A 65,451-nucleotide genomic window follows, 5' to 3' on the forward strand; every position below is an offset into this window, starting at 1 on the left:
TTTTGTTTCAACACCTCCAGCTAGGGGTGACATCTGAAATCTTACCCTGCGCGAAGCTCCATAACCCTGGGTAGAAGGTACAACTTCATACCCTTTGAAGGTTAACACCTCCAAATGTCACAAGTATCAGTAAAACTGGTGCCTGGATGCTGGAGGTGGGCCCAAGGCCTTGCAGGCCTTTTCCTGGAACTGCAAAGGAGTTAAATACACTTTGTGATGTCTGTAATGTGTTGGTTATTCACACATCCAGCTAGGGGTGACATCTGAAATCTTACCCTGCGCGGAGCTCCATAACCCTGGGTAGAAGGGACAACTTCATCCCCTTGAAGCTAATCACCTCCAAATGTCACAAGATTCATCAAAACTGGTGCCTGGATGCTGGAAGTAGGCCCAAGGCCTTGCAGGCCTTTTCCTGTAACTGCAAAGTAGTTAAATACACTTTGCTGAGTATTTGAGGTGCTTTGTTTTCAAACCTCCAGCTAGGGGTGTAATCTGGAATCTTACCCTGCGCGGAGCTCCATAACCCTGGGTAGAAGGGACAACTTCATCCCCTTGAAGCTTAACACCTCCAAATGTCACAAGATTCATCAAAACTGGTGCGTGGATGCTGGAAGTAGGCAAAAGGCCTTGCAGGCCTTTTCCGGGAACTGCAAAGGAGATAAATAGACTCTGCTGAGTATGTAAAGTGCTTTCTTTTCAAACGTGCAGCTAGGGGTGAAATCTGGAATCTTACCCTGCGCGGAGCTCCACAACCCTGGGTAGAAGGGACAACGTCATCCCTTTGAAGCTTAACACCTCCAAATGTCACAAGATTCATTAAAACTAGTGCCTGGAGGCTGGAGGTAGGCCCAAGGCCTTGTAGACCTTTCCCTGTAACTGTACAGGGGTTAAATAGACTCTGTTGTGTATGTGACTGGTTGGGTTTTCACACATCTAGGCAGGGGTGATACCTGCAATCTTACCCTGCGCGGAGCTCCATAACACTGGGTAGAAAGTACAACTTCATCCCCTTGAAGCTTAACACCTCCAAATGTCACAAATATCAGTAAAACTGGTGCCTGGATGCTGGAAGTAGGCCCAAGGCCTTGCAGGCCTTTACCTGTAACTGCAAAGGAGTTCAATACACTTTGCTGAGTGTGTGAAGTGCTTTGTTTTCAAACCTCCAGCTAGGGGTGTAATCTCGAATCTTACCCTGCGCGGAGCTCAATAACCCGGGGTAAAAGGTACAACTTCATCCCCTTGAAGCTTAACACCTCCAAATGTCACAAGATTCATTAAAACTGCTGCCTGGAGGCTGGAGGTAGGCCCAAGGCCTTGCAGACCTTTCCCTGTAACTGTAAAGGGGTTAAATACACTTTGTGGTGTCTGTAATGTGTTGGTTATTCACACATCCAGCTAGGGGTGACATCAGAAATCTTACCCTGCGCGGAGCTCCATAACCCTGGGTAGAAGGTACAACTTCATCCCCTTGAAGCTTAACACCTCCAAATGTCACAAGATTCATCAGAACTGGTGCCTGGATGCTGGAAGAAGTCCCAATGCCTTGCAGGACTTTTCCTGTAACTGCAAAGTAGTTAAATACACTTTGCTGAGTATATGAAGTGCTTTGTTTTCAAACCTCCAGCTAGGGGTGTAATCTCGAATCTTACCCTGCGCGGAGCTCCATAACCCTGGGTAGAAGGTACAACTTCATCCCCTTGAAGCTTAACACCTCCAAATGTCACAAGATTCATTAAAACTGCTGCCTGGAGGCTGGAGGTAGGCCCAAGGCCTTGCAGACCTTTCCCTGTAACTGTAAATGGGTTAAATACACTTTGTGGTGTCTGTAATGTGTTGGTTATTCACACATCCAGCTAGGGGTGACATCTGAAATCTTACCCTGCGCGGAGCTCCATAACCCTGGGTAGAAGGTACAACTTCATCCCCTTGAAGCTTAACACCTCCAAATGTCACAAGATTCATCAAAACTGGTGCCTGGATGCTGTAAGTAGGCCCAAGGCCTGGCAGGCCTTTTCCTGGGACTGCAAAGGAGTTCAATACACTTTGCTGAGTTTGTGAAGTGTTTTGTTTCAACACCTCCAGCTAGGGGTGACATCTGAAATCTTACCCTGCGCGAAGCTCCATAACCCTGGGTAGAAGGTACAACTTCATACCCTTTGAAGGTTAACACCTCCAAATGTCACAAGTATCAGTAAAACTGGTGCCTGGATGCTGGAGGTGGGCCCAAGGCCTTGCAGGCCTTTTCCTGGAACTGCAAAGGAGTTAAATACACTTTGTGGTGTCTGTAATGTGTTGGTTATTCACACATCCAGCTAGGGGTGACATCTGAAATCTTACCCTGCGCGGAGCTCCATAACCCTGGGTAGAAGGGACAACTTCATCCCCTTGAAGCTAATCACCTCCAAATGTCACAAGATTCATCAAAACTGGTGCCTGGATGCTGGAAGTAGGCCCAAGGCCTTGCAGGCCTTTTCCTGTAACTGCAAAGTAGTTAAATACACTTTGCTGAGTATTTGAGGTGCTTTGTTTTCAAACCTCCAGCTAGGGGTGTAATCTGGAATCTTACCATGCGCGGAGCTCCATAACCCTGGGTAGAAGGGACAACTTCATCCCCTTGAAGCTTAACACCTCCAAATGTCACAAGATTCATCAAAACTGGTGCGTGGATGCTGGAAGTAGGCAAAAGGCCTTGCAGGCCTTTTCCGGGAACTGCAAAGGAGATAAATAGACTCTGCTGAGTATGTAAAGTGCTTTCTTTTCAAACGTGCAGCTAGGGGTGAAATCTGGAATCTTACCCTGCGCGGAGCTCCATAACCCTGGGTAGAAGGGACAACTTCATCCCTTTGAAGCTTAACACCTCCAAATGTCACAAGATTCATTAAAACTAGTGCCTGGAGGCTGGAGGTAGGCCCAAGGCCTTGCAGACCTTTCCCTGTAACTGTACAGGGGTTAAATAGACTCTGTTGTGTATGTGACTGGTTGGGTTTTCACACATCTAGGCAGGGGTGATACCTGCAATCTTACCCTGCGCGGAGCTCCATAACACTGGGTAGAAAGTACAACTTCTTCCCCTTAAAGCTTGACACCACCAAATGTCACAGGTATCAGTAAAACTTGTGCCTGGAGGGTGGAAGTAGGCCCAAGGCCTTGCAGGCCTTTCCTGATACTGCGAATGGGTGGAATACACTTTACTGGGCATGTGACGTGTTTTGCTTTAACATCTCCAGCCAGGGGTGAAACCTAAAATCTTACCCTGCGCGGAGCTCCATAACCCTGGGTAGAAGGTAGAACTTCATCCCCTTGAAGCTTAACACCTCCAAATGTCACAAGATTCATTAAAACTGCTGCCTGGAGGCTGGAGGTAGGCCCAAGGCCTTGCAGACCCTTCCCTGTAACTGTAAAGGGGTTAACTACACTTTGTGGTGTCTGAGATGTATTGGTTATTCACACATCCAGCTAGGGGTGACATCTGAAATCTTACCCTGCGCGGAGCTCCATAACCCTGGGTAGAAGGTACAACTTCATCCCCTTGATGCTTAACACCTCCAAATGTCACAAGATTCATCAAAACTGGTGCCTGGATGCTGGAAGTAGGCCCAAGGCCTTGCAGGCCTTTTCCTGGAACCGCAAAAGAGAAAAATACACTGTGCTGAGTATGTAAAGTGCTTTCTTTTCAAACGTGCAGTAGGGGGGAAATCTGGAATCTTACCCGGCGCGGAGCTCCATAACTCTGGGTAGAAGGTACAACTTCATCCCCTTGAAGCTTAACACCTCCAAATGTCCCAAGTTTCAGTAAAACTGGTGCCTGGATGCTGTAAGTAGGCCCAAGGCCTTGCAGGCCTTTTCCTGGAACTGCAGAGGAGTTAAATACACTTTGTTGAGTATATGAAGTGCTTCGTTTTCAAACCTCCAGCTAGGGGTGTAATCTCGAATCTTACCCTGCGCGGAGCTCCATAACCCTGGGTAGAAGGTACAACTTCATCCCCTTGAAGCTTAACACCTCCAAATGTCACAAGATTCATTAAAACTGCTGCCTGGAGGCAGGCCCAAGGCCTTGCAGACCTTTCCCTGTAACTGTAAAGGGGTTAAATAGACTTTGTGGTGTCTGAGATGTGTTGGTTATTCACACATGCAGGCAGGGGTGATACCTGAAATCTTACCCTGCGCGGAGCTCCATAACCCTGGGTAGAAGGTACAACTTCATACCCTTTGAATGTTAACACCTCCAAATGTCACAAGAATCAGTAAAACTGGTGCCTGGATGCTGTAAGTAGTCCCAATGCCTTGCAGGACTTTTCCTGTAACTGCAAAGTAGTTAAATACACTTTGCTGAGTATATGAAGTGCTTTGTTTTCAAACCTCCAGCTAGGGGTGTAATATGGAATCTTAATCTGCGCGGAGCTCCATAACCCTGGGTAGAAGGGACAACTTCATCCCCTTGAAGCTTAACACCTCCAAATGTCACAAGATTCATCAAAACTGGTGCGTGGATGCTGGAAGTAGGCAAAAGGCCTTGCAGGCCTTTTCCGGGAACTGCAAAGGAGATAAATAGACTCTGCTGAGTATGTAAAGTGCTTTCTTTTCAAACGTGCAGCTAGGGGTGAAATCTGGAATCTTACCCTGCGCGGAGCTCCACAACCCTGGGTAGAAGGGACAACTTCATCCCTTTGAAGCTTAACACCTCCAAATGTCACAAGATTCATTAAAACTAGTGCCTGGAGGCTGGAGGTAGGCCCAAGGCCTTGCAGACCTTTCCCTGTAACTGTACAGGGGTTAAATAGACTCTGTTGTGTATGTGACTGGTTGGGTTTTCACACATCTAGGCAGGGGTGATACCTGCAATCTTACCCTGCGCGGAGCTCCATAACACTGGGTAGAAAGTACAACTTCTTCCCCTTAAAGCTTGACACCACCAAATGTCACAGGTATCAGTAAAACTTGTGCCTGGAGGGTGGAAGTAGGCCCAAGGCCTTGCAGGCCTTTCCTGATACTGCGAATGGGTGGAATACACTTTACTGGGCATGTGACGTGTTTTGCTTTAACATCTCCAGCCAGGGGTGAAACCTAAAATCTTACCCTGCGCGGAGCTCCATAACCCTGGGTAGAAGGTAGAACTTCATCCCCTTGAAGCTTAACACCTCCAAATGTCACAAGATTCATTAAAACTGCTGCCTGGAGGCTGGAGGTAGGCCCAAGGCCTTGCAGACCCTTCCCTGTAACTGTAAAGGGGTTAACTACACTTTGTGGTGTCTGAGATGTATTGGTTATTCACACATCCAGCTAGGGGTGACATCTGAAATCTTACCCTGCGCGGAGCTCCATAACCCTGGGTAGAAGGTACAACTTCATCCCCTTGATGCTTAACACCTCCAAATGTCACAAGATTCATCAAAACTGGTGCCTGGATGCTGGAAGTAGGCCCAAGGCCTTGCAGGCCTTTTCCTGGAACCGCAAAAGAGAAAAATACACTGTGCTGAGTATGTAAAGTGCTTTCTTTTCAAACGTGCAGTAGGGGGGAAATCTGGAATCTTACCCGGCGCGGAGCTCCATAACTCTGGGTAGAAGGTACAACTTCATCCCCTTGAAGCTTAACACCTCCAAATGTCCCAAGTTTCAGTAAAACTGGTGCCTGGATGCTGTAAGTAGGCCCAAGGCCTTGCAGGCCTTTTCCTGGAACTGCAGAGGAGTTAAATACACTTTGTTGAGTATATGAAGTGCTTCGTTTTCAAACCTCCAGCTAGGGGTGTAATCTCGAATCTTACCCTGCGCGGAGCTCCATAACCCTGGGTAGAAGGTACAACTTCATCCCCTTGAAGCTTAACACCTCCAAATGTCACAAGATTCATTAAAACTGCTGCCTGGAGGCTGGAGGTAGGCCCAAGGCCTTGCAGACCTTTCCCTGTAACTGTAAAGGGGTTAAATACACTTTGTGGTGTCTGAGATGTGTTGGTTATTCACACATGCAGGCAGGGGTGATACCTGAAATCTTACCCTGCGCGGAGCTCCATAACCCTGGGTAGAAGGTACAACTTCATACCCTTTGAAAGTTAACACCTCCAAATGTCACAAGAATCAGTAAAACTGGTGCCTGGATGCTGTAAGTAGTCCCAATGCCTTGCAGGACTTTTCCTGTAACTGCAAAGTAGTTAAATACACTTTGCTGAGTATATGAAGTGCTTTGTTTTCAAACCTCCAGCTAGGGGTGTAATATGGAATCTTAATCTGCGCGGAGCTCCATAACCCTGGGTAGAAGGTACAACTTCATCCCCTTGAAGCTTAACACCTCCAAATGTCCCAAGTTTCAGTAAAACTGGTGCCTGGATGCTGTAAGTAGGCCCAAGGCCTTGCAGGCCTTTTCCTGGAACTGCAGAGGAGTTAAATACACTTTGTTGAGTATATGAAGTGCTTTGTTTTCAAACCTCCAGCTAGGGGTGTAATCTGGAATCTTACCCTGCGCGGAGCTCCACAACCCTGGGTAGAAGGTACAACTTCTTCCCCTTGAAGCTTAACACCTCCAAATGTCGCAAGATTCACTAAAACTGCTGCCTGGAGACTAGAGGTAGGCCCAAGGCCTTGCAGACCTTTCCCTGTAACTGTAAAGGGGTTAAATACACTCTGTGATGTCTGAGATGTGTTGGTTATTCACACATCCAGGCAGGGGTGATACCTGAAATCTTACCCTGCGCGGAGCTCCATAACCCTGGGTAGAAGGTACAACTTCATACCCTTTGAAAGTTAACACCTCCAAATGTCACAAGTATCAGTAAAACTGGTGCCTGGATGCTGTAAGTAGGCCCAAGGCCTTGCAGGCCTTTTCCTGGAACTGCAGAGGAGTTAAATACACTTTGCTGAGTATATGAAGTGCTTTGTTTTCAAACCTCCAGCTAGGGGTGTAATCTGGAATCTTACTCTGCGCGGAGCTCCACAACCCTGGGTAGAAGGTACAACTTCATCCCCTTGAAGCTTAACACCTCCAAATGTCACAAGATTCATTAAAACTGCTGCCTGGAGGCTGGAGGTAGGCCCAAGGCCTTGCAGACCTTTCCCTGTAACTGTAAAGGGGTTAAATACACTTTGTGGTGTCTGTAATGTGTTGGTTATTCACACATCCAGCTAGGGGTGACATCTGAAATCTTACCCTGCGCGGAGCTCCATAACCCTGGGTAGAAGGGACAACTTCATCCCCTTGAAGCTTAACATCTCCAAATGTCACAAGATTCATCAAAACTGGTGCCTGGTTGCTGGAAGTAGGCCCAAGGCCTTGCAGGCCTTTTCCTGTAACTGCAAAGTAGTTAAATACACTTTGCTGAGTGTGTGAAGTGCTTTGTTTTCAAACCTCCAGCTAGGGGTGTAATCTCGAATCTTACCCTGCGCGGAGCTCAATAACCCAGGGTAGAAGGTACAACTTCATCCCCTTGAAGCTTAACACCTCCAAATGTCACAAGATTCATTAAAACTGCTGCCTGGAGGCTGGGGGTAGGCCCAAGGCCTTGCAGACCTTTCCTTGTAACTGTAAAGGGGTTAAATACACTCTGTGGTGTCTGAGATGTGTTGGTTATTCACACATCCAGGCAGGGGTGATACCTGAAATCTTACCCTGCGCGGAGCTCCACAACCCTGGGTAGAAGGGACAACTTCATCCCCTTGAAGCTGAACACCTCCAAATGTCACAAGATTCATCAAAACTGGTGCCTGGTTGCTGGAAGTAGGCCCAAGGCCTTGCAGGACTTTTCCTGTAACTGCAAAGTAGTTAAATACACTTTGCTGAGTATATGAAGTGCTTTGTTTTCAAACCTCCAGCTAGGGGTGTAATCTCGAATCTTACCCTGCGCGGAGCTCCATAACCCTGGGTAGAAGGTACAACTTCATCCCCTTGAAGCTTAACACCTCCAAATGTCACAAGATTCATTCAAACTGCTGCCTGGAGGCTGGAGGTAGGCCCACGGCCTTGCTGACCTTTCCCTGTAACTGTAAAGGGGTTAAATACACTTTGTGGTGTCTGAGATGTGTTGGTTATTCACACATGCAGGCAGGGGTGATACCTGAAATCTTACCCTGCGTGGAGCTCCATAACCCTGGGTAGAAGGTACAACTGCATACCCTTTGAAGGTTAACACCTCAAAATGTCACAAGTATCAGTAAAACTGGTGCCTGGATGCTGTAAGTAGGCCCAAGGCCTTGCAGGCCTTTTCCTGGAACTGCAGAGGAGTTAAATACACTTTGCTGAGTATATGAAGTGCTTTGTTTTCAAACCTCCAGCTAGGGGTTTAATCTCGAATCTTACCCGGCGCGGAGCTCCATAACCCTGGGTAGAAGGTACAACTTCATCCCCTTGAAGCTTAACACCTCCAAATGTCACAAGATTCACTAAAACTGCTGCCTGGAGGCTGGAGGTAGGCCCAAGGCCTTGCAGACCTTTCCCTGTAACTGTAAAGGGGTTAAACACACTCTGTGGTGTCTGAGATGTGGTGGTTATTCACACATCCAGGCAGGGGTGATACCTGAAATCTTACCCTGCGCGGAGCTCCATAACCCTGGGTAGAAGGTACAACTTCATACCCTTTGAAAGTTAACACCTCCAAATGTCACAAGTATCAGTAAAACTGGTGCCTGGATGCTGTAAGTAGGCCCAAGGCCTTGCAGGCCTTTTCCTGGAACTGCAGAGGAGTTAAATACACTTTGCTGAGTATATGAAGTGCTTTGTTTTCAAACCTCCAGCTAGGGGTTTAATCTCGAATCTTACCCGGCGCGGAGCTCCATAACCCTGGGTAGAAGGTACAACTTCATCCCCTTGAAGCTTAACACCTCCAAATGTCACAAGATTCACTAAAACTGCTGCCTGGAGGCTGGAGGTAGGCCCAAGGCCTTGCAGACCTTTCCCTGTAACTGTAAAGGGGTTAAACACACTCTGTGGTGTCTGAGATGTGGTGGTTATTCACACATCCAGGCAGGGGTGATACCTGAAATCTTACCCTGCGCGGAGCTCCATAACCCTGGGTAGAAGGTACAACTTCATACCCTTTGAAAGTTAACACCTCCAAATGTCACAAGTATCAGTAAAACTGGTGCCTGGATGCTGTAAGTAGGCCCAAGGCCTTGCAGGCCTTTTCCTGGAACTGCAGAGGAGTTAAATACACTTTGTTGAGTATATGAAGTGCTTCGTTTTCAGACCTCCAGCTAGGGGTGTAATCTGGAATCTTACCCTGCGCGGAGCTCCACAACCCTGGGTAGAAGGTACAACTTCTTCCCCTTGAAGCTTAACACCTCCAAATGTCGCAAGATTCACTAAAACTGCTGCCTGGAGACTAGAAGTAGGCCCAAGGCCTTGCAGACCTTTCCCTGTAACTGTAAAGGGGTTCAATACACTCTGTGGTGTCTGAGATGTGTTGGTTATTCACACATCCAGGCAGGGGTGATACCTGAAATCTTACCCTGCGCGGAGCTCCATAACCCTGGGTAGAAGGTACGACTTCATACCCTTTGGAAGTTAACACCTCCAAATGTCACAAGTATCAGTAAAACTGGTGCCTGGATGCTGTAAGTAGGCCCAAGACCTTGCAGGCCTTTTCCTGGAACTGCAGAGGAGTTAAATACACTTTGCTGAGTATATGAAGTGCTTTGTTTTCAAACCTCCAGCTAGGGGTGTAATCTGGAATCTTACCCTGCGCGGAGCTCCACAACCCTGGGTAGAATGTACAACTTCATCCCCTTGAAGCTTAACACCTCCAAATGTCTCAAGATTCATCAACACTGGTGCCTGGATGCTGGAAGTAGTCCCAATGCCTTGCAGGACTTTTCCTGTAACTGCAAAGTAGTTAAATACACTTTGCTGAGTATATGAAGTGCTTTGTTTTCAAACCTCCAGCTAGGGGTGTAATCTCGAATCTTACCCTGCGCGGAGCTCCATAACCCTGGGTAGAAGGTACAACTTCATCCCCTTGAAGCTTAACACCTCCAAATGTCACAAGATTCATTAAAACTGCTGCCTGGAGGCTGGAGGTAGGCCCAAGGCCTTGCAGACCTTTCCCTGTAACTGTAAAGGGGTTAAATACACTTTGTGGTGTCTGAGATGTGTTGGTTATTCACACATGCAGGCAGGGGTGATACCTGAAATCTTACCCTGCGCGGAGCTCCATAACCCTGGGTAGAAGGTACAATTTCATACCCTTTGAAAGTTAACACCTCCAAATGTCACAAGAATCAGTAAAACGGGTGCCTGGATGCTGTAAGTAGTCCCAAATGCCTTGCAGGACTTTTCCTGTAACTGCAAAGTAGTTAAATACACTTTGCTGAGTATATGAAGTGCTTTGTTTTCAAACCTCCAGCTAGGGGTGTAATATGGAATCTTAATCTGCGCGGAGCTCCATAACCCTGGGTAGAAGGTACAACTTCATCCCCTTGAAGCTTAACACCTCCAAATGTCCCAAGTTTCAGTAAAACTGGTGCCTGGATGCTGTAAGTAGGCCCAAGGCCTTGCAGGCCTTTTCCTGGAACTGCAGAGGAGTTAAATACACTTTGCTGAGTATATGAAGTGCTTTGTTTTCAAACCTCCAGCTAGGGGTGTAATCTGGAATCTTACCCTGCGCGGAGCTCCACAACCCTGGGTAGAAGGTACAACTTCATCCCCTTGAAGCTTAACACCTCCAAATGTCACAAGATTCATTAAAACTGCTGCCTGGAGGCTGGAGGTAGGCCCAAGGCCTTGCAGACCTTTCCCTGTAACTGTAAAGGGGTTAAATACACTTTGTGGTGTCTGTAATGTGTTGGTTATTCACACATCCAGCTAGGGGTGACATCTGAAATCTTACCCTGCGCGGAGCTCCATAACCCTGGGTAGAAGGGACAACTTCATCCCCTTGAAGCTTAACATCTCCAAATGTCACAAGATTCATCAAAACTGGTGCCTGGTTGCTGGAAGTAGGCCCAAGGCCTTGCAGGCCTTTTCCTGTAACTGCAAAGTAGTTAAATACACTTTGCTGAGGTGTGTGAAGTGCTTTGTTTTCAAACCTCCAGCTAGGGGTGTAATCTCGAATCTTACCCTGCGCGGAGCTCAATAACCCAGGGTAGAAGGTACAACTTCATCCCCTTGAAGCTTAACACCTCCAAATGTCACAAGATTCATTAAAACTGCTGCCTGGAGGCTGGGGGTAGGCCCAAGGCCTTGCAGACCTTTCCTTGTAACTGTAAAGGGGTTAAATACACTCTGTGGTGTCTGAGATGTGTTGGTTATTCACACATCCAGGCAGGGGTGATACCTGAAATCTTACCCTGCGCGGAGCTCCATAACCCTGGGTAGAAGGGACAACTTCATCCCCTTGAAGCTGAACACCTCCAAATGTCACAAGATTCATCAAAACTGGTGCCTGGTTGCTGGAAGTAGGCCCAAGGCCTTGCAGGAATTTTCCTGTAACTGCAAAGTAGTTAAATACACTTTGCTGAGTATATGAAGTGCTTTGTTTTCAAACCTCCAGCTAGGGGTGTAATCTCGAATCTTACCCTGCGCGGAGCTCCATAACCCTGGGTAGAAGGTACAACTTCATCCCCTTGAAGCTTAACACCTCCAAATGTCACAAGATTCATTCAAACTGCTGCCTGGAGGCTGGAGGTAGGCCCAAGGCCTTGCAGACCTTTCCCTGTAACTGTAAAGGGGTTAAATACACTTTGTGGTGTCTGAGATGTGTTGGTTATTCACACATGCAGGCAGGGGTGATACCTGAAATCTTACCCTGCGCGGAGCTCCATAACCCTGGGTAGAAGGTACAACTGCATACCCTTTGAAGGTTAACACCTCAAAATGTCACAAGTATCAGTAAAACTGGTGCCTGGATGCTGTAAGTAGGCCCAAGGCCTTGCAGGCCTTTTCCTGGAACTGCAGAGGAGTTAAATACACTTTGCTGAGTATATGAAGTGCTTTGTTTTCAAACCTCCAGCTAGGGGTTTAATCTCGAATCTTACCCGGCACGGAGCTCCATAACCCTGGGTAGAAGGTACAACTTCATCCCCTTGAAGCTTAACACCTCCAAATGTCACAAGATTCACTAAAACTGCTGCCTGGAGGCTGGAGGTAGGCCCAAGGCCATGCAGACCTTTCCCTGTAACTGTAAAGGGGTTAAACACACTCTGTGGTGTCTGAGATGTGGTGGTTATTCACACATCCAGGCAGGGGTGATACCTGAAATCTTACCCTGCGCGGAGCTCCATAACCCTGGGTAGAAGGTACAACTTCATACCCTTTGAAAGTTAACACCTCCAAATGTCACAAGTATCAGTAAAACTGGTGCCTGGATGCTGTAAGTAGGCCCAAGGCCTTGCAGGCCTTTTCCTGGAACTGCAAGGTAGTTAAATACACTTTGCTGAGTATATGAAGTGCTTTGTTTTCAAACCTCCAGCTAGGGGTGTAATCTGGAATCTTACCCTGCGCGGAGCTCCACAACCCTGGGTAGAATGTACAACTTCATCCCCTTGAAGCTTAACACCTCCAAATTTCTCAAGATTCATCAAAACTGGTGCCTGGATGCTGGAAGTCGTCCTAAATGCCTTGCAGGGCTTTTCCTGTAACTGCAAAGTAGTTAAATACACTTTGCTGAGTATAGGAAGTGCTTTGTTTTCAAACCTACAGCTAGGGGTGTAATCTCGAATCTTACCCTGCGCGGAGCTCCATAACCCTGGGTAGAAGGTACAACTTCATCCCCTTGAAGCTTAACACCTCCAAATGTCACAAGATTCATCAAAACTGGTGCCTGGATGCTGGAAGTAGTCCCAATGCCTTGCAGGACTTTTCCTGTAACTGCAAAGTAGTTAAATACACTTTGCTGAGTATATGAAGTGCTTTGTTTTCAAACCTCCAGCTAGGGGTGTAATATGGAATCTTAATCTGCGCGGAGCTCCATAACCCTGGGTAGAAGGTACAACTTCATCCCCTTGAAGCTTAACACCTCCAAATGTCCCAAGTTTCAGTAAAACTGGTGCCTGGATGCTGTAAGTAGGCCCAAGGCCTTGCAGGCCTTTTCCTGGAACTGCAGAGGAGTTAAATACACTTTGTTGAGTATATGAAGTGCTTTGTTTTCAAACCTCCAGCTAGGGGTGTAATCTGGAATCTTACCCTGTGCGGAGCTCCACAACCCTGGGTAGAAGGTACAACTTCATCCCCTTGAAGCTTAACACCTCCAAATGTCACAGGAATCATTAAAACTGCTGCCTGGAGCTTGGGGGTAGGCCCAAGGCCTTGTAGACCTTTCCCTGTAACTGTACAGGGGTTAAATACACTTTGTGGTGTCTGTAATGTGTTGGTTATTCACACATCCAGCTAGGGGTGACATCTGAAATCTTACCCTGCGCGGAGCTCCATAACCCTGGGTAGAAGGGACAACTTCATCCCCTTGAAGCTTAACACCTCCAAATGTCACAAGATTCATTAAAACTGCTGCCTGGAGGCTGGAGGTAGGCCCATGGCCTTGCAGACCTTTCCCTGTAACTGTAAAGGGGATAAATACACTTTGTGGTGTCAGTAATGTGTTGGTTATTCACACATCCAGCTAGGGGTGACATCTGAAATCTTACCCTGCGCGGAGCTCCATAACCCTGGGTAGAAGGTACAACTTCATCCCCTTGAAGCTTAACACCTCCAAATGTCACAAGATTCATCAAAACTGGTGCCTGGATGCTGGAAGTAGGCCTAAGGCCATGCAGGACTTTTCCTGTAACTGCAAAGTTGTTAAATACACTTTGCTGAGTATATGAAGTGCTTTGTTTTCAAACCTCCAGCTAGGGGTGTAATCTCGAATCTTACCCTGCGCGGAGCTCCATAACCCTGGGTAGAAGGTACAACTTCATCCCCTTGAAGCTTAACACCTCCTAATGTCACAAGATTCATTAAAACTGCTGCCTGGAGGCTGGAGGTAGGCCCAAGGCCTTGCAGACCTTTCCCTGTAACTGTACAGGGGTTAAATACACTCTGTTGTGTATGTGATTTGTTGGGTTTTCACACATCTAGGCAGGCAAGCATCACAAAAACAGGTGGCTGGAGACAGGCCCAAGGCCTTGTCCTGATGCTATAAAGGGGTGAAATACACGTTGACCATGTAAAGTGTTTTCTTATCAAACCTCCAGCCAGGGGTATAACCCGAAATCTTACCCTGCGCGGAGCTCCATAGCCAAGGTTAGTAGGAGCAACTGTATCCCTTTGAAGATGAACTCAACCAAATGTTACAATTATCACTAAACAGGCCCACAGCCTTGTGCTGATACTGTAACAGGGGTGAATCTCACCCTGCGCGGAGCTCCATAGCCCTGTGTAGAAATAGCCACTTTGTGCCTGCAGGCTAGAAATGGGCTTGGGACACTGAAGGCTAGAATCTGATAATGTAAAATACCTTTTGAATGAAGTTATTTTTTTTTGGCAGACCTCCAGCTAAGGGGGAAAACCGGAAATGTTACCCGAATCGGAGCTTACCAGCCCTGGGTAGGAAAAGTGACTTTGTCCCCTTGAACCTAAAGAGTTGGTATAAAATCAATTAAAAAAAAAAAAGTGTATATATAGTTTTTTTTTTGCTTACCTCCAGCTAAGGGGGAAAACCGGAAATGTTACCCGAATCGGAGCTCCATAGCCTCGGGTAGAAACAGTGACTTTGTCCCCTTGAACCTAGAGTTAAAAAAAAAAAAAAATGTTTATATATAGTAAAAAAAAAAAAAAAAGCAATACAATAAAAATGTGTATATGTAGGTTTTTTTTTTTTTTTTGGGCCGACCTCCAGCTAAGGGGGGAAACCGGAAATGTTACCCGAATCGGAGCTCACCAGCCCTGGGTAGGAAAAGTGACTTTGTCCCCTTGAACCTGAAGAGTTAGTATACAATGAATTAAACAAAAAAAAATTGTATATATCGTTTTTTTTTCTGTTTTGCTTACCTCCAGCAAGGGGGAAAACCGAAAATTTTACCCGAATCGGAGCTCCCCAGCCCTGGGTAGAAGTAGTGCCATTGTCCCCTTGAACCAAACTGTCCACACAGAAAAAAAAAAAAAAAAACTGAAACGGGTGCTTAAAGACCCACAGGGACCCGTAAACGGCCATGCTGGTTCGCCGCAAGAATCAGGATGCCACAGCCTCTTCCTATGGGCCTGCATGGGAACTCGACTTCATCGACCATTAAGCCCCCACGCAGTGGGGGCTTACAGAGCCTGGGCAGGAGACAAAGTTGGAGTTAGCGCGGCCGTTCCGCCGCCCGACCATCTGGTCGCCAGGCTCACTGGGCCATCTGGTCACTGCACAACGTTGCGACCAGATGGCCCACTGAGCCATGCGACCAGATGGCCGAGCGGCGGAACCGCCGCGTTAACCCCAACTTTGTCTCCCGCTCTGGTGCTGTAACCCCCCACTACGTGGGGGCTTAATAGTCGGCATAGGTCCCCCAGTCCAGGCCTCCATGACGGCGGGCCCCTGGGCAGGGCTAAACCTGCCTTATCTCCCCAGTTTCGTGGCCCCAGGATAACGGGACCCTGGGGCGGTCTACACACGCCTTAGGTCTCCAGTCCAGGGCTCCATGACGGTGGGCCCCTGAACCGGGCTGAACCCGCCTTAGGTTACCAGTTCAGGGCTCCATGGTGGCGGTCCCCGGGGCCGGGCTAAGCACGCCTTATCTCTCCGGTTTCGGGGCCAAGGACAACGGGACCCTGGGGCGGGCTACACACGCCTTCGGTCCCCAATCCAGGCATCCATGATGGCGGGCCCCTGGGCAGGGCTAAACACGCCTTATGGTCCCCAGTCCAGGGCTCCATGATGGCGGGCCCCTGGGCAGGGATAAACACGCCTTAGGTCCCCAGTCCAGGGCTCCATGATGGCGGAGCCCTGTGCCGTGCTAAACCTGCCTTATCTACCCAGTTTCGGGCCTCAGGATAAAGAGACCCTGGGGCGGGCTACACACGCCTTAGGTCCCCAGTCCATGGCTCCATGATGGAGGTCCCCTGAACCCGCCTTAGGTTACCAGTTTAGGGCTCTACGGTGGCGGACCCTGGGCCGGGCTGAACCCGCCTTCCCGAGCAGAGTGGCTGCGGAGCAAATCCCCGGGTTCCCCCCATCCTCCCCTCCCGACCGAGTGGGGGCCTAGATAGGAGCCCTGCGCTGCGGGAATAATAGTTCATAGACCCAGCTCTCACAAGACATGGTGGTCGGCTCTTAAAAGAGCCTTTGGGTTGTTTTGTCTTTTTTTTCCGTGGGCAAGTCGAGTGTTTAACCGCCGAATCCGTAGAGGGTGCGGCCCTGGCGCTTCAGGGCATAGACCACATCCATGGCGGTGACGGTCTTCCTCTTGGCGTGCTCGGTGTAGGTGACGGCATCCCGGATCACGTTCTCCAGGAAAACCTTCAGCACTCCGCGGGTCTCCTCGTAGATGAGGCCGGAGATGCGCTTGACTCCGCCACGGCGCGCCAGGCGGCGAATGGCCGGCTTGGTGATGCCCTGGATGTTGTCCCGGAGCACCTTGCGGTGCCTCTTGGCGCCGCCTTTGCCGAGCCCCTTCCCTCCTTTGCCGCGTCCAGACATGTTCCCCTCTCGGTGCTGTGCGCAGAAGTGATAGCTCCAGCCCCCGCACCGGCTGATTATATGGAGGAGCTGCGGACCTGCGAGGGAGTCCAAGCGCCCGCCCTGTGAGGCGGGAGAGCCCGGCCCCGGCCCGCCCTCTGCAGGGAGCGGGGGCTGGAGAGGCCGTTGCCGTTTGAAAAAGAGCGGGCTCCCAGCCCGCCTTTGTTATGGCGGGCTGGCTCAGCAGCTGCCGCCAGTGCACAGATCACAGTGAAACACACGCACACGCCTCCCTTCCCGGCCCCCACTTGTGACCGCAGCCCGCCTAAACCTCTCGTTCCGTGCCCCTGCCAAGATGAACCGAAGCCTCGGACATGTTTCAATGGAGCCCACACCGGCTCCACCCCGCTGTGTGACACCGCCTGCAACCCCGTAACACCGTCCACGTCTCGCGCCCAAGGCACCTCCCTCCCCGGCCCCCACTTGTGACCGCAGCCCGCCTAACCCTCTCGTTCGGTGCCCCCTCCCAATATGAACCGAAGCCTCGGACTTGTTTCAATGGAGCCCTACACCGGCACCACCCCGCTGTGTGACACCGCCTGCAACCCCGTAACACTGTCCAAGTCTCGCGCCCAAGGCACCTCTTTTCCCGGCCCCCACTTGTGACCGCGGCCCGCCTAACCCTCTCGTTCCGTGCCCCTCCCAATATGAACAGATGCTTAGGACATGTTTCAATGGAGCCCACACCGGCTCCTCCCCGCTGTGTGTGACTGCCTGCAACCCCGTAACACTGTCCACGTCTCGAGCCCAAGGCACCTCTCTTCCCGGCCCCTACTTGTGACCGCGGCCCGCCTAACCCTCTCTTTCGGCGCCCCCTCCCAACCCCGTAACACTGTCCACGTCTCGAGCCCAAGGCACCTCTCTTCCCGGCCCCTACTTGTGACCGCGGCCCGCCTAACCCTCTCTTTCGGCGCCCCCTCCCAATATGAACAGAAGCCTCGGACATGTTTAATGGAGCCCAACACACGTTAAAGGCCTCGCCGGCACCACCCCGCTGTGTCTGGCCGCCTGCAATCCCGTAACGGTCCCCATCTCGCGCCCGGTTGTGTCGTCTGCCCCAAAAAGATGCCAAATAAAGATAGGATTTTTATTAGAAAAAACATTATGGATATCGGACTCGAAGCTGGGCTTTGGGGACGGGGGCAACATTTATATGCAGGGCCGAGGGCTTGGACTGTGTCCCACCTATGAAGCGACGGCGCGGGCGCTGCCGCATCTATGAAGCCGCCAGAGTAACACCTCGGCACGGATACGCTCTTTGATGGAGTCTGTGGATGGCCCTGAAAAGAGCCTTTGTGTTTAGGGTGTGTTTCCACGGGGGTCTGCGGGCCTTTACTTGCTTGCTTTGCCCTGTGCCTTGTGGCTCTCGGTTTTCTTGGGCAGCAGCACGGCCTGGATGTTGGGCAGCACTCCTCCCTGGGCGATGGTGACTCGGCCCAGCAGCTTGTTCAGCTCCTCGTCGTTGCGGATGGCCAGCTGGAGGTGTCTGGGGATGATGCGGGTCTTCTTGTTGTCCCGGGCGGCGTTGCCAGCCAGCTCCAGGATCTCGGCGGTCAGGTACTCCAGCACTGCAGCCAGATAGACGGGGGCACCGGCGCCCACCCTCTCGGCGTAGCTTCCCTTCCGGAGCAGCCTGTGCACACGGCCCACGGGGAACTGGAGCCCGGCTCTGGAAGAGCGTGTCTTGGCCTTGGCGCGGGCCTTTCCTCCCTGCTTTCCGCGTCCAGACATGGCGATCGATCTGAGATCTCAGTCACACAACAGCGAGAATGATACTGCTCTTCCTGCTGGACTCCGGTAATATAAAGACTTCGGGAGCGTCTGATTGGTTGACAGCTAGTCGCTGATAGTACTTCTCATTGGAGGGAGGCCAGCTTCTGTTTAGCCAATCAGAGTCCCAGAACCGCATCACACTAGGAACCGGGGGCCCTGCCTATGACTGCCAATGAGAAGAGAGAGCCGGTAAGAAGCTGCTTTGCACGCCCAGCCTATAAATACAAGTGCCGGGCGCTTTGACTTTATTTCTCTCGGCTCCACAGCACGCGGTGAAAGATCCTCGACCATGCCTGAACCAGCCAAGTCCGCGCCGGCTCCCAAGAAGGGCTCCAAGAAAGCGCTCTCCAAGCCGCCCAAGAAGGACGGCAAGAAGCGCAAGAGGAGCAGGAAGGAAAGCTATGCCATCTACATTTACAAAGTGATGAAGCAGGTGCACCCGGACACCGGCATCTCCTCCAAGGCCATGGGCATCATGAACTCCTTCGTGAACGACATCTTCGAGCGCATCGCTACAGAGTCTTCCAAACTGGCCCTCTACAACTCGCGGCGCACCATCACCTCACGGGAGATCCAGACCGCAGTCCGCCTTCTGCTGCCCGGAGAGCTGGCCAAGCACGCCGTGTCGGAGGGCACCAAGGCCGTCACCAAGTACACCAGCGCCAAGTAAGGCTTCCAGGCGCACCCCAAGGAACACAACGGCTCTTTTAAGGGCCAACCACTCCCTCCCCTAAGAGCAAATGTAACTCTAGTATGACAGAAGAATATGTGTTTTTTATAAGGGTAATGTTGAGCGCAGAAAGCGCCGCTCTCCCGGGGTTTGCTGCACACCGAGGGACGATGGAGCAGGCAACCCGTTTTGCCTCTTTCAATAAACATGTCTATATGAATGAGCCCTCTTTGGGACCAAGTGCCACCTATACACTGTAATGTAACGATGATGTCAAATAAACCTGCTGGCAATTCACACAGCTACTGCCGGGCAATTTGCTTTCCATGGTATGGACGAGCAGCTTTCATGCGTGCCGGTTTAATTAACGTTGTGTTTGTATTTCCAGACCCAGGGGAACGGCTACAATCCGCCCCGGGGCAAACGCTACCGAATCAGACACATGAACCCCATGTACCGGGAGCACAGATGCCTCATAGCGCTGGCTTGTGACCAGCGGATCCCTGCCTCCATTAAACGATGGGCACATTGACGAGGTGTTTGTGCACTGTGAAGACGGAAGGCTCTGGTCACCCCCAGAGCTCGTATAAGTTGCCCAGTACTCGTGGTACTCTCAGAACCCGATGTACCGGGAGCACAGATGCCCAAAAGCGGTGGCTTGTGACCCGCGGGTCCCTACCACAACCCTCTACCCAAACAACGCTTCAAATGAAGGGCACGTGGAAGGGGTGTTTGTGCACTGTGGACACCGAGTGCTCTGGTTTCCCCAGAAGCGGAATAAATTGCCCGGTGCTCGTGGTATTCACAGCCCCTCCTCCCTAACCTGTAGGCCATGCCATGGCAGATAAGAGAAGCTCAAAGGTGACAGGGTGGTGGCCCTTAAAAGAGCCGTTGTGGTGGTTGTTCGGGTCGGTCTGTCCCCTTAGGCCCTCTCGCCTCGGATGCGACGGGCCAGCTGGATGTCCTTGGGCATGATGGTCACCCTCTTGGCGTGGATGGCGCACAGGTTGGTGTCCTCGAAGAGCCCGACCAGGTAGGCCTCGCTGGCCTCCTGCAGGGCCATGACGGCGGAGCTCTGGAAGCGCAGGTCGGTCTTGAAGTCCTGGGCGATCTCCCTCACCAAGCGCTGGAAGGGCAGCTTGCGGATGAGGAGCTCGGTGGACTTCTGGTAGCGGCGGATCTCGCGGAGAGCCACGGTGCCGGGCCGGTAGCGGTGCGGCTTCTTGACTCCGCCGGTGGCAGGCGCGCTCTTGCGGGCTGCCTTGGTGGCCAGCTGCTTGCGAGGCGCTTTGCCGCCGGTGGACTTGCGGGCTGTCTGCTTGGTGCGGGCCATGGCGGGAGCGGTCTCTCTCAGCGACGAGCGAGGAAGAATGGCGTCTACCGGGGAAAGAGCTCTATTTATGCCCTCACAGACGGAGGGCTGCTCTGGTTGGCTGAAGAGACCGCCCCACGTTCGAAAATAGCCCGCGGTGTACAACGATTGGTTACTGAGCGGGAGGCTGTAGCCTAGCTGTCCAATGAGCTGTGGATAAAAGAGAAGCCTCCGGTTGGATGACGTGAGTTGGAGCCGGAGCCCGCGCCTCGGCCAGCCTCTGTCTCCGTGTCCGTCCATCCACTTGTAGTCACGCCGACGACTCGACCCCGGTCCCCCGTGAGAGGAGCCCGAGATGTCATAAGCACACTGCCCATGGTCACCCTGGAACACTCCCCCGTTACCTGCGCTCGAGTCTGCCCGGGTACAGTGAAAGCACCAACACACACACACACGTTTCTAATAAACCCCGGTCTTATGACTCCCAGACCCCCTTCTTACCCGCCCCTGCTCACCCTGGAACACTCCCCCGTTACCTGCTGCTCGATTGAAAGTGCACAATCGTCTGCTTTATGCAGACACTATTTCGAGTCTGCCCGGGTACAGTGAAAGCACCGAGACACACACGTTATTGCACATGTATTACAAACGGAGGTCTTATAACTCCCAGACCCCCTTATTGTCTATGTTATACCGATTTCAATCCACGCAGCACCGAAAGAGCCGTTTATATGGCCAAGATCACACGCGGCACTCGCGCGTGGAAAGGTGCGCTATGGATGCATTGTGCTGTTTATTCTTTAGAAGTGGGGCAGTGGGTGGGTGCAAAGGTGGGGATGAACACGCTCTCTTCTAGACAGGGTGGTGGCCCTTAAAAGAGCCGTTGTGTTTGCAGTGTCTCGGTGCAAGCCCTTACTTCTTCTTGGGCGCTGCCTTTTTGGGCTTCGCTGCTTTGGGCTTGGCTGCCTTGGGTTTGACTACCTTGGCAGGGCTTTTCTTGGCTACTTTGGGCTTCGCCGCCTTGGCCTTCGCTGGGCTCTTGGCAGCCTTCTTGGCGGGGGCAGCCTTGGGCTTCTTGGGGCTCTTGGCTGCTGCTGGCTTCTTGACCTTCTTCGGGCTCTTCTTGACCCCCGCGGGTGCCTTTTTGGGCTTCTTGGCGGCAGGGGCTGCTTTCTTGGCCGCTGGCTTCTTGGTCTTGGAGGCTGACTTCTTGGCCGCCTTCTTGCCCTCCAGCTGCTTCTTATTCACCTTGAAGGATCCGGAGGCCCCGGTACCCTTCAGCTGGGCTAGGGCGCCTTTGCTGACCAGGCTCTTGAGGGAGACCTTGACGCGGCTCTTGTTCTTGTCCGCATCGTAGCCGGCGGCGGTCAGCGCCTTCTTCAGGGCCACCAGGGAGACTCCCTTCCTCTCGGCCGAGGCGGTCACGCACTTCAGGATGAGATCGGACACGCTGGGACCGGAAGGCTTCTTGGCCTTGGAGGCCCCCGCTGCTTTCTTCTGCTTCTTCTTGGGGGCGACCTCAGCGGGAGGAGCCGCGGCGGCTGGAGCGGTTTCTGCCATTGCTATGCAAGTCTCGACGCTGACGCTGTCACAGAACAGAAATGTATCTCCCCGGCCCGAGCCCCGTGCATATATAGGGAGGAGCCAGCCCCTGATTGGTCCCGAGGAGAGAGGCTGTGCGAGGCGCACTCGGCTCTCTGCTCCGAGCTGACATTTGTGTTTCCTAGCATCGGAGTTTCAAAGTTTTAAACCACAATCCGTTAAACACACGCTCCCGTGCACACATGAAAAGAAGCCCAGCTTCAGCCCCTTCCCGTGCCCGCCCCCGTTTCAGCCGACCCCGTCCTCAGAGGCTTGCAATCCGCCGTGAATCTCTGCCCTCCCCCGGTGGCTGACGCCTCCGTGACCGGAATCCCGGGCTCCGGGACCCTTTTCCCCGGCCCACCCTCACGCTCTGAGGCCGGGAGCGGCGGCCCGCGGGCGGGAGGGGCCTCCTGCAGGGAGCGGGCCAAGTGGAGTCACCATGGGGCTCCGGGGGCCGCGGGGAGCGCCTCCTGCACCGGGCCGAAGTAACACAGGGCTCCGCCGGCCGAGCGCGGGGAGTGGAGACAACGCCAGAGAGACCCGGCCCGGGGGCCAGGGGGGCCCTCGCCGCGCGCCTGCACCCTCGGCTGTGGCACCCAAGGCTCGGGGGCAGCCGGGGGGACTTTCACAAGCAGCGGGGCACGGTCCGGCATCAAGACTCACGGGCATCACAAGGCGGCTGCGCGCTGGTAGCTTCACATGCAGGCAGAGGGCATTCCCTGCCAAGCACCGAGCTGGACGAGACGGGGGCACAGTAAACATAATAAGCACACAGTGACACCATAGAGGCAGGCGGCCGAGTCAGACCTACATGTTTAATGGCACCCAGAGTGAGAGCAGAGGGTGTGAATGCACCTGAAACGGTGACCCCAGTACCTGCACGGAGGCCCTCTGCTGAGCTGATTTTCACAGCTGGAGTTAGGTTTACATCTCAGGTGACATCTTTGGACGGGACCCGACCATAACAACGCGGTCAAAACACCGCTGTACATTTCGATCGCTGCATTTACAACGCAAGTCTTTTCCACGACTTGCACGGGAGGGCGCACTAGACTAAGGAATAGTGCGATTTACAATTCCAACACCTTCCCTACCTTACTTAGGCTGGAGTTGGAATAGTAAATCATACTATTCCTAAGTGTAGAGCGCCCTCCCGCGCAAGTCGTGGAAAGCCCCTAAAACAGCAATGTAATGTACCGCAATCTAATTGTTACAACATACATCCCACAGTACAGAGGGAGGCCTTTGACTATCACTGTTGTATTGAGCTCGATTGCTGCGGTGGGGACCACTCCTGAATCAAATGGGATGTCAAGAGTGCGACCTGTGCCCACAAATCAGATTCTGCGCATGGCAGCCTGATTGAGGTCTAATTACAGGGTTTCGCCTTATATGTAGGTAGAAGGAAACAAAAAGAAAGCACTTCACATAGTCCAAAACGTACATGAACACCATTCACAGTTTCAGATCTTACCCTTCAGGTACCCGGGCCCATTCCTAGCTTCCGGGAACCTGTTTTAGTAATATATCTGACACTCTGAGGTTTCCAGGATCAAGGGGACAAAGTCAGTCCTTCTACCCCGAGATATGGAGCTCCGCACAGGGAAAGATTTCACGCCTTTCCCTGGGATGGAGGTGTAAGAATAAAATACTTCACATGGACCAAAACTGCACAAAAAAAACCAGTCACCATATCAGAATAGAGCCTTCAGGGCACTGGGGCATTTCTAGCCTCCAGGGACCTGCTTTAGTGATATTTGTGACATTATGGGGTTTTCCGATTCAAGGGCACTAAGTCACTCTTTATACCCAGGGATTTGGAGCTCCACGCAGGGTAAGATTCAACATTTCCCTCTTGGGTGGAGGTGAAGAAATGAAAACACTTCACCTAGCCTAAAAGGTACATGCACCCATTTAAAATATCATGCCTTGGCCTGTAGAGACGTGGGCACATTTCTATTCACCAAACACACGTTTTAGTGATAATTGTGAAATTATGATGTGCTCAGCTGCAAGGGGACAATGGCACTCCTTCAACCCAGAACTACGGACCTCGGCATAGGGTCAGATTTCAGCCTTTCCCCTTGGCTTTGAGGGAAGCGTTTTACTTCTCCGCCTCCATCCAAGGGGAAAACCTGCAATCTCCCCCTGTGCGTAGTTCCATAGCCCTGGGTAGAAGGAGCAACTGTATCCCTTTGAAGATTAACATCTCCAAATGTTACATGTGTCACAAAAAATGGTGCCTGGAGGTTAGAAATAGGCCAAAGGCATTGCAGGCCTTTCCTGATAATGCAAAGGGGTGAAATACACTTCATTGGGTGTGTCAGGTGTTTTGTTTTCACACCTCCAGCCAGGGGTGATACCTGAAATCTTACCCTGCGCGGAGCTCCATAACCCTGGGTAGGAGGTACAACTTCAACCCCTTGAAGCTGAGCACCTCCAAATGTCTCAAGTATCACAAAAACAGGTGCCTGGAGGATGGAAACAGGCACAATGACTTGCAGGCCTTTCCTGATACTGTGAAGGGGTGACATACACTATATTGGGCTTGTGAAGTGTTTTGCTTTAAAACATCCAGCTAGGGGTGAAACTGGAAATCCTACCCTGCGCTGAGGCTCCATAACCCTGGGTAGAAGGTGCAACTTCATCCCCTTGAAGTTGAAAACCACCAAATGTCACAGGTATCAGTTAAACTGGTGTTTGGAGGCTGGAAGTAGGCACAAGACCTTGCAAGCCTTTCCTGATACTGTGAAGGGGTGAAATACACTTTATTGGGCATGTGAAGTGTTTTGCTTTAACACCTCCAGCCAGGGGTGAAACCTTAAATCTTACCCTGCGCTGAGCTCCATGACCCTGGGTCGACAGTGTGACTTCATCCCTTGTAGCTTAACACCTCCAAATGTCACAAGTATCAGTAAAACTGGTGCCTGGATGCTGGAAGTAGGCCCAAGGCCTTGCAGGCCTTTACCTGTAACTGCAAAGGAGTTCCATACACTTTGCTGAGTATATGAAGTGCTTTGTTTTCAAACCTCCAGCTAGGGGTGTAATCTGGAATCTTACCCTGCGCGGAGCTCCATAACCCTGGGTAGAAGGTACAACCTCATCCCCTTGAAGCTTAACACCTCCAAATGTCACAAGATTCATTCAAACTGCTGCCTGGAGGCTGGAGGTAGGCCCAAGGCCTTGCAGACCTGTCCCTGTAACTGTAAAGGGGTTAAATACACTTTGTGGTGTCTGTAATGTGTTGGTTATTCACACATCCAGCTAGGGGTGACATCTGAAATCTTACCCTGCGCGGAGCTCCATAACCCTGGGTAGAAGGTACAACTTCATCCCCTTGAAGCTTAACACCTCCAAATGTCACAAGATTCATCAAAACTGGTGCCTGGATGCTGGAAGTAGTCCCAATGCCTTGCAGGACTTTTCCTGTAACTGCAAAGTAGTTAAATACACTTTGCTGAGTATAAGAAGTGCTTTGTTTTCAAACCTCCAGCTAGGGGTGTAATCTCGAATCTTACCCTGCGCGGAGCTCCATAACCCTGGGTAGAAGGTACAACCTCATCCCCTTGAAGCTTAACACCTCCAAATGTCACAAGATTCATTAAAACTGCTGCCTGGAGGCTGGAGGTAGGCCCAAGGCCTTGCAGACCTTTCCCTGTAACTGTAAAGGGGTTAAATACACTTTGTGGTGTCTGTAATGTGTTGGTTATTCACACATCCAGCTAGGGGTGACATCTGAAATCTTACCCTGCGCGGAGCTCCATAACCCTGGGTAGAAGGTACAACTTCATACCCGTTGAAGGTTAACACCTCCAAATGTCACAAGTATCAGTAAAACTGGTGCCTGGATGCTGGAGGTAGGCCCAAGGCCTTGCAGACCTTTCCCTGTAACTGTAAAGGGGTTAAATACACTTTGTGGTGTCTGTAATGTGTTGGTTATTCAAACATCCAGCTAGGGGTGACATCTGAAATCTTACCCTGCGCGGAGCTCCATAACTGTGGGTAGAAGGGACAACTTCATCCCCTTGAAGCTAATCACCTCCAAATGTCACAAGATTCATTAAAACTGCTGCCTGGAGGCTAGAGGTAGGCCCAAGGCCTTGCAGACCTTTCCCTGTAACTGTAAAGGGGTTAAATACACTTTGTGGTGTCTGTAATGTGTTGGTTATTCACACATCCAGCTAGGGGTGACATCTGAAATCTTACCCTGCGCGGAGCTCCATAACCCTGGGTAGAAGGTACAACTTCATTCCCTTGAAGCTTAACACCTCCAAATGTCACAAGATTCATCAAAACTGGTGCCTGGATGCTGGAAGTAGTCCCAATGCCTTGCAGGACTTTTCCTGTAACTGCAAAGTAGTTAAATACACTTTGCTGAGTATATGAAGTGCTTTGTTTTCAAACCTCCAGCTAGGGGTGTAATCTCGAATCTTACCCTGCGCGGAGCTCCATAACCCTGGGTAGAAGGTACAACTTCATCCCCTTGAAGCTTAACACCTCCAAATGTCACAAGATTCATTAAAACTGCTGCCTGGAGGCTGGAGGTAGGCCCAAGGCCTTGCAGACCTTTCCCTGTAACTGTAAATGGGTTAAATACACTTTGTGGTGTCTGTAATGTGTTGGTTATTCACACATCCAGCTAGGGGTGACATCTGAAATCTTACCCTGCGCGGAGCTCCATAACCCTGGGTAGAAGGTACAACGTCATCCCCTTGAAGCTTAACACCTCCAAATGTCACAAGATTCATCAAAACTGGTGCCTGGATGCTGTAAGTAGGCCCAAGGCCTGGCAGGCCTTTTCCTGGGACTGCAAAGGAGTTCAATACACTTTGCTGAGTTTGTGAAGTGTTTTGTTTCAACACCTCCAGCTAGGGGTGACATCTGAAATCTTACCCTGCGCGAAGCTCCATAACCCTGGGTAGAAGGTACAACTTCATACCCTTTGAAGGTTAACACCTCCAAATGTCACAAGTATCAGTAAAACTGGTGCCTGGATGCTGGAGGTGGGCCCAAGGCCTTGCAGGCCTTTTCCTGGAACTGCAAAGGAGTTAAATACACTTTGTGATGTCTGTAATGTGTTGGTTATTCACACATCCAGCTAGGGGTGACATCTGAAATCTTACCCTGCGCGGAGCTCCATAACCCTGGGTAGAAGGGACAACTTCATCCCCTTGAAGCTAATCACCTCCAAATGTCACAAGATTCATCAAAACTGGTGCCTGGATGCTGGAAGTAGGCCCAAGGCCTTGCAGGCCTTTTCCTGTAACTGCAAAGTAGTTAAATACACTTTGCTGAGTATTTGAGGTGCTTTGTTTTCAAACCTCCAGCTAGGGGTGTAATCTGGAATCTTACCCTGCGCGGAGCTCCATAACCCTGGGTAGAAGGGACAACTTCATCCCCTTGAAGCTTAACACCTCCAAATGTCACAAGATTCATCAAAACTGGTGCGTGGATGCTGGAAGTAGGCAAAAGGCCTTGCAGGCCTTTTCCGGGAACTGCAAAGGAGATAAATAGACTCTGCTGAGTATGTAAAGTGCTTTCTTTTCAAACGTGCAGCTAGGGGTGAAATCTGGAATCTTACCCTGCGCGGAGCTCCACAACCCTGGGTAGAAGGGACAACGTCATCCCTTTGAAGCTTAACACCTCCAAATGTCACAAGATTCATTAAAACTAGTGCCTGGAGGCTGGAGGTAGGCCCAAGGCCTTGTAGACCTTTCCCTGTAACTGTACAGGGGTTAAATAGACTCTGTTGTGTATGTGACTGGTTGGGTTTTCACACATCTAGGCAGGGGTGATACCTGCAATCTTACCCTGCGCGGAGCTCCATAACACTGGGTAGAAAGTACAACTTCATCCCCTTGAAGCTTAACACCTCCAAATGTCACAAATATCAGTAAAACTGGTGCCTGGATGCTGGAAGTAGGCCCAAGGCCTTGCAGGCCTTTACCTGTAACTGCAAAGGAGTTCAATACACTTTGCTGAGTGTGTGAAGTGCTTTGTTTTCAAACCTCCAGCTAGGGGTGTAATCTCGAATCTTACCCTGCGCGGAGCTCAATAACCCGGGGTAAAAGGTACAACTTCATCCCCTTGAAGCTTAACACCTCCAAATGTCACAAGATTCATTAAAACTGCTGCCTGGAGGCTGGAGGTAGGCCCAAGGCCTTGCAGACCTTTCCCTGTAACTGTAAAGGGGTTAAATACACTTTGTGGTGTCTGTAATGTGTTGGTTATTCACACATCCAGCTAGGGGTGACATCAGAAATCTTACCCTGCGCGGAGCTCCATAACCCTGGGTAGAAGGTACAACTTCATCCCCTTGAAGCTTAACACCTCCAAATGTCACAAGATTCATCAGAACTGGTGCCTGGATGCTGGAAGAAGTCCCAATGCCTTGCAGGACTTTTCCTGTAACTGCAAAGTAGTTAAATACACTTTGCTGAGTATATGAAGTGCTTTGTTTTCAAACCTCCAGCTAGGGGTGTAATCTCGAATCTTACCCTGCGCGGAGCTCCATAACCCTGGGTAGAAGGTACAACTTCATCCCCTTGAAGCTTAACACCTCCAAATGTCACAAGATTCATTAAAACTGCTGCCTGGAGGCTGGAGGTAGGCCCAAGGCCTTGCAGACCTTTCCCTGTAACTGTAAATGGGTTAAATACACTTTGTGGTGTCTGTAATGTGTTGGTTATTCACACATCCAGCTAGGGGTGACATCTGAAATCTTACCCTGCGCGGAGCTCCATAACCCTGGGTAGAAGGTACAACTTCATCCCCTTGAAGCTTAACACCTCCAAATGTCACAAGATTCATCAAAACTGGTGCCTGGATGCTGTAAGTAGGCCCAAGGCCTGGCAGGCCTTTTCCTGGGACTGCAAAGGAGTTCAATACACTTTGCTGAGTTTGTGAAGTGTTTTGTTTCAACACCTCCAGCTAGGGGTGACATCTGAAATCTTACCCTGCGCGAAGCTCCATAACCCTGGGTAGAAGGTACAACTTCATACCCTTTGAAGGTTAACACCTCCAAATGTCACAAGTATCAGTAAAACTGGTGCCTGGATGCTGGAGGTGGGCCCAAGGCCTTGCAGGCCTTTTCCTGGAACTGCAAAGGAGTTAAATACACTTTGTGGTGTCTGTAATGTGTTGGTTATTCACACATCCAGCTAGGGGTGACATCTGAAATCTTACCCTGCGCGGAGCTCCATAACCCTGGGTAGAAGGGACAACTTCATCCCCTTGAAGCTAATCACCTCCAAATGTCACAAGATTCATCAAAACTGGTGCCTGGATGCTGGAAGTAGGCCCAAGGCCTTGCAGGCCTTTTCCTGTAACTGCAAAGTAGTTAAATACACTTTGCTGAGTATTTGAGGTGCTTTGTTTTCAAACCTCCAGCTAGGGGTGTAATCTGGAATCTTACCATGCGCGGAGCTCCATAACCCTGGGTAGAAGGGACAACTTCATCCCCTTGAAGCTTAACACCTCCAAATGTCACAAGATTCATCAAAACTGGTGCGTGGATGCTGGAAGTAGGCAAAAGGCCTTGCAGGCCTTTTCCGGGAACTGCAAAGGAGATAAATAGACTCTGCTGAGTATGTAAAGTGCTTTCTTTTCAAACGTGCAGCTAGGGGTGAAATCTGGAATCTTACCCTGCGCGGAGCTCCATAACCCTGGGTAGAAGGGACAACTTCATCCCTTTGAAGCTTAACACCTCCAAATGTCACAAGATTCATTAAAACTAGTGCCTGGAGGCTGGAGGTAGGCCCAAGGCCTTGCAGACCTTTCCCTGTAACTGTACAGGGGTTAAATAGACTCTGTTGTGTATGTGACTGGTTGGGTTTTCACACATCTAGGCAGGGGTGATACCTGCAATCTTACCCTGCGCGGAGCTCCATAACACTGGGTAGAAAGTACAACTTCTTCCCCTTAAAGCTTGACACCACCAAATGTCACAGGTATCAGTAAAACTTGTGCCTGGAGGGTGGAAGTAGGCCCAAGGCCTTGCAGGCCTTTCCTGATACTGCGAATGGGTGGAATACACTTTACTGGGCATGTGACGTGTTTTGCTTTAACATCTCCAGCCAGGGGTGAAACCTAAAATCTTACCCTGCGCGGAGCTCCATAACCCTGGGTAGAAGGTAGAACTTCATCCCCTTGAAGCTTAACACCTCCAAATGTCACAAGATTCATTAAAACTGCTGCCTGGAGGCTGGAGGTAGGCCCAAGGCCTTGCAGACCCTTCCCTGTAACTGTAAAGGGGTTAACTACACTTTGTGGTGTCTGAGATGTATTGGTTATTCACACATCCAGCTAGGGGTGACATCTGAAATCTTACCCTGCGCGGAGCTCCATAACCCTGGGTAGAAGGTACAACTTCATCCCCTTGATGCTTAACACCTCCAAATGTCACAAGATTCATCAAAACTGGTGCCTGGATGCTGGAAGTAGGCCCAAGGCCTTGCAGGCCTTTTCCTGGAACCGCAAAAGAGAAAAATACACTGTGCTGAGTATGTAAAGTGCTTTCTTTTCAAACGTGCAGTAGGGGGGAAATCTGGAATCTTACCCGGCGCGGAGCTCCATAACTCTGGGTAGAAGGTACAACTTCATCCCCTTGAAGCTTAACACCTCCAAATGTCCCAAGTTTCAGTAAAACTGGTGCCTGGATGCTGTAAGTAGGCCCAAGGCCTTGCAGGCCTTTTCCTGGAACTGCAGAGGAGTTAAATACACTTTGTTGAGTATATGAAGTGCTTCGTTTTCAAACCTCCAGCTAGGGGTGTAATCTCGAATCTTACCCTGCGCGGAGCTCCATAACCCTGGGTAGAAGGTACAACTTCATCCCCTTGAAGCTTAACACCTCCAAATGTCACAAGATTCATTAAAACTGCTGCCTGGAGGCAGGCCCAAGGCCTTGCAGACCTTTCCCTGTAACTGTAAAGGGGTTAAATAGACTTTGTGGTGTCTGAGATGTGTTGGTTATTCACACATGCAGGCAGGGGTGATACCTGAAATCTTACCCTGCGCGGAGCTCCATAACCCTGGGTAGAAGGTACAACTTCATACCCTTTGAATGTTAACACCTCCAAATGTCACAAGAATCAGTAAAACTGGTGCCTGGATGCTGTAAGTAGTCCCAATGCCTTGCAGGACTTTTCCTGTAACTGCAAAGTAGTTAAATACACTTTGCTGAGTATATGAAGTGCTTTGTTTTCAAACCTCCAGCTAGGGGTGTAATATGGAATCTTAATCTGCGCGGAGCTCCATAACCCTGGGTAGAAGGGACAACTTCATCCCCTTGAAGCTTAACACCTCCAAATGTCACAAGATTCATCAAAACTGGTGCGTGGATGCTGGAAGTAGGCAAAAGGCCTTGCAGGCCTTTTCCGGGAACTGCAAAGGAGATAAATAGACTCTGCTGAGTATGTAAAGTGCTTTCTTTTCAAACGTGCAGCTAGGGGTGAAATCTGGAATCTTACCCTGCGCGGAGCTCCACAACCCTGGGTAGAAGGGACAACTTCATCCCTTTGAAGCTTAACACCTCCAAATGTCACAAGATTCATTAAAACTAGTGCCTGGAGGCTGGAGGTAGGCCCAAGGCCTTGCAGACCTTTCCCTGTAACTGTACAGGGGTTAAATAGACTCTGTTGTGTATGTGACTGGTTGGGTTTTCACACATCTAGGCAGGGGTGATACCTGCAATCTTACCCTGCGCGGAGCTCCATAACACTGGGTAGAAAGTACAACTTCTTCCCCTTAAAGCTTGACACCACCAAATGTCACAGGTATCAGTAAAACTTGTGCCTGGAGGGTGGAAGTAGGCCCAAGGCCTTGCAGGCCTTTCCTGATACTGCGAATGGGTGGAATACACTTTACTGGGCATGTGACGTGTTTTGCTTTAACATCTCCAGCCAGGGGTGAAACCTAAAATCTTACCCTGCGCGGAGCTCCATAACCCTGGGTAGAAGGTAGAACTTCATCCCCTTGAAGCTTAACACCTCCAAATGTCACAAGATTCATTAAAACTGCTGCCTGGAGGCTGGAGGTAGGCCCAAGGCCTTGCAGACCCTTCCCTGTAACTGTAAAGGGGTTAACTACACTTTGTGGTGTCTGAGATGTATTGGTTATTCACACATCCAGCTAGGGGTGACATCTGAAATCTTACCCTGCGCGGAGCTCCATAACCCTGGGTAGAAGGTACAACTTCATCCCCTTGATGCTTAACACCTCCAAATGTCACAAGATTCATCAAAACTGGTGCCTGGATGCTGGAAGTAGGCCCAAGGCCTTGCAGGCCTTTTCCTGGAACCGCAAAAGAGAAAAATACACTGTGCTGAGTATGTAAAGTGCTTTCTTTTCAAACGTGCAGTAGGGGGGAAATCTGGAATCTTACCCGGCGCGGAGCTCCATAACTCTGGGTAGAAGGTACAACTTCATCCCCTTGAAGCTTAACACCTCCAAATGTCCCAAGTTTCAGTAAAACTGGTGCCTGGATGCTGTAAGTAGGCCCAAGGCCTTGCAGGCCTTTTCCTGGAACTGCAGAGGAGTTAAATACACTTTGTTGAGTATATGAAGTGCTTCGTTTTCAAACCTCCAGCTAGGGGTGTAATCTCGAATCTTACCCTGCGCGGAGCTCCATAACCCTGGGTAGAAGGTACAACTTCATCCCCTTGAAGCTTAACACCTCCAAATGTCACAAGATTCATTAAAACTGCTGCCTGGAGGCTGGAGGTAGGCCCAAGGCCTTGCAGACCTTTCCCTGTAACTGTAAAGGGGTTAAATACACTTTGTGGTGTCTGAGATGTGTTGGTTATTCACACATGCAGGCAGGGGTGATACCTGAAATCTTACCCTGCGCGGAGCTCCATAACCCTGGGTAGAAGGTACAACTTCATACCCTTTGAAAGTTAACACCTCCAAATGTCACAAGAATCAGTAAAACTGGTGCCTGGATGCTGTAAGTAGTCCCAATGCCTTGCAGGACTTTTCCTGTAACTGCAAAGTAGTTAAATACACTTTGCTGAGTATATGAAGTGCTTTGTTTTCAAACCTCCAGCTAGGGGTGTAATATGGAATCTTAATCTGCGCGGAGCTCCATAACCCTGGGTAGAAGGTACAACTTCATCCCCTTGAAGCTTAACACCTCCAAATGTCCCAAGTTTCAGTAAAACTGGTGCCTGGATGCTGTAAGTAGGCCCAAGGCCTTGCAGGCCTTTTCCTGGAACTGCAGAGGAGTTAAATACACTTTGTTGAGTATATGAAGTGCTTTGTTTTCAAACCTCCAGCTAGGGGTGTAATCTGGAATCTTACCCTGCGCGGAGCTCCACAACCCTGGGTAGAAGGTACAACTTCTTCCCCTTGAAGCTTAACACCTCCAAATGTCGCAAGATTCACTAAAACTGCTGCCTGGAGACTAGAGGTAGGCCCAAGGCCTTGCAGACCTTTCCCTGTAACTGTAAAGGGGTTAAATACACTCTGTGATGTCTGAGATGTGTTGGTTATTCACACATCCAGGCAGGGGTGATACCTGAAATCTTACCCTGCGCGGAGCTCCATAACCCTGGGTAGAAGGTACAACTTCATACCCTTTGAAAGTTAACACCTCCAAATGTCACAAGTATCAGTAAAACTGGTGCCTGGATGCTGTAAGTAGGCCCAAGGCCTTGCAGGCCTTTTCCTGGAACTGCAGAGGAGTTAAATACACTTTGCTGAGTATATGAAGTGCTTTGTTTTCAAACCTCCAGCTAGGGGTGTAATCTGGAATCTTACTCTGCGCGGAGCTCCACAACCCTGGGTAGAAGGTACAACTTCATCCCCTTGAAGCTTAACACCTCCAAATGTCACAAGATTCATTAAAACTGCTGCATGGAGGCTGGAGGTAGGCCCAAGGCCTTGCAGACCTTTCCCTGTAACTGTAAAGGGGTTAAATACACTTTGTGGTGTCTGTAATGTGTTGGTTATTCACACATCCAGCTAGGGGTGACATCTGAAATCTTACCCTGCGCGGAGCTCCATAACCCTGGGTAGAAGGGACAACTTCATCCCCTTGAAGCTTAACATCTCCAAATGTCACAAGATTCATCAAAACTGGTGCCTGGTTGCTGGAAGTAGGCCCAAGGCCTTGCAGGCCTTTTCCTGTAACTGCAAAGTAGTTAAATACACTTTGCTGAGTGTGTGAAGTGCTTTGTTTTCAAACCTCCAGCTAGGGGTGTAATCTCGAATCTTACCCTGCGCGGAGCTCAATAACCCAGGGTAGAAGGTACAACTTCATCCCCTTGAAGCTTAACACCTCCAAATGTCACAAGATTCATTCAAACTGCTGCCTGGAGGCTGGAGGTAGGCCCAAGGCCTTGCAGACCTTTCCCTGTAACTGTAAAGGGGTTAAATACACTTTGTGGTGTCTGAGATGTGTTGGTTATTCACACATGCAGGCAGGGGTGATACCTGAAATCTTACCCTGCGCGGAGCTCCATAACCCTGGGTAGAAGGTACAACTTCATACCCTTTGAAAGTTAACACCTCCAAATGTCACAAGTATCAGTAAAACTGGTGCCTGGATGCTGTAAGTAGGCCCAAGGCCTTGCAGGCCTTTTCCTGGAACTGCAGAGGAGTTAAATACACTTTGCTGAGTATATGAAGTGCTTTGTTTTCAAACCTCCAGCTAGGGGTTTAATCTCGAATCTTACCCGGCGCGGAGCTCCATAACCCTGGGTAGAAGGTACAACTTCATCCCCTTGAAGCTTAACACCTCCAAATGTCACAAGATTCACTAAAACTGCTGCCTGGAGGCTGGAGGTAGGCCCAAGGCCATGCAGACCTTTCCCTGTAACTGTAAAGGGGTTAAACACACTCTGTGGTGTCTGAGATGTGGTGGTTATTCACACATCCAGGCAGGGGTGATACCTGAAATCTTACCCTGCGCGGAGCTCCATAACCCTGGGTAGAAGGTACAACTTCATACCCTTTGAAAGTTAACACCTCCAAATGTCACAAGTATCAGTAAAACTGGTGCCTGGATGCTGTAAGTAGGCCCAAGGCCTTGCAGGCCTTTTCCTGGAACTGCAGAGGAGTTAAATACACTTTGTTGAGTATATGAAGTGCTTCGTTTTCAGACCTCCAGCTAGGGGTGTAATCTGGAATCTTACCCTGCGCGGAGCTCCACAACCCTGGGTAGAAGGTACAACTTCTTCCCCTTGAAGCTTAACACCTCCAAATGTCGCAAGATTCACTAAAACTGCTGCCTGGAGACTAGAAGTAGGCCCAAGGCCTTGCAGACCTTTCCCTGTAACTGTAAAGGGGTTCAATACACTCTGTGGTGTCTGAGATGTGTTGGTTATTCACACATCCAGGCAGGGGTGATACCTGAAATCTTACCCTGCGCGGAGCTCCATAACCCTGGGTAGAAGGTACGACTTCATACCCTTTGGAAGTTAACACCTCCAAATGTCACAAGTATCAGTAAAACTGGTGCCTGGATGCTGTAAGTAGGCCCAAGACCTTGCAGGCCTTTTCCTGGAACTGCAGAGGAGTTAAATACACTTTGCTGAGTATATGAAGTGCTTTGTTTTCAAACCTCCAGCTAGGGGTGTAATCTGGAATCTTACCCTGCGCGGAGCTCCACAACCCTGGGTAGAATGTACAACTTCATCCCCTTGAAGCTTAACACCTCCAAATGTCTCAAGATTCATCAAAACTGGTGCCTGGATGCTGGAAGTAGTCCCAATGCCTTGCAGGACTTTTCCTGTAACTGCAAAGTAGTTAAATACACTTTGCTGAGTATATGAAGTGCTTTGTTTTCAAACCTCCAGCTAGGGGTGTAATCTCGAATCTTACCCTGCGCGGAGCTCCATAACCCTGGGTAGAAGGTACAACTTCATCCCCTTGAAGCTTAACACCTCCAAATGTCACAAGATTCATTAAAACTGCTGCCTGGAGGCTGGAGGTAGGCCCAAGGCCTTGCAGACCTTTCCCTGTAACTGTAAAGGGGTTAAATACACTTTGTGGTGTCTGAGATGTGTTGGTTATTCACACATGCAGGCAGGGGTGATACCTGAAATCTTACCCTGCGCGGAGCTCCATAACCCTGGGTAGAAGGTACAACTTCATACCCTTTGAAAGTTAACACCTCCAAATGTCACAAGAATCAGTAAAACGGGTGCCTGGATGCTGTAAGTAGTCCCAAATGCCTTGCAGGACTTTTCCTGTAACTGCAAAGTAGTTAAATACACTTTGCTGAGTATATGAAGTGCTTTGTTTTCAAACCTCCAGCTAGGGGTGTAATATGGAATCTTAATCTGCGCGGAGCTCCATAACCCTGGGTAGAAGGTACAACTTCATCCCCTTGAAGCTTAACACCTCCAAATGTCCCAAGTTTCAGTAAAACTGGTGCCTGGATGCTGTAAGTAGGCCCAAGGCCTTGCAGGCCTTTTCCTGGAACTGCAGAGGAGTTAAATACACTTTGCTGAGTATATGAAGTGCTTTGTTTTCAAACCTCCAGCTAGGGGTGTAATCTGGAATCTTACCCTGCGCGGAGCTCCACAACCCTGGGTAGAAGGTACAACTTCATCCCCTTGAAGCTTAACACCTCCAAATGTCACAAGATTCATTAAAACTGCTGCCTGGAGGCTGGAGGTAGGCCCAAGGCCTTGCAGACCTTTCCCTGTAACTGTAAAGGGGTTAAATACACTTTGTGGTGTCTGTAATGTGTTGGTTATTCACACATCCAGCTAGGGGTGACATCTGAAATCTTACCCTGCGCGGAGCTCCATAACCCTGGGTAGAAGGGACAACTTCATCCCCTTGAAGCTTAACATCTCCAAATGTCACAAGATTCATCAAAACTGGTGCCTGGTTGCTGGAAGTAGGCCCAAGGCCTTGCAGGCCTTTTCCTGTAACTGCAAAGTAGTTAAATACACTTTGCTGAGGTGTGTGAAGTGCTTTGTTTTCAAACCTCCAGCTAGGGGTGTAATCTCGAATCTTACCCTGCGCGGAGCTCAATAACCCAGGGTAGAAGGTACAACTTCATCCCCTTGAAGCTTAACACCTCCAAATGTCACAAGATTCATTAAAACTGCTGCCTGGAGGCTGGGGGTAGGCCCAAGGCCTTGCAGACCTTTCCTTGTAACTGTAAAGGGGTTAAATACACTCTGTGGTGTCTGAGATGTGTTGGTTATTCACACATCCAGGCAGGGGTGATACCTGAAATCTTACCCTGCGCGGAGCTCCATAACCCTGGGTAGAAGGGACAACTTCATCCCCTTGAAGCTGAACACCTCCAAATGTCACAAGATTCATCAAAACTGGTGCCTGGTTGCTGGAAGTAGGCCCAAGGCCTTGCAGGAATTTTCCTGTAACTGCAAAGTAGTTAAATACACTTTGCTGAGTATATGAAGTGCTTTGTTTTCAAACCTCCAGCTAGGGGTGTAATCTCGAATCTTACCCTGCGCGGAGCTCCATAACCCTGGGTAGAAGGTACAACTTCATCCCCTTGAAGCTTAACACCTCCAAATGTCACAAGATTCATTCAAACTGCTGCCTGGAGGCTGGAGGTAGGCCCAAGGCCTTGCAGACCTTTCCCTGTAACTGTAAAGGGGTTAAATACACTTTGTGGTGTCTGAGATGTGTTGGTTATTCACACATGCAGGCAGGGGTGATACCTGAAATCTTACCCTGCGCGGAGCTCCATAACCCTGGGTAGAAGGTACAACTGCATACCCTTTGAAGGTTAACACCTCAAAATGTCACAAGTATCAGTAAAACTGGTGCCTGGATGCTGTAAGTAGGCCCAAGGCCTTGCAGGCCTTTTCCTGGAACTGCAGAGGAGTTAAATACACTTTGCTGAGTATATGAAGTGCTTTGTTTTCAAACCTCCAGCTAGGGGTTTAATCTCGAATCTTACCCGGCACGGAGCTCCATAACCCTGGGTAGAAGGTACAACTTCATCCCCTTGAAGCTTAACACCTCCAAATGTCACAAGATTCACTAAAACTGCTGCCTGGAGGCTGGAGGTAGGCCCAAGGCCATGCAGACCTTTCCCTGTAACTGTAAAGGGGTTAAACACACTCTGTGGTGTCTGAGATGTGGTGGTTATTCACACATCCAGGCAGGGGTGATACCTGAAATCTTACCCTGCGCGGAGCTCCATAACCCTGGGTAGAAGGTACAACTTCATACCCTTTGAAAGTTAACACCTCCAAATGTCACAAGTATCAGTAAAACTGGTGCCTGGATGCTGTAAGTAGGCCCAAGGCCTTGCAGGCCTTTTCCTGGAACTGCAAGGTAGTTAAATACACTTTGCTGAGTATATGAAGTGCTTTGTTTTCAAACCTCCAGCTAGGGGTGTAATCTGGAATCTTACCCTGCGCGGAGCTCCACAACCCTGGGTAGAATGTACAACTTCATCCCCTTGAAGCTTAACACCTCCAAATTTCTCAAGATTCATCAAAACTGGTGCCTGGATGCTGGAAGTCGTCCTAAATGCCTTGCAAGGCTTTTCCTGTAACTGCAAAGTAGTTAAATACACTTTGCTGAGTATAGGAAGTGCTTTGTTTTCAAACCTACAGCTAGGGGTGTAATCTCGAATCTTACCCTGCGCGGAGCTCCATAACCCTGGGTAGAAGGTACAACTTCATCCCCTTGAAGCTTAACACCTCCAAATGTCACAAGATTCATCAAAACTGGTGCCTGGATGCTGGAAGTAGTCCCAATGCCTTGCAGGACTTTTCCTGTAACTGCAAAGTAGTTAAATACACTTTGCTGAGTATATGAAGTGCTTTGTTTTCAAACCTCCAGCTAGGGGTGTAATATGGAATCTTAATCTGCGCGGAGCTCCATAACCCTGGGTAGAAGGTACAACTTCATCCCCTTGAAGCTTAACACCTCCAAATGTCCCAAGTTTCAGTAAAACTGGTGCCTGGATGCTGTAAGTAGGCCCAAGGCCTTGCAGGCCTTTTCCTGGAACTGCAGAGGAGTTAAATACACTTTGTTGAGTATATGAAGTGCTTTGTTTTCAAACCTCCAGCTAGGGGTGTAATCTGGAATCTTACCCTGTGCGGAGCTCCACAACCCTGGGTAGAAGGTACAACTTCATCCCCTTGAAGCTTAACACCTCCAAATGTCACAGGAATCATTAAAACTGCTGCCTGGAGCTTGGGGGTAGGCCCAAGGCCTTGTAGACCTTTCCCTGTAACTGTACAGGGGTTAAATACACTTTGTGGTGTCTGTAATGTGTTGGTTATTCACACATCCAGCTAGGGGTGACATCTGAAATCTTACCCTGCGCGGAGCTCCATAACCCTGGGTAGAAGGGACAACTTCATCCCCTTGAAGCTTAACACCTCCAAATGTCACAAGATTCATTAAAACTGCTGCCTGGAGGCTGGAGGTAGGCCCATGGCCTTGCAGACCTTTCCCTGTAACTGTAAAGGGGATAAATACACTTTGTGGTGTCAGTAATGTGTTGGTTATTCACACATCCAGCTAGGGGTGACATCTGAAATCTTACCCTGCGCGGAGCTCCATAACCCTGGGTAGAAGGTACAACTTCATCCCCTTGAAGCTTAACACCTCCAAATGTCACAAGATTCATCAAAACTGGTGCCTGGATGCTGGAAGTAGGCCTAAGGCCATGCAGGACTTTTCCTGTAACTGCAAAGTTGTTAAATACACTTTGCTGAGTATATGAAGTGCTTTGTTTTCAAACCTCCAGCTAGGGGTGTAATCTCGAATCTTACCCTGCGCGGAGCTCCATAACCCTGGGTAGAAGGTACAACTTCATCCCCTTGAAGCTTAACACCTCCTAATGTCACAAGATTCATTAAAACTGCTGCCTGGAGGCTGGAGGTAGGCCCAAGGCCTTGCAGACCTTTCCCTGTAACTGTACAGGGGTTAAATACACTCTGTTGTGTATGTGATTTGTTGGGTTTTCACACATCTAGGCAGGCAAGCATCACAAAAACAGGTGGCTGGAGACAGGCCCAAGGCCTTGTCCTGATGCTATAAAGGGGTGAAATACACGTTGACCATGTAAAGTGTTTTCTTATCAAACCTCCAGCCAGGGGTATAACCCGAAATCTTACCCTGCGCGGAGCTCCATAGCCAAGGTTAGTAGGAGCAACTGTATCCCTTTGAAGATGAACTCAACCAAATGTTACAATTATCACTAAACAGGCCCACAGCCTTGTGCTGATACTGTAACAGGGGTGAATCTCACCCTGCGCGGAGCTCCATAGCCCTGTGTAGAAATAGCCACTTTGTGCCTGCAGGCTAGAAATGGGCTTGGGACACTGAAGGCTAGAATCTGATAATGTAAAATACCTTTTGAATGAAGTTATTTTTTTTTGGCAGACCTCCAGCTAAGGGGGAAAACCGGAAATGTTACCCGAATCGGAGCTTACCAGCCCTGGGTAGGAAAAGTGACTTTGTCCCCTTGAACCTAAAGAGTTGGTATAAAATCAATTAAAAAAAAAAAAGTGTATATATAGTTTTTTTTTTGCTTACCTCCAGCTAAGGGGGAAAACCGGAAATGTTACCCGAATCGGAGCTCCATAGCCTCGGGTAGAAACAGTGACTTTGTCCCCTTGAACCTAGAGTTAAAAAAAAAAAAAATGTTTATATATAGTAAAAAAAAAAAAAAAAGCAATACAATAAAAATGTGTATATGTAGGTTTTTTTTTTTTTTTTGGGCCGACCTCCAGCTAAGGGGGGAAACCGGAAATGTTACCCGAATCGGAGCTCACCAGCCCTGGGTAGGAAAAGTGACTTTGTCCCCTTGAACCTGAAGAGTTAGTATACAATGAATTAAACAAAAAAAAATTGTATATATCGTTTTTTTTTCTGTTTTGCTTACCTCCAGCAAGGGGGAAAACCGAAAATTTTACCCGAATCGGAGCTCCCCAGCCCTGGGTAGAAGTAGTGCCATTGTCCCCTTGAACCAAACTGTCCACACAGAAAAAAAAAAAAAAAAACTGAAACGGGTGCTTAAAGACCCACAGGGACCCGTAAACGGCCATGCTGGTTCGCCGCAAGAATCAGGATGCCACAGCCTCTTCCTATGGGCCTGCATGGGAACTCGACTTCATCGACCATTAAGCCCCCACGCAGTGGGGGCTTACAGAGCCTGGGCAGGAGACAAAGTTGGAGTTAGCGCGGCCGTTCCGCCGCCCGACCATCTGGTCGCCAGGCTCACTGGGCCATCTGGTCACTGCACAACGTTGCGACCAGATGGCCCACTGAGCAATGCGACCAGATGGCCGAGCGGCGGAACCGCCGCGTTAACCCCAACTTTGTCTCCCGCTCTGGTGCTGTAACCCCCCACTACGTGGGGGCTTAATAGTCGGCATAGGTCCCCCAGTCCAGGCCTCCATGACGGCGGGCCCCTGGGCAGGGCTAAACCTGCCTTATCTCCCCAGTTTCGTGGCCCCAGGATAACGGGACCCTGGGGCGGTCTACACACGCCTTAGGTCTCCAGTCCAGGGCTCCATGACGGTGGGCCCCTGAACCGGGCTGAACCCGCCTTAGGTTACCAGTTCAGGGCTCCATGGTGGCGGTCCCCGGGGCCGGGCTAAGCACGCCTTATCTCTCCGGTTTCGGGGCCAAGGACAACGGGACCCTGGGGCGGGCTACACACGCCTTCGGTCCCCAATCCAGGCATCCATGATGGCGGGCCCCTGGGCAGGGCTAAACACGCCTTATGGTCCCCAGTCCAGGGCTCCATGATGGCGGGCCCCTGGGCAGGGATAAACACGCCTTAGGTCCCCAGTCCAGGGCTCCATGATGGCGGAGCCCTGTGCCGTGCTAAACCTGCCTTATCTACCCAGTTTCGGGCCTCAGGATAAAGAGACCCTGGGGCGGGCTACACACGCCTTAGGTCCCCAGTCCATGGCTCCATGATGGAGGTCCCCTGAACCCGCCTTAGGTTACCAGTTTAGGGCTCTACGGTGGCGGACCCTGGGCCGGGCTGAACCCGCCTTCCCGAGCAGAGTGGCTGCGGAGCAAATCCCCGGGTTCCCCCCATCCTCCCCTCCCGACCGAGTGGGGGCCTAGATAGGAGCCCTGCGCTGCGGGAATAATAGTTTAGACCCAGCTCTCACAAGACATGGTGGTCGGCTCTTAAAAGAGCCTTTGGGTTGTTTTGTCTTTTTTTTCCGTGGGCAAGTCGAGTGTTTAACCGCCGAATCCGTAGAGGGTGCGGCCCTGGCGCTTCAGGGCATAGACCACATCCATGGCGGTGACGGTCTTCCTCTTGGCGTGCTCGGTGTAGGTGACGGCATCCCGGATCACGTTCTCCAGGAAAACCTTCAGCACTCCGCGGGTCTCCTCGTAGATGAGGCCGGAGATGCGCTTGACTCCGCCACGGCGCGCCAGGCGGCGAATGGCCGGCTTGGTGATGCCCTGGATGTTGTCCCGGAGCACCTTGCGGTGCCTCTTGGCGCCGCCTTTGCCGAGCCCCTTCCCTCCTTTGCCGCGTCCAGACATGTTCCCCTCTCGGTGCTGTGCGCAGAAGTGATAGCTCCAGCCCCCGCACCGGCTGATTATATGGAGGAGCTGCGGACCTGCGAGGGAGTCCAAGCGCCCGCCCTGTGAGGCGGGAGAGCCCGGCCCCGGCCCGCCCTCTGCAGGGAGCGGGGGCTGGAGAGGCCGTTGCCGTTTGAAAAAGAGCGGGCTCCCAGCCCGCCTTTGTTATGGCGGGCTGGCTCAGCAGCTGCCGCCAGTGCACAGATCACAGTGAAACACACGCACACGCCTCCCTTCCCGGCCCCCACTTGTGACCGCAGCCCGCCTAAACCTCTCGTTCCGTGCCCCTGCCAAGATGAACCGAAGCCTCGGACATGTTTCAATGGAGCCCACACCGGCTCCACCCCGCTGTGTGACACCGCCTGCAACCCCGTAACACCGTCCACGTCTCGCGCCCAAGGCACCTCCCTCCCCGGCCCCCACTTGTGACCGCAGCCCGCCTAACCCTCTCGTTCGGTGCCCCCTCCCAATATGAACCGAAGCCTCGGACTTGTTTCAATGGAGCCCTACACCGGCACCACCCCGCTGTGTGACACCGCCTGCAACCCCGTAACACTGTCCAAGTCTCGCGCCCAAGGCACCTCTTTTCCCGGCCCCCACTTGTGACCGCGGCCCGCCTAACCCTCTCGTTCCGTGCCCCTCCCAATATGAACAGATGCTTAGGACATGTTTCAATGGAGCCCACACCGGCTCCTCCCCGCTGTGTGTGACTGCCTGCAACCCCGTAACACTGTCCACGTCTCGAGCCCAAGGCACCTCTCTTCCCGGCCCCTACTTGTGACCGCGGCCCGCCTAACCCTCTCTTTCGGCGCCCCCTCCCAACCCCGTAACACTGTCCACGTCTCGAGCCCAAGGCACCTCTCTTCCCGGCCCCTACTTGTGACCGCGGCCCGCCTAACCCTCTCTTTCGGCGCCCCCTCCCAATATGAACAGAAGCCTCGGACATGTTTAATGGAGCCCAACACACGTTAAAGGCCTCGCCGGCACCACCCCGCTGTGTCTGGCCGCCTGCAATCCCGTAACGGTCCCCATCTCGCGCCCGGTTGTGTCGTCTGCCCCAAAAAGATGCCAAATAAAGATAGGATTTTTATTAGAAAAAACATTATGGATATCGGACTCGAAGCTGGGCTTTGGGGACGGGGGCAACATTTATATGCAGGGCCGAGGGCTTGGACTGTGTCCCACCTATGAAGCGACGGCGCGGGCGCTGCCGCATCTATGAAGCCGCCAGAGTAACACCTCGGCACGGATACGCTCTTTGATGGAGTCTGTGGATGGCCCTGAAAAGAGCCTTTGTGTTTAGGGTGTGTTTCCACGGGGGTCTGCGGGCCTTTACTTGCTTGCTTTGCCCTGTGCCTTGTGGCTCTCGGTTTTCTTGGGCAGCAGCACGGCCTGGATGTTGGGCAGCACTCCTCCCTGGGCGATGGTGACTCGGCCCAGCAGCTTGTTCAGCTCCTCGTCGTTGCGGATGGCCAGCTGGAGGTGTCTGGGGATGATGCGGGTCTTCTTGTTGTCCCGGGCGGCGTTGCCAGCCAGCTCCAGGATCTCGGCGGTCAGGTACTCCAGCACTGCAGCCAGATAGACGGGGGCACCAGCGCCCACCCTCTCGGCGTAGCTTCCCTTCCGGAGCAGCCTGTGCACACGGCCCACGGGGAACTGGAGCCCGGCTCTGGAAGAGCGTGTCTTGGCCTTGGCGCGGGCCTTTCCTCCCTGCTTTCCGCGTCCAGACATGGCGATCGATCTGAGATCTCAGTCACACAACAGCGAGAATGATACTGCTCTTCCTGCTGGACTCCGGTAATATAAAGACTTCGGGAGCGTCTGATTGGTTGACAGCTAGTCGCTGATAGTACTTCTCATTGGAGGGAGGCCAGCTTCTGTTTAGCCAATCAGAGTCCCAGAACCGCATCACACTAGGAACCGGGGGCCCTGCCTATGACTGCCAATGAGAAGAGAGAGCCGGTAAGAAGCTGCTTTGCACGCCCAGCCTATAAATACAAGTGCCGGGCGCTTTGACTTTATTTCTCTCGGCTCCACAGCACGCGGTGAAAGATCCTCGACCATGCCTGAACCAGCCAAGTCCGCGCCGGCTCCCAAGAAGGGCTCCAAGAAAGCGCTCTCCAAGCCGCCCAAGAAGGACGGCAAGAAGCGCAAGAGGAGCAGGAAGGAAAGCTATGCCATCTACATTTACAAAGTGATGAAGCAGGTGCACCCGGACACCGGCATCTCCTCCAAGGCCATGGGCATCATGAACTCCTTCGTGAACGACATCTTCGAGCGCATCGCTACAGAGTCTTCCAAACTGGCCCTCTACAACTCGCGGCGCACCATCACCTCACGGGAGATCCAGACCGCAGTCCGCCTTCTGCTGCCCGGAGAGCTGGCCAAGCACGCCGTGTCGGAGGGCACCAAGGCCGTCACCAAGTACACCAGCGCCAAGTAAGGCTTCCAGGCGCACCCCAAGGAACACAACGGCTCTTTTAAGGGCCAACCACTCCCTCCCCTAAGAGCAAATGTAACTCTAGTATGACAGAAGAATATGTGTTTTTTATAAGGGTAATGTTGAGCGCAGAAAGCGCCGCTCTCCCGGGGTTTGCTGCACACCGAGGGACGATGGAGCAGGCAACCCGTTTTGCCTCTTTCAATAAACATGTCTATATGAATGAGCCCTCTTTGGGACCAAGTGCCACCTATACACTGTAATGTAACGATGATGTCAAATAAACCTGCTGGCAATTCACACAGCTACTGCCGGGCAATTTGCTTTCCATGGTATGGACGAGCAGCTTTCATGCGTGCCGGTTTAATTAACGTTGTGTTTGTATTTCCAGACCCAGGGGAACGGCTACAATCCGCCCCGGGGCAAACGCTACCGAATCAGACACATGAACCCCATGTACCGGGAGCACAGATGCCTCATAGCGCTGGCTTGTGACCAGCGGATCCCTGCCTCCATTAAACGATGGGCACATTGACGAGGTGTTTGTGCACTGTGAAGACGGAAGGCTCTGGTCACCCCCAGAGCTCGTATAAGTTGCCCAGTACTCGTGGTACTCTCAGAACCCGATGTACCGGGAGCACAGATGCCCAAAAGCGGTGGCTTGTGACCCGCGGGTCCCTACCACAACCCTCTACCCAAACAACGCTTCAAATGAAGGGCACGTGGAAGGGGTGTTTGTGCACTGTGGACACCGAGTGCTCTGGTTTCCCCAGAAGCGGAATAAATTGCCCGGTGCTCGTGGTATTCACAGCCCCTCCTCCCTAACCTGTAGGCCATGCCATGGCAGATAAGAGAAGCTCAAAGGTGACAGGGTGGTGGCCCTTAAAAGAGCCGTTGTGGTGGTTGTTCGGGTCGGTCTGTCCCCTTAGGCCCTCTCGCCTCGGATGCGACGGGCCAGCTGGATGTCCTTGGGCATGATGGTCACCCTCTTGGCGTGGATGGCGCACAGGTTGGTGTCCTCGAAGAGCCCGACCAGGTAGGCCTCGCTGGCCTCCTGCAGGGCCATGACGGCGGAGCTCTGGAAGCGCAGGTCGGTCTTGAAGTCCTGGGCGATCTCCCTCACCAAGCGCTGGAAGGGCAGCTTGCGGATGAGGAGCTCGGTGGACTTCTGGTAGCGGCGGATCTCGCGGAGAGCCACGGTGCCGGGCCGGTAGCGGTGCGGCTTCTTGACTCCGCCGGTGGCAGGCGCGCTCTTGCGGGCTGCCTTGGTGGCCAGCTGCTTGCGAGGCGCTTTGCCGCCGGTGGACTTGCGGGCTGTCTGCTTGGTGCGGGCCATGGCGGGAGCGGTCTCTCTCAGCGACGAGCGAGGAAGAATGGCGTCTACCGGGGAAAGAGCTCTATTTATGCCCTCACAGACGGAGGGCTGCTCTGGTTGGCTGAAGAGACCGCCCCACGTTCGAAAATAGCCCGCGGTGTACAACGATTGGTTACTGAGCGGGAGGCTGTAGCCTAGCTGTCCAATGAGCTGTGGATAAAAGAGAAGCCTCCGGTTGGATGACGTGAGTTGGAGCCGGAGCCCGCGCCTCGGCCAGCCTCTGTCTCCGTGTCCGTCCATCCACTTGTAGTCACGCCGACGACTCGACCCCGGTCCCCCGTGAGAGGAGCCCGAGATGTCATAAGCACACTGCCCATGGTCACCCTGGAACACTCCCCCGTTACCTGCGCTCGAGTCTGCCCGGGTACAGTGAAAGCACCAACACACACACACACGTTTCTAATAAACCCCGGTCTTATGACTCCCAGACCCCCTTCTTACCCGCCCCTGCTCACCCTGGAACACTCCCCCGTTACCTGCTGCTCGATTGAAAGTGCACAATCGTCTGCTTTATGCAGACACTATTTCGAGTCTGCCCGGGTACAGTGAAAGCACCGAGACACACACGTTATTGCACATGTATTACAAACGGAGGTCTTATAACTCCCAGACCCCCTTATTGTCTATGTTATACCGATTTCAATCCACGCAGCACCGAAAGAGCCGTTTATATGGCCAAGATCACACGCGGCACTCGCGCGTGGAAAGGTGCGCTATGGATGCATTGTGCTGTTTATTCTTTAGAAGTGGGGCAGTGGGTGGGTGCAAAGGTGGGGATGAACACGCTCTCTTCTAGACAGGGTGGTGGCCCTTAAAAGAGCCGTTGTGTTTGCAGTGTCTCGGTGCAAGCCCTTACTTCTTCTTGGGCGCTGCCTTTTTGGGCTTCGCTGCTTTGGGCTTGGCTGCCTTGGGTTTGACTACCTTGGCAGGGCTTTTCTTGGCTACTTTGGGCTTCGCCGCCTTGGCCTTCGCTGGGCTCTTGGCAGCCTTCTTGGCGGGGGCAGCCTTGGGCTTCTTGGGGCTCTTGGCTGCTGCTGGCTTCTTGACCTTCTTCGGGCTCTTCTTGACCCCCGCGGGTGCCTTTTTGGGCTTCTTGGCGGCAGGGGCTGCTTTCTTGGCCGCTGGCTTCTTGGTCTTGGAGGCTGACTTCTTGGCCGCCTTCTTGCCCTCCAGCTGCTTCTTATTCACCTTGAAGGATCCGGAGGCCCCGGTACCCTTCAGCTGGGCTAGGGCGCCTTTGCTGACCAGGCTCTTGAGGGAGACCTTGACGCGGCTCTTGTTCTTGTCCGCATCGTAGCCGGCGGCGGTCAGCGCCTTCTTCAGGGCCACCAGGGAGACTCCCTTCCTCTCGGCCGAGGCGGTCACGCACTTCAGGATGAGATCGGACACGCTGGGACCGGAAGGCTTCTTGGCCTTGGAGGCCCCCGCTGCTTTCTTCTGCTTCTTCTTGGGGGCGACCTCAGCGGGAGGAGCCGCGGCGGCTGGAGCGGTTTCTGCCATTGCTATGCAAGTCTCGACGCTGACGCTGTCACAGAACAGAAATGTATCTCCCCGGCCCGAGCCCCGTGCATATATAGGGAGGAGCCAGCCCCTGATTGGTCCCGAGGAGAGAGGCTGTGCGAGGCGCACTCGGCTCTCTGCTCCGAGCTGACATTTGTGTTTCCTAGCATCGGAGTTTCAAAGTTTTAAACCACAATCCGTTAAACACACGCTCCCGTGCACACATGAAAAGAAGCCCAGCTTCAGCCCCTTCCCGTGCCCGCCCCCGTTTCAGCCGACCCCGTCCTCAGAGGCTTGCAATCCGCCGTGAATCTCTGCCCTCCCCCGGTGGCTGACGCCTCCGTGACCGGAATCCCGGGCTCCGGGACCCTTTTCCCCGGCCCACCCTCACGCTCTGAGGCCGGGAGCGGCGGCCCGCGGGCGGGAGGGGCCTCCTGCAGGGAGCGGGCCAAGTGGAGTCACCATGGGGCTCCGGGGGCCGCGGGGAGCGCCTCCTGCACCGGGCCGAAGTAACACAGGGCTCCGCCGGCCGAGCGCGGGGAGTGGAGACAACGCCAGAGAGACCCGGCCCGGGGGCCAGGGGGGCCCTCGCCGCGCGCCTGCACCCTCGGCTGTGGCACCCAAGGCTCGGGGGCAGCCGGGGGGACTTTCACAAGCAGCGGGGCACGGTCCGGCATCAAGACTCACGGGCATCACAAGGCGGCTGCGCGCTGGTAGCTTCACATGCAGGCAGAGGGCATTCCCTGCCAAGCACCGAGCTGGACGAGACGGGGGCACAGTAAACATAATAAGCACACAGTGACACCATAGAGGCAGGCGGCCGAGTCAGACCTACATGTTTAATGGCACCCAGAGTGAGAGCAGAGGGTGTGAATGCACCTGAAACGGTGACCCCAGTACCTGCACGGAGGCCCTCTGCTGAGCTGATTTTCACAGCTGGAGTTAGGTTTACATCTCAGGTGACATCTTTGGACGGGACCCGACCATAACAACGCGGTCAAAACACCGCTGTACATTTCGATCGCTGCATTTACAACGCAAGTCTTTTCCACGACTTGCACGGGAGGGCGCACTAGACTAAGGAATAGTGCGATTTACAATTCCAACACCTTCCCTACCTTACTTAGGCTGGAGTTGGAATAGTAAATCATACTATTCCTAAGTGTAGAGCGCCCTCCCGCGCAAGTCGTGGAAAGCCCCTAAAACAGCAATGTAATGTACCGCAATCTAATTGTTACAACATACATCCCACAGTACAGAGGGAGGCCTTTGACTATCACTGTTGTATTGAGCTCGATTGCTGCGGTGGGGACCACTCCTGAATCAAATGGGATGTCAAGAGTGCGACCTGTGCCCACAAATCAGATTCTGCGCATGGCAGCCTGATTGAGGTCTAATTACAGGGTTTCGCCTTATATGTAGGTAGAAGGAAACAAAAAGAAAGCACTTCACATAGTCCAAAACGTACATGAACACCATTCACAGTTTCAGATCTTACCCTTCAGGTACCCGGGCCCATTCCTAGCTTCCGGGAACCTGTTTTAGTAATATATCTGACACTCTGAGGTTTCCAGGATCAAGGGGACAAAGTCAGTCCTTCTACCCCGAGATATGGAGCTCCGCACAGGGAAAGATTTCACGCCTTTCCCTGGGATGGAGGTGTAAGAATAAAATACTTCACATGGACCAAAACTGCACAAAAAAAACCAGTCACCATATCAGAATAGAGCCTTCAGGGCACTGGGGCATTTCTAGCCTCCAGGGACCTGCTTTAGTGATATTTGTGACATTATGGGGTTTTCCGATTCAAGGGCACTAAGTCACTCTTTATACCCAGGGATTTGGAGCTCCACGCAGGGTAAGATTCAACATTTCCCTCTTGGGTGGAGGTGAAGAAATGAAAACACTTCACCTAGCCTAAAAGGTACATGCACCCATTTAAAATATCATGCCTTGGCCTGTAGAGACGTGGGCACATTTCTATTCACCAAACACACGTTTTAGTGATAATTGTGAAATTATGATGTGCTCAGCTGCAAGGGGACAATGGCACTCCTTCAACCCAGAACTACGGACCTCGGCATAGGGTCAGATTTCAGCCTTTCCCCTTGGCTTTGAGGGAAGCGTTTTACTTCTCCGCCTCCATCCAAGGGGAAAACCTGCAATCTCCCCCTGTGCGTAGTTCCATAGCCCTGGGTAGAAGGAGCAACTGTATCCCTTTGAAGATTAACATCTCCAAATGTTACATGTGTCACAAAAAATGGTGCCTGGAGGTTAGAAATAGGCCAAAGGCATTGCAGGCCTTTCCTGATAATGCAAAGGGGTGAAATACACTTCATTGGGTGTGTCAGGTGTTTTGTTTTCACACCTCCAGCCAGGGGTGATACCTGAAATCTTACCCTGCGCGGAGCTCCATAACCCTGGGTAGGAGGTACAACTTCAACCCCTTGAAGCTGAGCACCTCCAAATGTCTCAAGTATCACAAAAACAGGTGCCTGGAGGATGGAAACAGGCACAATGACTTGCAGGCCTTTCCTGATACTGTGAAGGGGTGACATACACTATATTGGGCTTGTGAAGTGTTTTGCTTTAAAACATCCAGCTAGGGGTGAAACTGGAAATCCTACCCTGCGCTGAGGCTCCATAACCCTGGGTAGAAGGTGCAACTTCATCCCCTTGAAGTTGAAAACCACCAAATGTCACAGGTATCAGTTAAACTGGTGTTTGGAGGCTGGAAGTAGGCACAAGACCTTGCAAGCCTTTCCTGATACTGTGAAGGGGTGAAATACACTTTATTGGGCATGTGAAGTGTTTTGCTTTAACACCTCCAGCCAGGGGTGAAACCTTAAATCTTACCCTGCGCTGAGCTCCATGACCCTGGGTCGACAGTGTGACTTCATCCCTTGTAGCTTAACACCTCCAAATGTCACAAGTATCAGTAAAACTGGTGCCTGGATGCTGGAAGTAGGCCCAAGGCCTTGCAGGCCTTTACCTGTAACTGCAAAGGAGTTCCATACACTTTGCTGAGTATATGAAGTGCTTTGTTTTCAAACCTCCAGCTAGGGGTGTAATCTGGAATCTTACCCTGCGCGGAGCTCCATAACCCTGGGTAGAAGGTACAACCTCATCCCCTTGAAGCTTAACACCTCCAAATGTCACAAGATTCATTCAAACTGCTGCCTGGAGGCTGGAGGTAGGCCCAAGGCCTTGCAGACCTGTCCCTGTAACTGTAAAGGGGTTAAATACACTTTGTGGTGTCTGTAATGTGTTGGTTATTCACACATCCAGCTAGGGGTGACATCTGAAATCTTACCCTGCGCGGAGCTCCATAACCCTGGGTAGAAGGTACAACTTCATCCCCTTGAAGCTTAACACCTCCAAATGTCACAAGATTCATCAAAACTGGTGCCTGGATGCTGGAAGTAGTCCCAATGCCTTGCAGGACTTTTCCTGTAACTGCAAAGTAGTTAAATACACTTTGCTGAGTATAAGAAGTGCTTTGTTTTCAAACCTCCAGCTAGGGGTGTAATCTCGAATCTTACCCTGCGCGGAGCTCCATAACCCTGGGTAGAAGGTACAACCTCATCCCCTTGAAGCTTAACACCTCCAAATGTCACAAGATTCATTAAAACTGCTGCCTGGAGGCTGGAGGTAGGCCCAAGGCCTTGCAGACCTTTCCCTGTAACTGTAAAGGGGTTAAATACACTTTGTGGTGTCTGTAATGTGTTGGTTATTCACACATCCAGCTAGGGGTGACATCTGAAATCTTACCCTGCGCGGAGCTCCATAACCCTGGGTAGAAGGTACAACTTCATACCCGTTGAAGGTTAACACCTCCAAATGTCACAAGTATCAGTAAAACTGGTGCCTGGATGCTGGAGGTAGGCCCAAGGCCTTGCAGACCTTTCCCTGTAACTGTAAAGGGGTTAAATACACTTTGTGGTGTCTGTAATGTGTTGGTTATTCAAACATCCAGCTAGGGGTGACATCTGAAATCTTACCCTGCGCGGAGCTCCATAACTGTGGGTAGAAGGGACAACTTCATCCCCTTGAAGCTAATCACCTCCAAATGTCACAAGATTCATTAAAACTGCTGCCTGGAGGCTAGAGGTAGGCCCAAGGCCTTGCAGACCTTTCCCTGTAACTGTAAAGGGGTTAAATACACTTTGTGGTGTCTGTAATGTGTTGGTTATTCACACATCCAGCTAGGGGTGACATCTGAAATCTTACCCTGCGCGGAGCTCCATAACCCTGGGTAGAAGGTACAACTTCATTCCCTTGAAGCTTAACACCTCCAAATGTCACAAGATTCATCAAAACTGGTGCCTGGATGCTGGAAGTAGTCCCAATGCCTTGCAGGACTTTTCCTGTAACTGCAAAGTAGTTAAATACACTTTGCTGAGTATATGAAGTGCTTTGTTTTCAAACCTCCAGCTAGGGGTGTAATCTCGAATCTTACCCTGCGCGGAGCTCCATAACCCTGGGTAGAAGGTACAACTTCATCCCCTTGAAGCTTAACACCTCCAAATGTCACAAGATTCATTAAAACTGCTGCCTGGAGGCTGGAGGTAGGCCCAAGGCCTTGCAGACCTTTCCCTGTAACTGTAAATGGGTTAAATACACTTTGTGGTGTCTGTAATGTGTTGGTTATTCACACATCCAGCTAGGGGTGACATCTGAAATCTTACCCTGCGCGGAGCTCCATAACCCTGGGTAGAAGGTACAACGTCATCCCCTTGAAGCTTAACACCTCCAAATGTCACAAGATTCATCAAAACTGGTGCCTGGATGCTGTAAGTAGGCCCAAGGCCTGGCAGGCCTTTTCCTGGGACTGCAAAGGAGTTCAATACACTTTGCTGAGTTTGTGAAGTGTTTTGTTTCAACACCTCCAGCTAGGGGTGACATCTGAAATCTTACCCTGCGCGAAGCTCCATAACCCTGGGTAGAAGGTACAACTTCATACCCTTTGAAGGTTAACACCTCCAAATGTCACAAGTATCAGTAAAACTGGTGCCTGGATGCTGGAGGTGGGCCCAAGGCCTTGCAGGCCTTTTCCTGGAACTGCAAAGGAGTTAAATACACTTTGTGATGTCTGTAATGTGTTGGTTATTCACACATCCAGCTAGGGGTGACATCTGAAATCTTACCCTGCGCGGAGCTCCATAACCCTGGGTAGAAGGGACAACTTCATCCCCTTGAAGCTAATCACCTCCAAATGTCACAAGATTCATCAAAACTGGTGCCTGGATGCTGGAAGTAGGCCCAAGGCCTTGCAGGCCTTTTCCTGTAACTGCAAAGTAGTTAAATACACTTTGCTGAGTATTTGAGGTGCTTTGTTTTCAAACCTCCAGCTAGGGGTGTAATCTGGAATCTTACCCTGCGCGGAGCTCCATAACCCTGGGTAGAAGGGACAACTTCATCCCCTTGAAGCTTAACACCTCCAAATGTCACAAGATTCATCAAAACTGGTGCGTGGATGCTGGAAGTAGGCAAAAGGCCTTGCAGGCCTTTTCCGGGAACTGCAAAGGAGATAAATAGACTCTGCTGAGTATGTAAAGTGCTTTCTTTTCAAACGTGCAGCTAGGGGTGAAATCTGGAATCTTACCCTGCGCGGAGCTCCACAACCCTGGGTAGAAGGGACAACGTCATCCCTTTGAAGCTTAACACCTCCAAATGTCACAAGATTCATTAAAACTAGTGCCTGGAGGCTGGAGGTAGGCCCAAGGCCTTGTAGACCTTTCCCTGTAACTGTACAGGGGTTAAATAGACTCTGTTGTGTATGTGACTGGTTGGGTTTTCACACATCTAGGCAGGGGTGATACCTGCAATCTTACCCTGCGCGGAGCTCCATAACACTGGGTAGAAAGTACAACTTCATCCCCTTGAAGCTTAACACCTCCAAATGTCACAAATATCAGTAAAACTGGTGCCTGGATGCTGGAAGTAGGCCCAAGGCCTTGCAGGCCTTTACCTGTAACTGCAAAGGAGTTCAATACACTTTGCTGAGTGTGTGAAGTGCTTTGTTTTCAAACCTCCAGCTAGGGGTGTAATCTCGAATCTTACCCTGCGCGGAGCTCAATAACCCGGGGTAAAAGGTACAACTTCATCCCCTTGAAGCTTAACACCTCCAAATGTCACAAGATTCATTAAAACTGCTGCCTGGAGGCTGGAGGTAGGCCCAAGGCCTTGCAGACCTTTCCCTGTAACTGTAAAGGGGTTAAATACACTTTGTGGTGTCTGTAATGTGTTGGTTATTCACACATCCAGCTAGGGGTGACATCAGAAATCTTACCCTGCGCGGAGCTCCATAACCCTGGGTAGAAGGTACAACTTCATCCCCTTGAAGCTTAACACCTCCAAATGTCACAAGATTCATCAGAACTGGTGCCTGGATGCTGGAAGAAGTCCCAATGCCTTGCAGGACTTTTCCTGTAACTGCAAAGTAGTTAAATACACTTTGCTGAGTATATGAAGTGCTTTGTTTTCAAACCTCCAGCTAGGGGTGTAATCTCGAATCTTACCCTGCGCGGAGCTCCATAACCCTGGGTAGAAGGTACAACTTCATCCCCTTGAAGCTTAACACCTCCAAATGTCACAAGATTCATTAAAACTGCTGCCTGGAGGCTGGAGGTAGGCCCAAGGCCTTGCAGACCTTTCCCTGTAACTGTAAATGGGTTAAATACACTTTGTGGTGTCTGTAATGTGTTGGTTATTCACACATCCAGCTAGGGGTGACATCTGAAATCTTACCCTGCGCGGAGCTCCATAACCCTGGGTAGAAGGTACAACTTCATCCCCTTGAAGCTTAACACCTCCAAATGTCACAAGATTCATCAAAACTGGTGCCTGGATGCTGTAAGTAGGCCCAAGGCCTGGCAGGCCTTTTCCTGGGACTGCAAAGGAGTTCAATACACTTTGCTGAGTTTGTGAAGTGTTTTGTTTCAACACCTCCAGCTAGGGGTGACATCTGAAATCTTACCCTGCGCGAAGCTCCATAACCCTGGGTAGAAGGTACAACTTCATACCCTTTGAAGGTTAACACCTCCAAATGTCACAAGTATCAGTAAAACTGGTGCCTGGATGCTGGAGGTGGGCCCAAGGCCTTGCAGGCCTTTTCCTGGAACTGCAAAGGAGTTAAATACACTTTGTGGTGTCTGTAATGTGTTGGTTATTCACACATCCAGCTAGGGGTGACATCTGAAATCTTACCCTGCGCGGAGCTCCATAACCCTGGGTAGAAGGGACAACTTCATCCCCTTGAAGCTAATCACCTCCAAATGTCACAAGATTCATCAAAACTGGTGCCTGGATGCTGGAAGTAGGCCCAAGGCCTTGCAGGCCTTTTCCTGTAACTGCAAAGTAGTTAAATACACTTTGCTGAGTATTTGAGGTGCTTTGTTTTCAAACCTCCAGCTAGGGGTGTAATCTGGAATCTTACCATGCGCGGAGCTCCATAACCCTGGGTAGAAGGGACAACTTCATCCCCTTGAAGCTTAACACCTCCAAATGTCACAAGATTCATCAAAACTGGTGCGTGGATGCTGGAAGTAGGCAAAAGGCCTTGCAGGCCTTTTCCGGGAACTGCAAAGGAGATAAATAGACTCTGCTGAGTATGTAAAGTGCTTTCTTTTCAAACGTGCAGCTAGGGGTGAAATCTGGAATCTTACCCTGCGCGGAGCTCCATAACCCTGGGTAGAAGGGACAACTTCATCCCTTTGAAGCTTAACACCTCCAAATGTCACAAGATTCATTAAAACTAGTGCCTGGAGGCTGGAGGTAGGCCCAAGGCCTTGCAGACCTTTCCCTGTAACTGTACAGGGGTTAAATAGACTCTGTTGTGTATGTGACTGGTTGGGTTTTCACACATCTAGGCAGGGGTGATACCTGCAATCTTACCCTGCGCGGAGCTCCATAACACTGGGTAGAAAGTACAACTTCTTCCCCTTAAAGCTTGACACCACCAAATGTCACAGGTATCAGTAAAACTTGTGCCTGGAGGGTGGAAGTAGGCCCAAGGCCTTGCAGGCCTTTCCTGATACTGCGAATGGGTGGAATACACTTTACTGGGCATGTGACGTGTTTTGCTTTAACATCTCCAGCCAGGGGTGAAACCTAAAATCTTACCCTGCGCGGAGCTCCATAACCCTGGGTAGAAGGTAGAACTTCATCCCCTTGAAGCTTAACACCTCCAAATGTCACAAGATTCATTAAAACTGCTGCCTGGAGGCTGGAGGTAGGCCCAAGGCCTTGCAGACCCTTCCCTGTAACTGTAAAGGGGTTAACTACACTTTGTGGTGTCTGAGATGTATTGGTTATTCACACATCCAGCTAGGGGTGACATCTGAAATCTTACCCTGCGCGGAGCTCCATAACCCTGGGTAGAAGGTACAACTTCATCCCCTTGATGCTTAACACCTCCAAATGTCACAAGATTCATCAAAACTGGTGCCTGGATGCTGGAAGTAGGCCCAAGGCCTTGCAGGCCTTTTCCTGGAACCGCAAAAGAGAAAAATACACTGTGCTGAGTATGTAAAGTGCTTTCTTTTCAAACGTGCAGTAGGGGGGAAATCTGGAATCTTACCCGGCGCGGAGCTCCATAACTCTGGGTAGAAGGTACAACTTCATCCCCTTGAAGCTTAACACCTCCAAATGTCCCAAGTTTCAGTAAAACTGGTGCCTGGATGCTGTAAGTAGGCCCAAGGCCTTGCAGGCCTTTTCCTGGAACTGCAGAGGAGTTAAATACACTTTGTTGAGTATATGAAGTGCTTCGTTTTCAAACCTCCAGCTAGGGGTGTAATCTCGAATCTTACCCTGCGCGGAGCTCCATAACCCTGGGTAGAAGGTACAACTTCATCCCCTTGAAGCTTAACACCTCCAAATGTCACAAGATTCATTAAAACTGCTGCCTGGAGGCAGGCCCAAGGCCTTGCAGACCTTTCCCTGTAACTGTAAAGGGGTTAAATAGACTTTGTGGTGTCTGAGATGTGTTGGTTATTCACACATGCAGGCAGGGGTGATACCTGAAATCTTACCCTGCGCGGAGCTCCATAACCCTGGGTAGAAGGTACAACTTCATACCCTTTGAATGTTAACACCTCCAAATGTCACAAGAATCAGTAAAACTGGTGCCTGGATGCTGTAAGTAGTCCCAATGCCTTGCAGGACTTTTCCTGTAACTGCAAAGTAGTTAAATACACTTTGCTGAGTATATGAAGTGCTTTGTTTTCAAACCTCCAGCTAGGGGTGTAATATGGAATCTTAATCTGCGCGGAGCTCCATAACCCTGGGTAGAAGGGACAACTTCATCCCCTTGAAGCTTAACACCTCCAAATGTCACAAGATTCATCAAAACTGGTGCGTGGATGCTGGAAGTAGGCAAAAGGCCTTGCAGGCCTTTTCCGGGAACTGCAAAGGAGATAAATAGACTCTGCTGAGTATGTAAAGTGCTTTCTTTTCAAACGTGCAGCTAGGGGTGAAATCTGGAATCTTACCCTGCGCGGAGCTCCACAACCCTGGGTAGAAGGGACAACTTCATCCCTTTGAAGCTTAACACCTCCAAATGTCACAAGATTCATTAAAACTAGTGCCTGGAGGCTGGAGGTAGGCCCAAGGCCTTGCAGACCTTTCCCTGTAACTGTACAGGGGTTAAATAGACTCTGTTGTGTATGTGACTGGTTGGGTTTTCACACATCTAGGCAGGGGTGATACCTGCAATCTTACCCTGCGCGGAGCTCCATAACACTGGGTAGAAAGTACAACTTCTTCCCCTTAAAGCTTGACACCACCAAATGTCACAGGTATCAGTAAAACTTGTGCCTGGAGGGTGGAAGTAGGCCCAAGGCCTTGCAGGCCTTTCCTGATACTGCGAATGGGTGGAATACACTTTACTGGGCATGTGACGTGTTTTGCTTTAACATCTCCAGCCAGGGGTGAAACCTAAAATCTTACCCTGCGCGGAGCTCCATAACCCTGGGTAGAAGGTAGAACTTCATCCCCTTGAAGCTTAACACCTCCAAATGTCACAAGATTCATTAAAACTGCTGCCTGGAGGCTGGAGGTAGGCCCAAGGCCTTGCAGACCCTTCCCTGTAACTGTAAAGGGGTTAACTACACTTTGTGGTGTCTGAGATGTATTGGTTATTCACACATCCAGCTAGGGGTGACATCTGAAATCTTACCCTGCGCGGAGCTCCATAACCCTGGGTAGAAGGTACAACTTCATCCCCTTGATGCTTAACACCTCCAAATGTCACAAGATTCATCAAAACTGGTGCCTGGATGCTGGAAGTAGGCCCAAGGCCTTGCAGGCCTTTTCCTGGAACCGCAAAAGAGAAAAATACACTGTGCTGAGTATGTAAAGTGCTTTCTTTTCAAACGTGCAGTAGGGGGGAAATCTGGAATCTTACCCGGCGCGGAGCTCCATAACTCTGGGTAGAAGGTACAACTTCATCCCCTTGAAGCTTAACACCTCCAAATGTCCCAAGTTTCAGTAAAACTGGTGCCTGGATGCTGTAAGTAGGCCCAAGGCCTTGCAGGCCTTTTCCTGGAACTGCAGAGGAGTTAAATACACTTTGTTGAGTATATGAAGTGCTTCGTTTTCAAACCTCCAGCTAGGGGTGTAATCTCGAATCTTACCCTGCGCGGAGCTCCATAACCCTGGGTAGAAGGTACAACTTCATCCCCTTGAAGCTTAACACCTCCAAATGTCACAAGATTCATTAAAACTGCTGCCTGGAGGCTGGAGGTAGGCCCAAGGCCTTGCAGACCTTTCCCTGTAACTGTAAAGGGGTTAAATACACTTTGTGGTGTCTGAGATGTGTTGGTTATTCACACATGCAGGCAGGGGTGATACCTGAAATCTTACCCTGCGCGGAGCTCCATAACCCTGGGTAGAAGGTACAACTTCATACCCTTTGAAAGTTAACACCTCCAAATGTCACAAGAATCAGTAAAACTGGTGCCTGGATGCTGTAAGTAGTCCCAATGCCTTGCAGGACTTTTCCTGTAACTGCAAAGTAGTTAAATACACTTTGCTGAGTATATGAAGTGCTTTGTTTTCAAACCTCCAGCTAGGGGTGTAATATGGAATCTTAATCTGCGCGGAGCTCCATAACCCTGGGTAGAAGGTACAACTTCATCCCCTTGAAGCTTAACACCTCCAAATGTCCCAAGTTTCAGTAAAACTGGTGCCTGGATGCTGTAAGTAGGCCCAAGGCCTTGCAGGCCTTTTCCTGGAACTGCAGAGGAGTTAAATACACTTTGTTGAGTATATGAAGTGCTTTGTTTTCAAACCTCCAGCTAGGGGTGTAATCTGGAATCTTACCCTGCGCGGAGCTCCACAACCCTGGGTAGAAGGTACAACTTCTTCCCCTTGAAGCTTAACACCTCCAAATGTCGCAAGATTCACTAAAACTGCTGCCTGGAGACTAGAGGTAGGCCCAAGGCCTTGCAGACCTTTCCCTGTAACTGTAAAGGGGTTAAATACACTCTGTGATGTCTGAGATGTGTTGGTTATTCACACATCCAGGCAGGGGTGATACCTGAAATCTTACCCTGCGCGGAGCTCCATAACCCTGGGTAGAAGGTACAACTTCATACCCTTTGAAAGTTAACACCTCCAAATGTCACAAGTATCAGTAAAACTGGTGCCTGGATGCTGTAAGTAGGCCCAAGGCCTTGCAGGCCTTTTCCTGGAACTGCAGAGGAGTTAAATACACTTTGCTGAGTATATGAAGTGCTTTGTTTTCAAACCTCCAGCTAGGGGTGTAATCTGGAATCTTACTCTGCGCGGAGCTCCACAACCCTGGGTAGAAGGTACAACTTCATCCCCTTGAAGCTTAACACCTCCAAATGTCACAAGATTCATTAAAACTGCTGCCTGGAGGCTGGAGGTAGGCCCAAGGCCTTGCAGACCTTTCCCTGTAACTGTAAAGGGGTTAAATACACTTTGTGGTGTCTGTAATGTGTTGGTTATTCACACATCCAGCTAGGGGTGACATCTGAAATCTTACCCTGCGCGGAGCTCCATAACCCTGGGTAGAAGGGACAACTTCATCCCCTTGAAGCTTAACATCTCCAAATGTCACAAGATTCATCAAAACTGGTGCCTGGTTGCTGGAAGTAGGCCCAAGGCCTTGCAGGCCTTTTCCTGTAACTGCAAAGTAGTTAAATACACTTTGCTGAGTGTGTGAAGTGCTTTGTTTTCAAACCTCCAGCTAGGGGTGTAATCTCGAATCTTACCCTGCGCGGAGCTCAATAACCCAGGGTAGAAGGTACAACTTCATCCCCTTGAAGCTTAACACCTCCAAATGTCACAAGATTCATTCAAACTGCTGCCTGGAGGCTGGAGGTAGGCCCAAGGCCTTGCAGACCTTTCCCTGTAACTGTAAAGGGGTTAAATACACTTTGTGGTGTCTGAGATGTGTTGGTTATTCACACATGCAGGCAGGGGTGATACCTGAAATCTTACCCTGCGCGGAGCTCCATAACCCTGGGTAGAAGGTACAACTTCATACCCTTTGAAAGTTAACACCTCCAAATGTCACAAGTATCAGTAAAACTGGTGCCTGGATGCTGTAAGTAGGCCCAAGGCCTTGCAGGCCTTTTCCTGGAACTGCAGAGGAGTTAAATACACTTTGCTGAGTATATGAAGTGCTTTGTTTTCAAACCTCCAGCTAGGGGTTTAATCTCGAATCTTACCCGGCGCGGAGCTCCATAACCCTGGGTAGAAGGTACAACTTCATCCCCTTGAAGCTTAACACCTCCAAATGTCACAAGATTCACTAAAACTGCTGCCTGGAGGCTGGAGGTAGGCCCAAGGCCATGCAGACCTTTCCCTGTAACTGTAAAGGGGTTAAACACACTCTGTGGTGTCTGAGATGTGGTGGTTATTCACACATCCAGGCAGGGGTGATACCTGAAATCTTACCCTGCGCGGAGCTCCATAACCCTGGGTAGAAGGTACAACTTCATACCCTTTGAAAGTTAACACCTCCAAATGTCACAAGTATCAGTAAAACTGGTGCCTGGATGCTGTAAGTAGGCCCAAGGCCTTGCAGGCCTTTTCCTGGAACTGCAGAGGAGTTAAATACACTTTGTTGAGTATATGAAGTGCTTCGTTTTCAGACCTCCAGCTAGGGGTGTAATCTGGAATCTTACCCTGCGCGGAGCTCCACAACCCTGGGTAGAAGGTACAACTTCTTCCCCTTGAAGCTTAACACCTCCAAATGTCGCAAGATTCACTAAAACTGCTGCCTGGAGACTAGAAGTAGGCCCAAGGCCTTGCAGACCTTTCCCTGTAACTGTAAAGGGGTTCAATACACTCTGTGGTGTCTGAGATGTGTTGGTTATTCACACATCCAGGCAGGGGTGATACCTGAAATCTTACCCTGCGCGGAGCTCCATAACCCTGGGTAGAAGGTACGACTTCATACCCTTTGGAAGTTAACACCTCCAAATGTCACAAGTATCAGTAAAACTGGTGCCTGGATGCTGTAAGTAGGCCCAAGACCTTGCAGGCCTTTTCCTGGAACTGCAGAGGAGTTAAATACACTTTGCTGAGTATATGAAGTGCTTTGTTTTCAAACCTCCAGCTAGGGGTGTAATCTGGAATCTTACCCTGCGCGGAGCTCCACAACCCTGGGTAGAATGTACAACTTCATCCCCTTGAAGCTTAACACCTCCAAATGTCTCAAGATTCATCAAAACTGGTGCCTGGATGCTGGAAGTAGTCCCAATGCCTTGCAGGACTTTTCCTGTAACTGCAAAGTAGTTAAATACACTTTGCTGAGTATATGAAGTGCTTTGTTTTCAAACCTCCAGCTAGGGGTGTAATCTCGAATCTTACCCTGCGCGGAGCTCCATAACCCTGGGTAGAAGGTACAACTTCATCCCCTTGAAGCTTAACACCTCCAAATGTCACAAGATTCATTAAAACTGCTGCCTGGAGGCTGGAGGTAGGCCCAAGGCCTTGCAGACCTTTCCCTGTAACTGTAAAGGGGTTAAATACACTTTGTGGTGTCTGAGATGTGTTGGTTATTCACACATGCAGGCAGGGGTGATACCTGAAATCTTACCCTGCGCGGAGCTCCATAACCCTGGGTAGAAGGTACAACTTCATACCCTTTGAAAGTTAACACCTCCAAATGTCACAAGAATCAGTAAAACGGGTGCCTGGATGCTGTAAGTAGTCCCAAATGCCTTGCAGGACTTTTCCTGTAACTGCAAAGTAGTTAAATACACTTTGCTGAGTATATGAAGTGCTTTGTTTTCAAACCTCCAGCTAGGGGTGTAATATGGAATCTTAATCTGCGCGGAGCTCCATAACCCTGGGTAGAAGGTACAACTTCATCCCCTTGAAGCTTAACACCTCCAAATGTCCCAAGTTTCAGTAAAACTGGTGCCTGGATGCTGTAAGTAGGCCCAAGGCCTTGCAGGCCTTTTCCTGGAACTGCAGAGGAGTTAAATACACTTTGCTGAGTATATGAAGTGCTTTGTTTTCAAACCTCCAGCTAGGGGTGTAATCTGGAATCTTACCCTGCGCGGAGCTCCACAACCCTGGGTAGAAGGTACAACTTCATCCCCTTGAAGCTTAACACCTCCAAATGTCACAAGATTCATTAAAACTGCTGCCTGGAGGCTGGAGGTAGGCCCAAGGCCTTGCAGACCTTTCCCTGTAACTGTAAAGGGGTTAAATACACTTTGTGGTGTCTGTAATGTGTTGGTTATTCACACATCCAGCTAGGGGTGACATCTGAAATCTTACCCTGCGCGGAGCTCCATAACCCTGGGTAGAAGGGACAACTTCATCCCCTTGAAGCTTAACATCTCCAAATGTCACAAGATTCATCAAAACTGGTGCCTGGTTGCTGGAAGTAGGCCCAAGGCCTTGCAGGCCTTTTCCTGTAACTGCAAAGTAGTTAAATACACTTTGCTGAGGTGTGTGAAGTGCTTTGTTTTCAAACCTCCAGCTAGGGGTGTAATCTCGAATCTTACCCTGCGCGGAGCTCAATAACCCAGGGTAGAAGGTACAACTTCATCCCCTTGAAGCTTAACACCTCCAAATGTCACAAGATTCATTAAAACTGCTGCCTGGAGGCTGGGGGTAGGCCCAAGGCCTTGCAGACCTTTCCTTGTAACTGTAAAGGGGTTAAATACACTCTGTGGTGTCTGAGATGTGTTGGTTATTCACACATCCAGGCAGGGGTGATACCTGAAATCTTACCCTGCGCGGAGCTCCATAACCCTGGGTAGAAGGGACAACTTCATCCCCTTGAAGCTGAACACCTCCAAATGTCACAAGATTCATCAAAACTGGTGCCTGGTTGCTGGAAGTAGGCCCAAGGCCTTGCAGGAATTTTCCTGTAACTGCAAAGTAGTTAAATACACTTTGCTGAGTATATGAAGTGCTTTGTTTTCAAACCTCCAGCTAGGGGTGTAATCTCGAATCTTACCCTGCGCGGAGCTCCATAACCCTGGGTAGAAGGTACAACTTCATCCCCTTGAAGCTTAACACCTCCAAATGTCACAAGATTCATTCAAACTGCTGCCTGGAGGCTGGAGGTAGGCCCAAGGCCTTGCAGACCTTTCCCTGTAACTGTAAAGGGGTTAAATACACTTTGTGGTGTCTGAGATGTGTTGGTTATTCACACATGCAGGCAGGGGTGATACCTGAAATCTTACCCTGCGCGGAGCTCCATAACCCTGGGTAGAAGGTACAACTGCATACCCTTTGAAGGTTAACACCTCAAAATGTCACAAGTATCAGTAAAACTGGTGCCTGGATGCTGTAAGTAGGCCCAAGGCCTTGCAGGCCTTTTCCTGGAACTGCAGAGGAGTTAAATACACTTTGCTGAGTATATGAAGTGCTTTGTTTTCAAACCTCCAGCTAGGGGTTTAATCTCGAATCTTACCCGGCACGGAGCTCCATAACCCTGGGTAGAAGGTACAACTTCATCCCCTTGAAGCTTAACACCTCCAAATGTCACAAGATTCACTAAAACTGCTGCCTGGAGGCTGGAGGTAGGCCCAAGGCCATGCAGACCTTTCCCTGTAACTGTAAAGGGGTTAAACACACTCTGTGGTGTCTGAGATGTGGTGGTTATTCACACATCCAGGCAGGGGTGATACCTGAAATCTTACCCTGCGCGGAGCTCCATAACCCTGGGTAGAAGGTACAACTTCATACCCTTTGAAAGTTAACACCTCCAAATGTCACAAGTATCAGTAAAACTGGTGCCTGGATGCTGTAAGTAGGCCCAAGGCCTTGCAGGCCTTTTCCTGGAACTGCAAGGTAGTTAAATACACTTTGCTGAGTATATGAAGTGCTTTGTTTTCAAACCTCCAGCTAGGGGTGTAATCTGGAATCTTACCCTGCGCGGAGCTCCACAACCCTGGGTAGAATGTACAACTTCATCCCCTTGAAGCTTAACACCTCCAAATTTCTCAAGATTCATCAAAACTGGTGCCTGGATGCTGGAAGTCGTCCTAAATGCCTTGCAAGGCTTTTCCTGTAACTGCAAAGTAGTTAAATACACTTTGCTGAGTATAGGAAGTGCTTTGTTTTCAAACCTACAGCTAGGGGTGTAATCTCGAATCTTACCCTGCGCGGAGCTCCATAACCCTGGGTAGAAGGTACAACTTCATCCCCTTGAAGCTTAACACCTCCAAATGTCACAAGATTCATCAAAACTGGTGCCTGGATGCTGGAAGTAGTCCCAATGCCTTGCAGGACTTTTCCTGTAACTGCAAAGTAGTTAAATACACTTTGCTGAGTATATGAAGTGCTTTGTTTTCAAACCTCCAGCTAGGGGTGTAATATGGAATCTTAATCTGCGCGGAGCTCCATAACCCTGGGTAGAAGGTACAACTTCATCCCCTTGAAGCTTAACACCTCCAAATGTCCCAAGTTTCAGTAAAACTGGTGCCTGGATGCTGTAAGTAGGCCCAAGGCCTTGCAGGCCTTTTCCTGGAACTGCAGAGGAGTTAAATACACTTTGTTGAGTATATGAAGTGCTTTGTTTTCAAACCTCCAGCTAGGGGTGTAATCTGGAATCTTACCCTGTGCGGAGCTCCACAACCCTGGGTAGAAGGTACAACTTCATCCCCTTGAAGCTTAACACCTCCAAATGTCACAGGAATCATTAAAACTGCTGCCTGGAGCTTGGGGGTAGGCCCAAGGCCTTGTAGACCTTTCCCTGTAACTGTACAGGGGTTAAATACACTTTGTGGTGTCTGTAATGTGTTGGTTATTCACACATCCAGCTAGGGGTGACATCTGAAATCTTACCCTGCGCGGAGCTCCATAACCCTGGGTAGAAGGGACAACTTCATCCCCTTGAAGCTTAACACCTCCAAATGTCACAAGATTCATTAAAACTGCTGCCTGGAGGCTGGAGGTAGGCCCATGGCCTTGCAGACCTTTCCCTGTAACTGTAAAGGGGATAAATACACTTTGTGGTGTCAGTAATGTGTTGGTTATTCACACATCCAGCTAGGGGTGACATCTGAAATCTTACCCTGCGCGGAGCTCCATAACCCTGGGTAGAAGGTACAACTTCATCCCCTTGAAGCTTAACACCTCCAAATGTCACAAGATTCATCAAAACTGGTGCCTGGATGCTGGAAGTAGGCCTAAGGCCATGCAGGACTTTTCCTGTAACTGCAAAGTTGTTAAATACACTTTGCTGAGTATATGAAGTGCTTTGTTTTCAAACCTCCAGCT

General features: G+C 50.3%; 10 protein-coding genes across 10 annotated transcripts; 2 read left to right on the forward strand and 8 right to left on the reverse strand.

The window, feature by feature from the left end:
• Window positions 1-16,183: 16,183 nt before the first annotated feature.
• On the reverse strand, window positions 16,184-16,552 carry LOC147665708 (histone H4). The gene has a single exon (XM_086949580.1). It carries the CDS (start codon window positions 16,533-16,535, stop codon window positions 16,224-16,226), a length of 312 nt encoding a protein of 103 aa, XP_086805706.1. The 5' UTR covers window positions 16,536-16,552; the 3' UTR covers window positions 16,184-16,223.
• Window positions 16,553-17,839: 1,287 nt separating this feature from the next.
• LOC147665709 (histone H2A type 2-C-like) lies at window positions 17,840-18,328 on the reverse strand. Its single transcript, XM_086949570.1, has one exon. The coding sequence runs from the start codon at window positions 18,303-18,305 to the stop codon at window positions 17,907-17,909; it is 399 nt and encodes a 132-aa protein (XP_086805696.1). The 5' UTR covers window positions 18,306-18,328; the 3' UTR covers window positions 17,840-17,906.
• A 259-nt stretch (window positions 18,329-18,587) lies between these two features.
• LOC147665710 (histone H2B 1.2-like) lies at window positions 18,588-19,066 on the forward strand. Its single transcript, XM_086949582.1, has one exon. The coding sequence runs from the start codon at window positions 18,637-18,639 to the stop codon at window positions 19,015-19,017; it is 381 nt and encodes a 126-aa protein (XP_086805708.1). The 5' UTR covers window positions 18,588-18,636; the 3' UTR covers window positions 19,018-19,066.
• An 844-nt stretch (window positions 19,067-19,910) lies between these two features.
• LOC147665711 (histone H3) lies at window positions 19,911-20,367 on the reverse strand. The gene has a single exon (XM_086949576.1). It carries the CDS (start codon window positions 20,348-20,350, stop codon window positions 19,940-19,942), a length of 411 nt encoding a protein of 136 aa, XP_086805702.1. The 5' UTR covers window positions 20,351-20,367; the 3' UTR covers window positions 19,911-19,939.
• Window positions 20,368-21,153: 786 nt separating this feature from the next.
• LOC147665712 (histone H1.01-like) lies at window positions 21,154-21,915 on the reverse strand. Its single transcript, XM_086949572.1, has one exon. It carries the CDS (start codon window positions 21,887-21,889, stop codon window positions 21,242-21,244), a length of 648 nt encoding a protein of 215 aa, XP_086805698.1. The 5' UTR covers window positions 21,890-21,915; the 3' UTR covers window positions 21,154-21,241.
• A 20,111-nt stretch (window positions 21,916-42,026) lies between these two features.
• LOC147665713 (histone H4) lies at window positions 42,027-42,393 on the reverse strand. Its single transcript, XM_086949579.1, has one exon. It carries the CDS (start codon window positions 42,374-42,376, stop codon window positions 42,065-42,067), a length of 312 nt encoding a protein of 103 aa, XP_086805705.1. The 5' UTR covers window positions 42,377-42,393; the 3' UTR covers window positions 42,027-42,064.
• Window positions 42,394-43,561: 1,168 nt separating this feature from the next.
• On the reverse strand, window positions 43,562-44,169 carry LOC147665714 (histone H2A type 2-C-like). Its single transcript, XM_086949574.1, has one exon. It carries the CDS (start codon window positions 44,144-44,146, stop codon window positions 43,748-43,750), a length of 399 nt encoding a protein of 132 aa, XP_086805700.1. The 5' UTR covers window positions 44,147-44,169; the 3' UTR covers window positions 43,562-43,747.
• Window positions 44,170-44,428: 259 nt separating this feature from the next.
• LOC147665715 (histone H2B 1.2-like) lies at window positions 44,429-44,907 on the forward strand. Its single transcript, XM_086949583.1, has one exon. The coding sequence runs from the start codon at window positions 44,478-44,480 to the stop codon at window positions 44,856-44,858; it is 381 nt and encodes a 126-aa protein (XP_086805709.1). The 5' UTR covers window positions 44,429-44,477; the 3' UTR covers window positions 44,859-44,907.
• An 844-nt stretch (window positions 44,908-45,751) lies between these two features.
• Window positions 45,752-46,208, reverse strand: LOC147665716 (histone H3). The gene has a single exon (XM_086949575.1). The coding sequence runs from the start codon at window positions 46,189-46,191 to the stop codon at window positions 45,781-45,783; it is 411 nt and encodes a 136-aa protein (XP_086805701.1). The 5' UTR covers window positions 46,192-46,208; the 3' UTR covers window positions 45,752-45,780.
• Window positions 46,209-46,994: 786 nt separating this feature from the next.
• LOC147665717 (histone H1.01-like) lies at window positions 46,995-47,756 on the reverse strand. The gene has a single exon (XM_086949571.1). The coding sequence runs from the start codon at window positions 47,728-47,730 to the stop codon at window positions 47,083-47,085; it is 648 nt and encodes a 215-aa protein (XP_086805697.1). The 5' UTR covers window positions 47,731-47,756; the 3' UTR covers window positions 46,995-47,082.
• Between the last annotated feature and the right edge of the window lie 17,695 nt (window positions 47,757-65,451).

This window comes from Lissotriton vulgaris, unplaced genomic scaffold, assembly GCF_964263255.1.
Source record: "Lissotriton vulgaris unplaced genomic scaffold, aLisVul1.2 SCAFFOLD_7736, whole genome shotgun sequence".
NCBI lineage: Eukaryota > Metazoa > Chordata > Amphibia > Caudata > Salamandridae > Lissotriton > Lissotriton vulgaris.

What these genes read in the sequence shown, in the direction of transcription:
- LOC147665712 (XM_086949572.1), bottom strand. Translation starts at nt 21,889, where the DNA reads ATGGCAGAAACCGCTCCAGCCGCCGCGGCTCCTCCCGCTGAGGTCGCC.
- LOC147665711 (XM_086949576.1), bottom strand. Translation starts at nt 20,350, where the DNA reads ATGGCCCGCACCAAGCAGACAGCCCGCAAGTCCACCGGCGGCAAAGCG.
- LOC147665715 (XM_086949583.1), top strand. Translation starts at nt 44,478, where the DNA reads ATGCCTGAACCAGCCAAGTCCGCGCCGGCTCCCAAGAAGGGCTCCAAG.
- LOC147665709 (XM_086949570.1), bottom strand. Translation starts at nt 18,305, where the DNA reads ATGTCTGGACGCGGAAAGCAGGGAGGAAAGGCCCGCGCCAAGGCCAAG.
- LOC147665713 (XM_086949579.1), bottom strand. Translation starts at nt 42,376, where the DNA reads ATGTCTGGACGCGGCAAAGGAGGGAAGGGGCTCGGCAAAGGCGGCGCC.
- LOC147665708 (XM_086949580.1), bottom strand. Translation starts at nt 16,535, where the DNA reads ATGTCTGGACGCGGCAAAGGAGGGAAGGGGCTCGGCAAAGGCGGCGCC.
- LOC147665710 (XM_086949582.1), top strand. Translation starts at nt 18,637, where the DNA reads ATGCCTGAACCAGCCAAGTCCGCGCCGGCTCCCAAGAAGGGCTCCAAG.
- LOC147665714 (XM_086949574.1), bottom strand. Translation starts at nt 44,146, where the DNA reads ATGTCTGGACGCGGAAAGCAGGGAGGAAAGGCCCGCGCCAAGGCCAAG.
- LOC147665717 (XM_086949571.1), bottom strand. Translation starts at nt 47,730, where the DNA reads ATGGCAGAAACCGCTCCAGCCGCCGCGGCTCCTCCCGCTGAGGTCGCC.
- LOC147665716 (XM_086949575.1), bottom strand. Translation starts at nt 46,191, where the DNA reads ATGGCCCGCACCAAGCAGACAGCCCGCAAGTCCACCGGCGGCAAAGCG.